This window comes from Citrus clementina, unplaced genomic scaffold (genome assembly GCF_000493195.1).
Source record: "Citrus clementina cultivar Clemenules unplaced genomic scaffold, Citrus_clementina_v1.0 scaffold_3, whole genome shotgun sequence".
Taxonomy (NCBI): Eukaryota; Viridiplantae; Streptophyta; class Magnoliopsida; order Sapindales; family Rutaceae; genus Citrus; species Citrus x clementina.
In genome coordinates this window covers 39,585,963-39,636,851 of record NW_006262339.1, presented here as the reverse complement: position 1 = coordinate 39,636,851, position 50,889 = coordinate 39,585,963, and the positions used below count along the sequence as shown (strand labels likewise).

At 32.3% G+C, this 50,889-nt stretch overlaps 6 protein-coding genes and 2 non-coding genes across 15 annotated transcripts; 5 read left to right on the top strand and 3 right to left on the bottom strand.

Annotated features, from left to right (window-relative positions):
- The first annotated feature begins 1,643 nt into the window (after positions 1-1,643).
- Positions 1,644-8,128, top strand: LOC18046069 (prolyl 4-hydroxylase 1). Of its 2 annotated transcripts, none has more exons than XM_006443081.2 (12): positions 1,644-1,845; positions 2,054-2,101; positions 2,547-2,606; positions 2,771-2,823; positions 3,554-3,619; positions 3,773-3,847; positions 5,004-5,078; positions 5,688-5,758; positions 5,850-5,901; positions 6,023-6,112; positions 6,869-6,961; positions 7,596-8,128. In XM_006443081.2, the coding sequence occupies exons 1-12, from the start codon at positions 1,776-1,778 to the stop codon at positions 7,701-7,703; spliced, it is 861 nt and encodes a 286-aa protein (XP_006443144.1). In that variant the 5' UTR covers positions 1,644-1,775; the 3' UTR covers positions 7,704-8,128. The 2 variants fall into 2 exon arrangements, with proteins under 2 accessions (XP_006443144.1, XP_024045158.1); XM_024189390.1 differs by having other exon boundaries at positions 1,828-1,845; positions 2,516-2,606.
- A 1,549-nt stretch (positions 8,129-9,677) lies between these two features.
- Positions 9,678-11,168, bottom strand: LOC18049886 (UDP-glycosyltransferase 76B1). Its single transcript, XM_006443078.2, has 2 exons — positions 10,643-11,168; positions 9,678-10,564 (listed from the first exon to the last, which is right to left on the bottom strand). Exons 1-2 carry the CDS (start codon positions 11,166-11,168, stop codon positions 9,678-9,680), a joined length of 1,413 nt encoding a protein of 470 aa, XP_006443141.2.
- Positions 11,169-13,293: 2,125 nt separating this feature from the next.
- On the top strand, positions 13,294-24,551 carry LOC18049885 (uncharacterized protein C3orf26 homolog). Of its 3 annotated transcripts, none has more exons than XM_024189549.1 (7): positions 13,294-13,657; positions 13,878-14,073; positions 14,256-14,328; positions 16,504-16,553; positions 17,780-17,893; positions 18,301-18,392; positions 24,283-24,551. In XM_024189549.1, the coding sequence occupies exons 1-7, from the start codon at positions 13,378-13,380 to the stop codon at positions 24,381-24,383; spliced, it is 906 nt and encodes a 301-aa protein (XP_024045317.1). In that variant the 5' UTR covers positions 13,294-13,377; the 3' UTR covers positions 24,384-24,551. The 3 variants fall into 3 exon arrangements, with proteins under 3 accessions (XP_024045317.1, XP_024045318.1, XP_006443140.1); XM_024189550.1 differs by having other exon boundaries at positions 13,295-13,657; positions 24,276-24,333; XM_006443077.2 differs by lacking the exon at positions 24,283-24,551 and having other exon boundaries at positions 13,295-13,657; positions 18,301-18,698.
- On the top strand, positions 15,251-15,334 carry LOC112100591. The gene has a single exon (XR_002906959.1). It is a non-coding gene; the product is annotated as a small nucleolar RNA Z122 (small nucleolar RNA).
- LOC112100592 lies at positions 15,570-15,654 on the top strand. The gene has a single exon (XR_002906960.1). It is a non-coding gene; the product is annotated as a small nucleolar RNA Z122 (small nucleolar RNA).
- A 6,371-nt stretch (positions 24,552-30,922) lies between the features above and the next one.
- On the top strand, positions 30,923-32,973 carry LOC18049884 (pirin-like protein). Its single transcript, XM_006443075.2, has 7 exons — positions 30,923-31,216; positions 31,347-31,396; positions 31,496-31,534; positions 31,659-31,687; positions 31,794-31,856; positions 32,034-32,137; positions 32,230-32,973. The coding sequence occupies exons 1-7, from the start codon at positions 31,011-31,013 to the stop codon at positions 32,717-32,719; spliced, it is 981 nt and encodes a 326-aa protein (XP_006443138.1). The 5' UTR covers positions 30,923-31,010; the 3' UTR covers positions 32,720-32,973.
- Positions 32,974-34,805: 1,832 nt separating this feature from the next.
- LOC18049883 (ras-related protein RABA5c) lies at positions 34,806-39,901 on the bottom strand. Of its 2 annotated transcripts, none has more exons than XM_024189294.1 (3): positions 39,814-39,901; positions 37,752-38,133; positions 34,806-35,414 (listed from the first exon to the last, which is right to left on the bottom strand). In XM_024189294.1, exons 2-3 carry the CDS (start codon positions 38,095-38,097, stop codon positions 35,092-35,094), a joined length of 669 nt encoding a protein of 222 aa, XP_024045062.1. In that variant the 5' UTR covers positions 38,098-38,133; positions 39,814-39,901; the 3' UTR covers positions 34,806-35,091. The 2 variants fall into 2 exon arrangements, with proteins under 2 accessions (XP_024045062.1, XP_006443137.2); XM_006443074.2 differs by having other exon boundaries at positions 39,768-39,857.
- LOC18049882 (transcription factor bHLH128) lies at positions 39,773-46,300 on the bottom strand. 4 transcript variants are annotated; one of them, XM_006443072.2, is made up of 6 exons: positions 45,681-46,300; positions 42,825-43,150; positions 42,144-42,275; positions 40,610-40,675; positions 40,348-40,416; positions 39,773-39,982 (listed from the first exon to the last, which is right to left on the bottom strand). In XM_006443072.2, exons 1-6 carry the CDS (start codon positions 46,147-46,149, stop codon positions 39,929-39,931), a joined length of 1,116 nt encoding a protein of 371 aa, XP_006443135.1. In that variant the 5' UTR covers positions 46,150-46,300; the 3' UTR covers positions 39,773-39,928. The 4 variants fall into 4 exon arrangements, 3 of the variants coding, with proteins under 3 accessions (XP_006443135.1, XP_024045060.1, XP_024045061.1); XM_024189292.1 differs by having other exon boundaries at positions 42,825-43,147; positions 45,681-46,249; XM_024189293.1 differs by lacking the exon at positions 40,348-40,416 and having other exon boundaries at positions 39,899-39,982.
- Between the last annotated feature and the right edge of the window lie 4,589 nt (positions 46,301-50,889).

The following is a 50,889-nucleotide window of genomic DNA, read 5'->3' as shown; positions in this document are numbered from 1 at the left end:
CAATGTGAGCCCTAATTTGCAAGATGTTATGATGTTACGAGTACAGTAAAAATCACGGATTAACATTCAGTATTGGGATAAGTTTTTATTGAAGACTGAATTAATAATTAAAATTATTTTAAATTTTTATTTTTTTATTTATTTTATCAAACAATTATTTATTTAATTCTAATAAAAAATTTATCTCAACACCGAATTTTTACCTGAAACTTATTCTTAAAAATTAATTTTTATCTAAAAAAATGTCTGAAGATTATTAATCCATGTGTCAAATTTTAACTTTATGATTAGAACTATTACAATCCACCAATCTTGAGGTTTTAGATTGTTATATAATAAAATTATACTCCCTTGAATTATCCAAAGTACTCTTATTAATTAAGAAACAAAATCATTAATTTTAAAGAGATTATTATTATTGATTATATTAAATTAACAAAATAAAAAATATTTATTTTAGTTATAAATTATTATTTATTTACAATAAAAAATATTTTATATGCATGTGTTAAAAATGTGTAAATAAAATTCATTTAATAATCAAAATGACCCTTAGGATAAGATGATTTTGCTAAAATTATTTTTTTAAAAAATTTACAAAATACTAACATTAACTTTTTAACTTTTCAAAAATATTTTTAAACTCTTAAAAGTAATTTCAAATGAGTTCTTACTATTATACTATTTAATAGATGAATATCATATCAGTCATGACTCAAGTTGATCTAATATTTTTTTTTTTTGAATACTGATTAAACATCATATTACTGCATTACACAGATATTTACAACAACTGCTATTATAGCAGATCTAATATTTTTTTTTTTGAATACTGATTAAACATCAGATTACTGCATTACACAGATATTTACAACAACTGCTATTATAGCAGATATATTACACTGATAATTACAATCAGATATACATAATTGAGACTTACATTATTACATTTGAATTCTGTGAAGTACATGCCCAGACAAATAACCCCTCACAGAGGAGGGATGTCCATACTCCACTCGCATTTCGCAAGGGAGAATGATTTTTACATATTAAGAACATTTATCCCCCACAATGCTTTTGTGGGGGCTAGAACCGCTGCCCTCACAAGCCTTGTGAGGGCAGCAGCCCACCACTTCGGCCTTGGCCGAAGTGGCAAGTTGATCTAATATTACTTATATTATAACAATAATTTTTTAGGGACTCCAATAATTGATTCTAATTACTAAGTATCACCCATTATTTTTTAAACATATAAAATGATTAAAAATTTGACATTGTGGTAAAACGAAAAATAAAATTAATACAATAAATATATCTATCTTAGTTATCAATTATATTATAAACACAATAAAAAATATTTTATATATTTATAAATATGTAAATAAATTTTATTTATAATTTTTTTAGTTATTTACATTCTAATGCCAATTTAACCATAAGATTTACTTAACAAATTTTTTTTTTAAATTCACAATATTTTTAAAAAATAAATTTTTATTAAATATTTAATTATTTTAACAGTATAAATAACAACAATTATTTTAAAATTTTACAATATTAACAAGCTGTCCAAATTTTACAACTCGAAATTCTATTTATTAATATAAGAAATAAAGATACCAAATCCAGTGAACAAGCAACGGAAAGGGCAGTAAATTGACTAAAATTGTGGGCTTCCACTTTCGTCAACTGTAGTCTGTTAAAAATAAATAAATTTAAAGAAAATCGTATCTTCGACTTAGAGTTGGGTAGATTCTTGCAGAAATTCCGAGGGCATGGTCATGGCTCCCTCCATGAAAATCGTCTTCGGTCTCCTTACATTTGTCACTTTTGGAATGATCATCGGTACGCATCGTTTCTTGTCTATTACTTTTGCTATATTATTATTATTATTATTATTATTATTGTTACTATCATCATTTTTTTTATTCTAATCATAATTATTATGATCAATAATTAACAATTAAAACTAATTATAATTATAATATATTTGATAGATTTTAAGTGAAATCTTTAGATTGAACGAGAGATGGTGATCTTTTTCAAACTGCAGGTGCTTTGTTTCAGTTAGCATTTATACGAAAGCTCGAAGACTCGTACGGTAATTGATTGATCTTTTGTATTCGATAAACTCTAAAATAAGTGAGCTAAACGAATCAGTGGAGTCCAATCAATTCTTTCTGTTCTGCCGTTAAAGATTACATTTTGCTAATATTATTTGTTTTTCTTGGAATATTTCTATCAGGCATCTGTAAATCCAGAATTGTAGATTTTGTCCTCGAATAAAGTCATCAATATAGTGTTATTGTATTGCTGCTTTGTCGATATTAATTTGAATTGTTAGCTTTTTTGCTTCTCTAAAATGTGGACGGTACTAAAAGACCAAAAACATTCATACTTCAATACATTTTTTTTTTTTCAGTGCATTGAAGTTTGTGGTTTTTAGTCTTTTAGCTCTGTTTGGATGTTGAAAAGATGCAGACATTTGCTCATATATGCTCTTCTTTCATATTAGATGGATTACTTAAGAAACATGTCCATTACAGGCACCGATTTTCCATCATTTATGAGACGTCAGAAAAATGGATATCTTCAGTTGCCTAGAGGTTAGTAAGGGAATTCAGAAAAATCCTTCAACTGTGTAGTGGGCAGATGTGGTTTGTGTTTATTCATAGTGCATATTCCTACTCTTCAAGTTTGTCCTGCCTTATCGGCTTTTCAGTTGACATACTCTGAAAATGTAATTTTATTCTCCATTTTCTTTCTCCAGGTGCTACTTTTTGGGATAATGATAAAGAAGCTGAATTATTACGTCTTGGATATGTATGTATGCTTTTTTTCTAAAAAAAAATTTAAATCATAATGTTTTATTGTTTTCTGTCAAGAAGTTGTACCTCAGCATTTGAGATTGTAGATTAAAAAGAAAGAGGATCAGAGGATAAGAAAAATCTTGTGGTATTTTGAATAGTGTTTGAAGATATATTGGTCAGTATACTTAATTTTTCATTCTTACAATTTAAAATCAGAATCATGAAGCGGAGTTGCAAGTAATTCTATATGTCCTATACTTTTTTTTTTCATTTTTAAAGGAATTTATTGTTACCAATCAAAATTGTGATAGTTGCTGAATGCAATATATTTCAATCTAATATTTCACAGTTACGCAATGTAGTAATTCACAGGCAGCGGATTAGTATTGTAGGATTTTGATAATACATAGGATGCTCATAGTATAAGCTTGTAGATTGTGTTCTACGATACGTTGTCCTTGCATGCTGATGATTGTTTGTTTCATTATTCTTTTTTATTCTCTTCTCGGGGCTTAGGTGGGATCGGGTGGGGCGTTATCTTTATTTTATAATATATTGTTTATGCTGGTGTTATGGGATTGATACTGTTGTTACAAGATTGCAGTGAGGCATAAGTGCTTTATTTCTGGAATTGCCACCCATAAGATTGTACTAATGCTTTTCATCCCCCCCCCCCTCCCCCCTCCTTTTGTTCTCGATCAGGCTGGTGAAATTTGATATTTCCTCTTATTGTGTTGATGTAGGTCAAACCTGAAGTAATTAGCTGGTTGCCCAGAATTTTAGTCCTTCATAACTTTTTGAGCATGGAGGTATGCATTGACGACACTTACACTTATCCCTATATGCACTTAGGGCAGGGTCAATATTATTTGTTTGCTTAATAAACTATTGAGCAATACCATATGGCAGATGGGCTTTATGCATGCTGTAGGTCTAAGTTCATAACTTGGTGGCCTCTGCAGGAATGCGACTATCTTAGAGCCATTGCCCGTCCTCATCTTCAAGTCTCCACTGTTGTGGATACAAAAACAGGGAAGGTATATCTATCAGACTTCCATCTGCCATTTAAGTTAAAATCTGATGGCCTATTGTTTTATATCTATGGTAAAGAGCTTTACTATCTATTTTTTATCCCAGAGGATCGTAGTTCATTATCAAATCATTGCTTATTTTCTATTTACTAGTTCATGGAGGACTATGATTTTGATTTAAAGAAACGTTCTTTTGTGAGTACAAGATATGAATAATTGCTTCACAGTTATTGAGTGCATATTGAATTAAGCATGATAGTAACTCAAAATATATATTAAAGTATCTCATTTTATCTATGGTCATCTTCTGTCAAAATGATATAGATTATCAAAGAGACATCCAAACCAAAATTAAGGCTAATTGCCCATGGGGCCACTAACCTCATTCTAGGAAATATTAAATTTAGTAAACTACTTGAAAACAAATCATACCAAAGAGAACCAGCAGTTTGTTAAATTGCTATCTAAAAATTTTAGCCGATTTATAAACTACTTAAAACTGCAGTTAGCCCCTATACTGAAACTTGACAATGTTTTTGAATTTCATTGGTGTTTGATTTGATTTTGCTCAAGTTTCTTATTGCTTGCGTCAATTTAATTTTTTCTTGTTTGCAAATAACATAAACTGTCTAATATCTTACCTGTTGAGTATCTTTCCTCATAACTGACTAACAAATGGTCATTATTCTTGGACTATGGATGCTAAATGAATGCCTGAATCCAACTTGGTTGAACATTCAAAATTAAACCAAAAGAAAACATGTGTATTGACTCACAAGCCAACTACGTATAATGATCATGAGTAACTTCTTTTCAGCAAGTTCTATTCCCATGCAGGATTGGTTTTATTGAAATTCCATTTAAACCTTCCTTGATATAACAAGCCTTGTCACTTTTGTTATTTCCTTGTTGAAAGACTTCAAATACCCGATGCAATTTTACTTTAAACTTGCATTCTGTCAAACATGAGGCAAAATATAGAATCTACAGAATGAAGTAATGGTTGTTAGTTATGCCCGGTTGTTAACTTTTTATGTAAATTCGGAATTCAGTATCTAGCTTGGAGGTTCAGTGATGAAACATATTTGTATCCTTTTGAATTTATTTGTTTATTATACTTGCATTGATTGATAAATTGAATTTATTACATTTTCCTTTTCAGGGAATCAAGAGTAATGTAAGGACAAGTTCTGGTATGTTTTTGAGTCCGGAAGAGAAAAAGTATCCAATGATACAGGTTTAGTTCATTTCTGAGTTACTTCTCATCAACTTCTATCACTGTAGAATTGGTCCTCGTTCTTGTGTGAGCTGCTTTATAAGATCCAAATGCTTTTTATTGATCTTTATGTGCAATTTCTGCAATACTGATGCATGGTTTATTGGTTTAAATAATTAATCCTCATTCTTGACTGAGCTGCTTTATAAAATCCAAATGCTAGTTACTTTTAGCTTCATTGATCATGTGACAATCTATCTAGCATTGACTTTTTCCTAGATGGCAGTCTCATTACAGTTGCCTCAAATTCAATAGCTGGACCTTCAGTTGTAAGAGGATGCAACGTAATAGTATACAAAAGTGTTGATCAGCCTATGTACTCTCTCTTTCACTGAAGAGATTTATCTCATCATGTCCTTTTCTATTTTGTGTGTGTTAACTACTTGTACTTGGCTCAGCTAAATATTCCTTGAAGCTACTGGCCTTGGTTTGTGTGATAGTTTCTTGTAGTTGGTTTGGTTCATATTACTTAAAAACTGTTGCACTTGATTTTGTAACAATGGCAAAAATGCCACTGCTCTAAACCTTTTTCCTTTTCTTTTCCACTGTTCATTTTTTTGTCATTAACAGGCAATTGAAAAAAGGATTTCTGTCTTTTCTCAAGTACCAGTAGAAAATGGGGAGCTCATCCAAGTTTTAAGGTAGGAATCTGATTTTTTTAATAAAACTATTATGTATATACAGAAAAACTGATACATCTTAGTATCAAGGCTAACATCTGCAGCAGCACAGGTATGAAAAAGATCAGTATTACAAGCCCCATCACGATTACTTTTCAGACACTGTAAGTTATTTTCCTTAATGACTTCTGTTAGCCTATTTCTCTTGTCAATATATGCTCTGTTCTTGTGATATCTGAGACTCAGTTCTTCATCTTCTTTCTGTTCTCTTTTCCCTTTTGACAGTTCAACTTGAAGCGTGGCGGTCAGCGGATAGCAACAATGCTTATGTATTTAAGTGATAATGTTGAAGGGGGAGAAACATATTTTCCTATGGTAATGACTGATTAGAATCTGATGCCTAACTTCTGTTGTATTATTTTCGGGTTATTGAACTTTTGTTTCATGTAACACCTAAACCTTTCCCATTGCGCATAATTTATGCACAACCTATCCATCCCTCATACGTCCCCATGGTTATTGAACTACGTTTATTAATAATTTATCAAAATATATTTACATATTATTTCATCATGTATTTTAGTAGAATATAGCAAGAGTGATCTGCATTATCCAAATAAGTTTCTAGATCAGTTTTCTGGAGACAATAGTACCTGTTAGTATGTTTGTCAAGTATGGTAGTAAGATTTGATGAGGTACTGAGTATTGACCCAGTTAATGGATGTCTTTGGCAATGAAAGATGATCATCTTAGTCATATTAACATTATCGACTTCTGTTACTGGAAAGCATCTAAAACATGAAATATGTTTGCTCTTCACGTGATATAAATTAGATTCCATGACTTGTTCTCAATCCATAATTCTAATTAAGCCATCTTGCTCTTGAACATCCTGTTGCTAGTTTCCTTTGAGCTCATTTTGGTTACCAAAGTAATCATATAAAAGATGAAATGTCATTGAATGCCAATGTATTTGATGTTATGATTGGTTTTCCAAAATTATTTTGCTTGCACATCGTAAATTTAAAGTTCAGAAACATGAATTCTATGAATTTAATTTTGCCAGTGCTATTTTTCTTCTTTTTTCAATAAATTTTCATTTTCTTGGCTCTATGCATATGTCAATCTTAGGCTGGTTCGGGTGAATGTAGCTGTGGTGGGAAGGTTGTGAAAGGGCTGTCTGTAAAACCAGTTCAAGGAGATGCGGTGCTTTTTTGGAGCATGGTTTGTCTTTCAATACTTCTCATTAAATAGTCTGCCCATAAAATTGTCCTCCACTGCTGTGGCACTTTTATGTCTCCAAAAATTAAGTAGATACCTTGGAAGCACCTTGTTCACTGCAATTAGCTGCTGATTACTCCAGTTCATTAATTGGCTTCGCTCTGTTTGTCCATAAAATTGATCATTTTTTGATGTTGTCATTGCAATCTCTGAGGAGGCAACAAGTGATCACTTGTCCTACCTGTTTCCTTTGCGCTCGCCATAATTGCTGCATTAAACGATTTCTATTTTTTAGTCGGAAAATATTAAAGGATCATTTTTCGATTTCATTCAAGGACCAAAACTTACGACCATGTTGGGTTTCTTGGCCTTATATTCTAGGCCCTGAAATTTATACCTCTTGAAAGTGACTACTCCCGTGGCATGTTGTCCTGCTAAATTGAAAGTTCTCTTCTACTGAATTTATTCCTGTGACCTTTTGCGTTTATTAAAAAAACAAAATGAATGGGTTTTGTAAGTTTATGAAAAGGATACCCGTTTTATTAAAAAGGAATATAAGTAAAACTGGTCCTTTTTATTGAATTTTGTTGATTCATCATTCCAAACTTCATTCGGTCGTTTTTATTGGTACTCTCAGGGGCTAGACGGGCAGTCAGATCCAAGTAGCTTGCATGGAGGATGTGAGGTTCTTTCAGGAGAGAAGTGGTCAGCTACAAAATGGATGAGGCAAAGAGCTACCTCTTGATTTTTATCAGTTTGGCCATTTTTTTGACTACTGAATGGCTCCCTGGGTATACATCTGGATTAGAGAATATGAATTATATTTTAACCATAGATAATAAATAAGTTTAACATAGAATTTATCAGTTATATTGGTGTCTAAATTGCCAAACCCACATGATGAACCATAATATCTTCATGCCAGATTAGTGGTTTGCCGCAATTCTGATATCAATGCATACCGTGTCATGACTGTTAGCAAACTTTTTGTGATTGCTTTAGTAATCTTAGGCTGCGAAACCCCTTTTAGAGGTTTAATTCAATATGATGATAAATAGAGCCTTGTCTCAGACCCAGCCAATCGCCTGCAGCTTTATTATTTAACAAATAGGAAGGAGATATTTATAAGCAGTTTATGATCCATGTTCTATGGAACCCATTTATATTTTACGGCTTAATAATGTCAAATTTGAATGTTATTGGGTATTCATCTTCGAACTTACCAAACTTTTTGAACCAGGATATGACTTACCCAATGGGTGGATGAATTAAGTTTTAGTGTTTGTTTGATATGGTTTATTTAATGGTTATAAGTACTTATTTAATCGCATAAGCTCTTATCATAATTTTTATTTTTGTTTGGTTGTTTTTTTAATAGAGCTTTTGAAGCTTAAATAAGATATTTTGCCTCTATTAGCAAAATCTTAAATTTTGGGCTTTTGGGAGTAGAGGTTGAAAAATTATTTTTAAATGTTAAAATATCTAAAATACCCTCTACTTATTTAACAATTTTATTTTATTCTTTTCATAATATAATTTTAAAAAGTTTGTCTATTAAAGTAATCTCATAAATTTTTTAATAAAAGTTCTTATTAACAACCAAACAACTAAAGTTTTTTTGGGTAAAAACTTTATTTATAAAAGTTCTACTAATAAAAACTCTACGTAAATAAGTTATACTTAAAAAGCTGTATCAAACGGAGCCTTAGTAAATTTTAAAATACCCTTTACTTATTTAACAGTTTTATTTTATTCTTTTCATAATATAACTTTAAAAAGTTTGTCTATTAAAGTAATTTCATAAATTTTTTAATAAAAATTCTTATTGACAACCAAACAACTAAAGTTTTTGGGTAAAAACTTTATTTATAAAAGTTCTATTGATAAAAACTCTCCGTAAATAAGTTGTACTTGAAAAGCTGTATCAAACGGAGCCTTAGTAAATTTTAAAATACCCTCTACTTATTTAACAGTTTTATTTTTTTTTTTCATAATATAACTTTAAAAAGTTTGTCTATTAAAGTAATTTCATAAATTTTTAATAAAAATTCTTATTGATAACCAAATAATTAAAGTTTTTTGGGTAAAAACTTTATTTATAAAAATTTTACTAATAAAAACTCTACGTAAATAAGTTGTACTTGAAAAACTGTATCAAACAGAGCCTTGGTAAATTTTAGGCACCGATGGTGGCTATTCTTCTTCAACCGTATATGGTATTATACTATCATATGTTCAAACCCTCACTCACCAACGGTTCCAATACCGTTTGTCCATCCATTACATTTTTCCACCCGTCAATTTCAGATTCCCATTTCAGTTTCATGTACTGCATCTGAAATTTGTTGAATGACAATATTGTTACTAAAAAAAAAAACTACAAATGAACCTTGTCAATCTTGGTGCGCGCATGAAATTAGGGGGAAAAAAAAACGTGTTTGACGGAAGTGTTAAGGCATTCAATAAAATAATTGAGTATAGACTGGGTGATAACGAACCAAAGGAAGATGTTTGAAAATCATTTGATAAAGCTCTCATGGGCTCATATTTTAATAAAATTATGTGCTTGGAAATATGCATGCGTTAGTAGGCAAGGGAAGATTAGTAAAACCTGACTGAAGCTTTATTATTGAGTAACTTCATGTCACTTCATGAGAATATGGACTGCACGATAATTTATTTTATTACACAATGAGTGAAGATAGATTTGGAAAATTGACTAGAAGGACAGTATGTGATCAATCAATCTCTCCAGAGATTGATGCGAGGAACCTCCTTTCCTTAGACAAAAATCCACTTTCTCCTTCAAGTGCATAATCCTCACTCTCATTTCCTGGCCCTCAGCTTCAACCATTACTCTTCTGATTGTTCTTTCAATCTCCATTCTCTCCAACTTCCACTCTGAGTGCAATCCAACTCTCCAAAAATGACTTACATATCTAGCATTCACCATTTGGTCCGGAAGATAAGGCTGGCAAATCATGGGGACTCCTTCACATATACTCTCCAATGTTGAATTCCAACCACTGTGTGTCCAAAACCCTCCAACAGCAGGATGAGCCAGCACTTGCTGTTGAGGAGCCCATTTCACTATACACCCCCTTCCATCTAGCATTTCCAAGAACCCTTTCGGTAATGGTTCAACCCATTCTGCTCCGCTGACTAATCCTGGTCGAACTACCCAGAGAAAAGGCATCCTGCTATTGGCCACCCCCCAGGCTATCTCCAAAAAATCATCCTTGTTAATAGCAATAACACTACCAAAGCTTATATAAACTACAGACTTAGGTGTTTGTTTGTCTAGCCAGGAAATGGATCTTTGGTAATCTTGAGATGATAAGCTGCCTGAAGAAGCCGGAGAGCACTTGTGGAGTGGACCTATTGGGAAAATTGGGATGGAAAGATACTTTTGGTGTGCCAATCCCAGTCCAGCTTGTTCAAGGTCTCGATAGGAGTTCCATATCACTCCTGAAGAGGCCATTATCTGAGTATCAATAGCTGATACAAATCTATAAACATTTTCTTGATCCATTGTTTCAAGAACTTGAATATCTTTGACTCTCAGCGGTGGAAACTCTGTCACAGGAGTTTCTAATGATTGGTGATCTGAGGGGGAAAACAAATGGAAAATTAGTAACATTCCTGAGAATTTATCAATCAAAAGAAAAGCTTATTGATGTACACCTTGTACCGGAAGGTAAGCCCTTTCCCTTAGAATTGGATAGGCAGTAAAAGCAAGAAAGCCAGAGACACCGCAAGTTTGTAGCACGATCGTGGGGAGCTTAAAGTCAGCAGCAACGGTATGTGTGAAGAACCAGAACGCATCCGTAATTAAGCAGCAGGGCGAAGAATCCTTATTCTGATCAGCCTTTGACTTCATCAATATCTCAGCCAAACAATCCCGAAATGGCATGATGCACTTGCCATTGATGGCTGTAAAGAAAACAGCAACATCCTCAACGGAGGCTTCAGTTTCCGAGAAGCCATCAGGGAATGAATGGAAATCAAAATGAGGGTAGTTACAAGAGAAATAATTAGTCGAAGAGAAGTTGAAATCGGTGTGAATTATGGTGACTGAAAATCCTTTGCTATAGAGGATGCTTGCAAGATGAAGCATTGGGTTTATGTGGCCTTGGAATGGCAGTGGGAAAAGTATCACTCGCCTTCCATTTCTTGGCACCATTCTGCAGGAATCATTTCGGCCCTCCATATGGTCTCGTGTTTCTTGCGTCTCACATCCCACTCTCTATGTGTATATATATTTAATCATAGAATACGATACTAATCGAAACACATACATTTATCTCGTACACTACGAGGTTATTTTATGCAGTCTACATCATAGTTTGAAAATCATCAATCGTTATAAAATAATGAAGATTTAAAAATTTTGACGATCGGTCTCACTCTAGGAACCACTATTCTGTCACAAGACAAAACTCACAGTTTGAAAATAATCAATGCATACATGTCTATATATATTTAATTGTAGAATACGATCCTAATCAAAAAGCACACATTCATCTCATACACTATGGAGTTATTTTATGCGTTTTACTTCATAGTTTGAAAATCATCAAATCGTCGTAAAATAATGAAAATTTAAAAAAAATTTGACCACCAGTCTCATTTTAAGAATCACTACTCTGTCACAAAACAAATCTCACAATTTGAAAATCGTCAAATCATCATAAAATTAACGAAATTTTAAAAAAGTTCACCATAATTCTCACTTTAAGAACCACTATTATGTTACAGAATAAAATACCATTATTGAGATGGTAGACTCATCCTACGTAGATTCTCGTAATAAGTTAATATATAGTCATAATCGAAAATCAAAGGCGTCGACAATTAAAACAATTCCAGCCGGAGACTGATTTTTCATAATTGGTATTTTAAAAAACTATTATATGATTGAGAGGTATTGTGTACAAACAATTCGGTCCAGCTGTCATCCTTCTTGGCTGTTTCCGTCGAGCGTCCAAATTGAGATGGGCCACCCAACTCCCAAGTGGCTTTTCCTTCTCCTGCCTTGTGGCAGACAATGTTAACTTACAGATTTTATATTAGCGTCTGATCGTGAATTTTTTTCGTGCCTTGTGTTTTGACTTCACGTACCTGTCTTCAGAGTTGGTGGCGGCTCTACTACTTCTGTAGTTTTAACATATAATCTTTCAAATTAACATTTTTATTCTTTGCAAATTTTTGTGAATATTTTATATTATAATAAAATATTATTTTATTCGTATTCATTGTCTTTGAGATGTTTATTGTTTATTTAACATATAAAATTTATAGGAGCACAAATATAACAATATTAGATTAGATTTCAGATTAAATCGGTTAAGAATAAAAAAAAATAGTTGCCGAATGAGAACAATAATATCATAGATCGCAACAATTGAGTTTTACCTTCAGTTACAATATTATATGTTACTCATATATTGAATGATGAATGTAAAATTACTCATTATTATATTTTATCATCTAATAAATAAATGTCGCACTGAATGAGACTAGACCATTACTTTTTTTTAAAAAAAAAAAACAACAACAATTGACATAAAATTAAAAGTCTTGGCTCATTAATTGATGCTCCTTTCGAAAAGAGAAATAAATATACTTAATTATAAATTTATGAAATTAAAAAATAAAAATAAAAATAAAAATAAAAGAGTTGGACTATTGGCACCCCTTGATTAATCTCATAAAACCCATGTTATACTACAATAGTATAATTACTTTTAAGGACAAATTTAACTAGAATTAAACCATTTATATTTTCTTTCTCTTCTCATTTTTATTTTGCTTACACAATATAAACTTTTTTATTATCACTAAAATACTTTGAATTTAAGAAGTAATCCTCTAAGCCAAAATAAAATTCTTGTAATAAACATAACAACTTAATTAAGATACAACATAAAGGAAAAATAAATAAAATAAAATTTTAACCAATTGCAACTAATTTTTTAAGGATTCTCAAACTAATAGCTGAACCCAAAATTTATAGGTAGGATAAAATTGTATTAAACCCATAAAATATTCATTATTTTCTAAGTATAATGTTTTTCTTCCTTTTTCTTTTAGATTTTTTTATTTAGAAATTAAATAATAAAGAAAGTTTGAAGAGAAGAATATAGATATTAAGATTGAAAGAGTGAGAAAATTATTAGAAATCAAAAAAATCATAAAGGAAAAAAGTGTTCATTAAAAAATGATATTTTTGGTATTAAATGAAATATAATTGAAAAATGGGTTTCAATAGAATTTTGGAGGAGTGCTGATAGCCCGACTCAAAATAAAAAACCACAAGAACGGTAAACCGGCTGGCGGCTCAGGCCGAGTAAAGACCGCCAAAACACAAACCCTAGCATTTAAACCTAAGCTTGACAGCAAGCATGAGCCAATAGAAAATGGGAAGTCTAGACGCAGAGAAGCTCTCAAAGAAGAAAGCCTCTCTCAAAGCTAAGCCGAAGTCCGTCGCTCCCAAAGCAGCCGCCATCCCGACCAAGTACAAGAAAAAGAAGGGGCAGAAGAATACTACCAGGAAAGCCAAAAATGAAAACGGCAACGACGAGGTACAAGCACCATCGGCATCGGCATCGGCATCGGAGCAGCTCAGCTTCTTTCTAAACGAGTTTCAGTCAGCCAATGGCATTCAGCTCTCTTCCCTCGAGTTAGAATCAATTAAAGGTCATATCTCTACTCTATTTACTCCTTTACGATAGTGGTTTCGATGATGTCACGGTGAGGGCCATAATGTAAAAGCCATAGACTTGTGTAGGCTACAACATAAAACCTGCAAAAAATAACGGGCCAATAGTAAAATATGCATATGAATAATTAAATTTTCAATTCAGTCCCTTATTTATTTTTTATTTTTTTGGTAATTGTTGTCCGTTAAATTGTGCAGAGTCGAGCATTCTGGAGCTGTCTAGAAGCTTGGATCAAGATTCAAAGTCATTGGGGATGCATATGAAGGCAGCTTTTGGGTCATTATGGAAAGAAGTGCTAACTGAAGGACAGCTATTGGAAGGGAAAATTGATCCAGGGTCTCCGGCAGTTCTCATTATTAGCTCCTCTGCCTTGAGATCTATAGAGCTTTTAAAGTATATCTTTTTTTTTTTTTTTTTCATTTGAAATATACTTGAACATAGCAAAGTAGAATATTAACTAGTGGCTGACACAGTATGATTGCATATTATAAGACATCTTGATTTGCATGTTACTATTAATTTTGTTTGTAATGCTACTCATGCTTTTGCTTTTAACATTTTTTGTGCTACTCTAGGGGTTTGCGCTCGCTGACTAAGGAGTGCCATGCTGTGAAGCTATTCTCAAAGCACATGAAAGTTGAAGAGCAGGTTTTTATCCCTCTTTTCACTAAATTTCTAAGTTTTGTTTTTTTAATTTTAAATTATTATTAGAGTAATGCAATTTCTAGTTATACAAAGCCAGATGCATGAATTTAACCCATCTGTGATTAATACAAAACCTGCCAATGATGTCAACGAATTATGATCTTTGATTATTAGACTATTTAGATTGGTGAATCTGAAGAATGTGTTAGATCATATTTGTAATGGAAATCTAGATAGAACAAACAGGTTTGTAAGTTAATGAGTGGTTACACTCAGATCCATTTTTTTTCCTTATTCCTTTTTTTTTTTTTTTGGGGTCATCTCCTGTTAGTTTGTTATGTAGATATTATGCATCTTATATTTTCCTGTCTTGTATTGGTTGTTAGCTCACAAGGAAGAGTTGAGATGAATTACATTGGTGTAAGTGTCCTTATTTGTTGCATGTGTCGATAAGTGTTGTTGGATCCTTTTTTTTTTTTTTTAATCTCACTGTTGAAGTAACCCTCAAACACTTGCAATGCTCCAAAGTATGTACTTTGCTTGTTATGAAGTTTAAATTTGGGGAGCTTTGATGGAAGTCTTTAATCTGTGATAAACTTGTATAAGTTTGGGACAGTGACAGTTTTGCTTATATTGTAGGATTTAGTGCTTAGACTTCTATAAGTTGTTAAGTGGGCCTTCATTAAATAAATGGTTTAAATGTCAAAATAATAAAACTTAATTCATATAGCTTTCATTTTGTGAAATTTTGCTTAGTGACATTGCTTGTTGTTAGCAGCCTTCGTGTTGTCTTGGAATCAATGACTTCAGACATCGCAGGCCAAGTGGTAGATTCCTTTTGCTGTTACAGAGCCTCTTCATTCCATCTTTCTGTCCTTGTCTACCAATTTGAAATTATTTTCTTGCATTGTTCTTTCATGTCAAGCTTGGGAAATGATGATACAACACTATCACAAAAGGAAACAACGGTGCTGAATATATATTATTTGCACGTCAGTCTGATCCCAAACTCTCAAATGACCATAGTTATCTTCTAACCATCTTGCAAAAATTTAGTTTCTTACACTGTTCTTTTATTGTCATGCTTGGGCAGTGATGATACAAACATAGTATCATAAGGTGGCAATGGTGTTGAATTTATACTATTTACACACCTGTCTGATGATCCCTATCTCTCAGTGATTGTGGTTGTCTTCTAACCATCAGGCATAGATTATTTTCTCACTTTGTTCTTTCACTTCAAGCTTGGGAAATGATGATACAAGCATATTATCTTAAGCTAGCAGCGGTGTTGAATGTATATTATTTGCACGTCAGTCTGATCCCAACTCTGAAAGATTGTGGTTTTCTAAAGCATATAACGAAAATTGAAGCTTTTTGTTCTTTTCTCTCTAAAGGAGGATTTTTCATTTTTCTCTCTTTTGTTTATCAAGAGTATCTATGTTTCTTTTTTGTGAATCCTTGTCCATTTTTGTACTGTTCGATTTTGGTTATTAATTGACATTTCAGATGGGGCATGTGAAGAAAATGATTAGTCTTGAAAATCTTTTATAACGAAAGCCTATACGAAGGCAACAAGATGAAATCTGTTCCATAAACTATCTATGCCTTTTCTTTAATACCCAATTGTAATGTCACTTATTTCATTTTTTCCCCCTTCGACAAACTGTTTGATATTGTCTCTCGAAGGCCATTTTCTATTTCGGGAAACAAAATGGTAAAAACACGTTCAGTAAATTGTTTTGTGAAGATGATTTGTATGTGTAAGCAATTATTTCACATGAGCTTTTTGACATCTGTCATTTTCTGTGCAAGGGCTATATATTTTTGATGAATTGCTTGTTCCTTGTTCAACATACGGGAGTAAAAGTTATTTTGTTTCATCTTAATAAAACGAGCATAAATTTTGTCATCATGAACTTTATGTCTTGTGGTATCTACTTCTTTTATTAACTGGCTTTGAAATTCAGAATTGGATGATAATTGCAAGATCTGTCAAAAATGTTCTGATAACACGTTGGATGATCATCCATACTTAAATTATAGGACCCAAAAATAATAGTTAAACTGCTAGAGTGCCATGCAATTCCAAATGTCTTGCCTACTTCATCTACTTTCTGTTGTTATTCTTGGATTTATGAAGGTATGCTTATTGTTTATCCTTTATGGCTGATGCAGGTATCATTGTTAAAGAACCGGGTTAATTTTGCTGGTGGTACACCAAGCAGGTTAGTTATCAACTGTTAAATACATTCAGCACCTTCTAAGGGATGTCAGTTTCTCATTCATGTTAACATTATCCTTTCAAATTTTTTTATTCAAATTTCAAATTTTATCCTGGAAAATATGGGACTGTTTTGGAGAATGTTTTAACCCTTGGGAGTAAGGAAAACTGAGATGCTTAGGAAGTGTATGGTTTTAGCTCAATTGTGGGTTATTTGGAAAGAGAGGAATTGCTCCATTTTTTAAAGGAGTAGAGAGAAACAAGCTAATTGCTTGTGGTAGAAAGCCCATATTTTGTGGGGGTGGCAAATAACCTGATCCGATCTGAAAAAATTCTGGTTTGGGATGCAGATGAACCCCTCAACCAGGAATTTATCCAACCCGATCGTATCCAAAATTCCGATTGGGCTACACAAAATTTTAAAAAAAATTGTTTGAAATAAAAATGTGAAACCTATAACCACACGCACACACAACACACAACACACAACACACCACTCATCACACAAACACACAATCATATCCAATCACCACATATACACAACGTGCCTCTCACCACACACACACACACAGCCAGTCAGCAGTCACCACACGGCAGCACACACAGCACCGCCATCTGACATGACCCACATGCGCACACAGAGCCAGTCACTGTCTCACGGACGCAAGCTCTGCTGCAGCACCAACCCAGGCTGTCGTGATGCGCTGACATGATCTGCTGCAGCTTGCTCCATCGGCTACCAGGACTGCTGCTGCAGCTTGCTCCATCAGCTACCAGGACTGCTGCTGCAGCTTGCTCCACTGAACTCAATCCAAAATTTTTTATCCGATCCGATCTGAATATAATTCGGATTTGATTACAAGTTCAGATTGAGTTCAGATTTTTCCCAACCTGATTAACCCAAAACCTGATTGGATTGATCCGAACCCAAATTTGTCCACCCCTAATATTTTGCATCACTGGATCCCCTAAGGCCGAATTGCCTGAATAGGATTAACAAAATTATTGAAATGGCTAATGTTCTCAAAAATAAAGAATAGTAGAAAGTGATAGAATTAGAAATGAAATGAATTATTGAGTTATTTGTAACACTTTGTTTGATATTCTTTATTGTACTTTGTCTTCACTTTGTTTGATAGCAGTCTTTATGTTTTGTCAATTATGTATTTAGGTTTGTCAACCATCTTGTTAAATGATATGGTTTTTGTTTCTTTCTTATTTCATTTCCAGGATAAAGAAGTTAATCGACATTGAGGCATTGGGGCTTTCAAGGTTATCTGTGATTGTACTTGACATGCACACAGATGTTAAGGGCTATTCCTTGTTTACACTGCCTCAAGTCAGGTCTGATTATGGGTTGACCTGTTTGCATTATTGTTTGTCTGTTGGTAGTTCTTTTATCTTGCCTTTGTTTTAATTATTTTTCATGTTCTATATTGTAAACTGTAAACACTTATTTTGCGTAATTCGTAACAGCTTTTTGCAAGGTTTATGTTTTACTAAATTCACCAAGGAATTTTAAGTTCTTTCTGTGAATGCACAACAAATTTTAAGAATTGAGAATGAGATTCTTGTCGTTTGAAAAGTAGTGAAAACTTAGGTACTAAGGTTCCATTGTATGAGAAAATATGCATTTATAAATTTAGAAGTGTACATCTCTTATCAATATGACTTTTGCATATATTGTAGTTTTTCAAGGGTGTGCTGTTTTCAACTTATTATTAATTTTACATTCAACTTTTTTTTGGCAGAGATGAATTTTGGGACTTGTACAAAACCTACTTTCACCATCGGCTGCTGCAACGTGATCTACGAATATCTCTATATGGTCCAATTCCTAATGGTAATGAGTTTAAGGGTAGGAGGAAAAATCTTGAGGAATAAAATTTTGTTGGTTTAATGTAAATTTTGTTTGATGCTTATCTTTCAATCAATTTAAAAATTTTCCAAGGGCTACTTTTGTCACAATCCATGTGAAACTTCTCCATTAGCTAACTGTTAGGCCCCATGACATCTAGTTTTCCCCATTGGAGAAGGAAGACTCGGTCAGTTATGGTCGTACTACATTAATGTCGCATTACATTATTATCACACGAGCAATAGGTTGGTGCCAAAAAAAATAAAAGGGACCACAATGAGCTTGGCTTTAGTTCCTATTTGTCAGCTTCAATTCATCGGTCTTTATGGTCTTGGAATGTTAATCCTTAATAGAGGGGGTATATTTTAGATTAAGTGATGTGGCTTTTAATTTCTAGGTCTAGGGGTGGTTCATAAACATGAGCTTGCGGAGTAAAATTTTGATGTGTTCCAAAACTCTAGCTTGGCTTTAGCACCTATTTTGAAGCTTGATGTGAGTTAGTTTTGCTGGAGAATAATACCTATACTTTAAGCTATCTCGCTTGGCTTTAGCATCTCTTAGTTTTTCTCTAGAATAGTACTATGCTTTCCAGCAAGCTCCTGTTGCTTGAAGACTTTAGTTTAAATTTTGATATGACTCTTATCAAGGTTGTTTATATTTACACACGCACACAGAGGCCCAAGCATACGCACATGCACACACATGCATATATATGTTTTAAAGGAAGATGAGCTTTAATTGGTGATTATTTTGGAATTCGAAGGGCTGTGCAAGTAAAAGGTAATTTTCAAAATTCATTATATGAGTGTGCAAAATAATAGATAAAATTCATAACTCAGCAAATAGGTGTGCATAGTGAAATGGGGAAATTTACACCAATAACCATAAAAATTTTTACTTTTTCCATCTTAACCCCCCAAATAAATTTCTATCAACATTAGCCATAAAAAAACCTTTGAGACCAAAATACCCCTCTCTCATCTCTCCCCCAACAATCTCTCTTTCACTCATCTCTCCCAAACTAGGGGTGGGCATATTTTAACCGAACCGATCCAAACTGATCCAAACCGACCATTTGGATCGGTTTGGATCGGTTTCATTAGTAAAAACACTGGTTTTGGTTTATTGGATTGTAAACCGACATCACTCGGTTTGGATTTTGGTTTGGAAGGATTTCAAATGGATTCAAACCGATCCAATCCAAAATTTAAAAAGCTTTAAGATATATGATGTGTCAATTTCGTATTGGATTATTAACAAAGGAAATGTACACTTTCATACACAATAGCATATCTCTTACTATAAAAACAAAAACACAAACCTAATTTTCCAACACTCACAACTGCCTCCACCTCCACCTCCACCTCCAGTGCTTCCTAATTCCTATCATTCTCAATTCTCTCAATCTCAATCTCTCATTCTCAAGTCTCCTGAGGTATGTTTTGATTTTATTTCTCTTATTTTTATGATCTGATGTTGTCATTTCATAACCATCAAACGTCCTCAGTATGGTCAGAAAATATTTTTCATTGAACTTTAATGATTCTCTTGCTTTGTTTGCATGCGTGTGAATGAGAGAAGGAGAAAAGGAGGGGGTGGGCTGCATCATCGCATTATTAAAACTGCATCCTTTCATCCTTTTGAGTTGTTTGCAGTCTCATGTGAATTATCTTGTTCTTCTCTACATCAAATCAGTGATCATTGATGAGGATGAAGCCTTTGGATCTTTTAGTTCTTGCGTTAGAAGCGGTATTTCTGTGTGAACTGTTTCGTTGGATTTTCTTTATCTAGGGAAAGAATTTGGCGAGGAGAGCATAATTACTTCAAAGAATCATTCTGATCATCATGGGGAAAAAATCACAGAGAATTTCTTTATTATAATGTATTATGTTGTGAACAAATTTTGTGAGTTCGTTTTGATTAAACATGGGGAGAATTTCTTTATTAGAATGTATTCTGTTGTGAACAAATATAAAAGCAGTATGTATTTTGTTATTAGAACTCAAATTGAAGATCCAATCGGTTCGGTTTATAAAACAATTATGTCTATATCGGTTTGGGAATATTTCAAACCGATAAGTTTGGATTGGTTTGATAATATGTCTCAAATCGATCCAAACCGAATTTGCCCACCCCTATCCCAAACTGAAGAAACTCCCATAGTCGGCGGCAACATCAACCCTTGTCGGCCGCAGGTCCATTCCTTATCGGCGTCCGATCTACCATCTACAGCCTTCAATAAAACATAGGTTAGTCATTTTATTTATATTTCATTAATTTAAAATGAAATTTTAGAATAATAGTGGTTGTAGTTTGAGAATAATGGTGGTGGTGGTTGTTTTGGGAGTGTAGAACTGTTGCCCAGCGAAGGGCGCTAGAGCGTGCGCCCGTGTTGTTGCACCAGTTTTGGTGCGACAGCACGCCTGTCGCACTAATTTTTGGTGCCACAACTTGGCTGTCGCACCAAATTACAATGGGTTTAATATTTTTTTTTTCGTCAAGTCAATTTATTTTATTTTTGTTGTAAATACAATGTAATAATGTTATAAATATAACATATATATGGCGAAATTAGAATCATCGGATATCGAAGTAGGCATGATGTATTTTCATTATGTCGATCACTTTTCGGGTCTAATTTTGAGCATGTATAATTTATCTTCGGTCGTAAAAGCCATCGAAGAAAAATTAACAAAGCGGCAATTGAATCTGTACAAGAAGGATGTATTTGGGCATTTTTTGGAGAGTTGAAAATTTTCATTTAGTGTGGTAATTTTGCACAATCTTTTACTAAGGCAAGTGACTCATGAAGAAGATAGTCGTGAGGATCAGTTATGGTTTCAAATTGGTGAGCATTTGATTTGATTGTCAATTGTAGAATGATGCCTGATTACTGGACTTTCATATGGTGTTGATACCGAACTAAGAAATAACAAAACGGTGCATAGGCTATGGAATACGTATTTTGGTGGTGTGCATCGCAAGATCAATCTTAAGGAATTTGATGCATTATTTAAGAGTTGAAATTTGAGGAAATAGACGATATAGACGCATTAAAGATTGCACTCTTTTATTTTGCGGATAAAGTACTAAATGCAAGAAAAAAATCACTGTCAAATCAATTTCGATTGGCTTAACGAAGTAGATGATATAGAGTACTTATGAAAATGTCCATGTGGTCTTTTGTCGTGGGAAATGATATACGAGAGTGTTGACGATGCACTGTTCGAGAAAGACGAGAAATTTAAGACGACTCGGTTGAAAAACCCAGATCATAACATTGAAAAGTACAATGTTTACAGCTTTACATCCGGGGTTCAGGTGCGTTGTTTTTTTGTTTATTAATAAGTTTTATAGTATTAAATATTTGATAGTTGTTTTAATAAGTTTTTTACTTTGGTTGTTGCAGGCTTGGATTTATGAAACGATCGGAGGTTTGCCGTCAACATGGATCGTGAAAACAAAGCACACATCGTGCAATGGAAGCCCATACCGTCGTATGTTTATAACAGTCCTTACATGATTCCTCCACTCAGGCGAGGAAAGAACGTCCGACCTTTACCTCGACCCCAAGTCATGGACCATGTTCGTTATATAAACGTTACGATCAATGACGACGGTATGTACGCTCGACCAAACTTACTAATGCCCGGAGGCACCTCAGTGAACACCTGCACGCTCTCCCCCCTAACATCCCCGTGGAAACTATACAATGACGTGGGCGTATAAAAATTTTGATTGCCCACGTCAGTATACACTCCATAGTCATTCGGGGCATGTCCATTCACCAAGATGAACATATTAAACAACTATCAAATTAAAAGTTAAACGACCATAATTATTAAATTTAAATTTGCTCACCACATACGAGCGTCCAGTGGGAGAATTCTTATTTGGACGTTTAGAAAATGTGTCGATAAATCCAACCACGGGTTCTTTAACATCTTTTAATTCTGACTTCAATTCATAAACGTTACGATCAATCTTATCCAGTCGTCGTCACATGTAATCATTAAACTGTTTTGTCTTTGACTATTACAAAAGAAAATAAGTAAAATTTTAGAATAACAGTAAAACAATAATGGATTTATAAAAGAAGAATATCGTATATTATTTATAACCTCAGAATCATGTGCGTCATCAGAGTTGTCTGTCTTTTCCTGATGGTCATCAACAGCCACCTCATCCTTAGAAGTGTCATGACGCTGCTCTGGTGTTGGGTTTGGTATGTCGTCATGCTCGTCTGATTGCCTTGTAACGGACGGCATCGTTTTGATTGAGGGTTGATGCTGTATAAAGTATCATTTAAAATTAGTAAATGAAAAATTAAAAATTTCGATTAAAAAATTTATAGTACTTAAAGGATACCAACTTTATGAACCCAGTCTGGAATGCTTGTCATGTAATCCTTCACAGTGAGCTAATATTTTCTGCTACTTTCCTTTGAATTCGGCTCAAGGGTTTGTAAAACGTCCCCCTGCCATAAATTCAATCCAAAATTTTAAGTATACATAACTTAAATTTAGTAAAGTTAAAAAAATAATTAATACATATTAATTACAAGACGAGATTCGTGGTTGAAGAACGAATAAACCTCAGCAAAGTTGATTACATACGACGGTATGGGCTTCCATTGCACGATGCGAGGAATCTTCTTCTTCGTTTTCACGACCCATGTTGACGGCAAACCTCCGATCGCTTCATAAATCCAAGCTTGCAACAACTAAAGTGAAAAATCTATTAAAACAACTATCAAATATTTAACACTATAAAACTTATTAATAAACAAAAAAATAACGCACCTGAACCCCGGATGTAAAGCCGTAAACATTGTATTTTTCAATGTTATGATATGGGTTTTTCAACCGAGTCGTTTTAAATTTCTCGTCTTTCTCGAACAGTGCATCGTCAACACTCTTGTATATCATTTCCCACGACAAAAGACCCTATGGACGGTTTCAGAAGTACTCTATACCATCTACGTCGTTAAGCCAATCGAAATTGATTTGACAGTGATTTTTTCTTGCATTTAGTACTCTATCCGCAAAATAAAGGAGTGCAATCTTTAATGCGTCTATTTCCTTGAATTTCAACTTCTTAAATAATGCATCGAATTCTTTAAGATTGATCTTGCGATGCACACCACCAAAATACGTATTCCGTAACCTATGCACCGTTTTGTTATTTCTTAGTTCGATATCAACACCATATGAAAGTTCAGTAACCAAACACCATTCTACAATTGACAAGCCAATCAAATACTTACCAATTTGAAACCATAACTGATCCTCACGGCTATCTTCTTCATGGGCCACTTGTCTCAGTAAAAGATTGTGCAAAATTACCCTACTAAATGGAAAGTTTCGACACTCCAAGAAATGTCCAAATATATCATTCTTGAACAGATTCAACTGCCGCTTTGTTAATTTTTCATCAATGGCTTTTACGACTGAAGATAAATTACACATGCTCGAAATTCAACCCGGAAAGTGATCGGCATAATGAAAATACATCCTGCCTACTTCGATATCTGATGATTCTGATTTCGCCATGTATCTGTAATATTTATAACATTATTACATTGCATTTACAACAAAAATAAAATAAATTGACTTGACGAAAAAAAAAAATATTAAACCCACAAATGTTTGGTGCGACAGGCGTGCTGTCGTACAAATATTTGGTGCGATAGCATGGGCGCGCGCGCTCTAACGCCCTTTGCTGGGCAGCGGTTCTACACTCCCAAAACAATAACAACCACCACAAACACCACCACCATTATTCTCAAACTACAACCACTATTATTCTAAAATTTTATTTTAAATTAATGAAATATAAATAAAATGGCTAACCTAGGTTTTGTTGAAGGCTGTAGATGGTAGATCGGACGCTGATGAAGGATGGAGCCGCCGCCGATGCCGACGAGGGTTGATGTTGCCGCCGACTATAGGAGTTTCTTCGGTTTGGGAGAAATGAGTGAGAGAGATTGTTGGGGGAGAGATGAGAGGGGTATTTTGGTCTCAAATGTTTTTTTGTGGCTAATATTGATAGAAATTTATTTGGGGGGTTAAGATGGAAAAAGCAAATTTTTTTATGGTTATTGGTATAAATTTCCCAGTGAAATGCTCCTGAAGAGTTTTTTTTAAGGTGCAAATAGCGCAAAATAGATAAATGCTTTTATTTTTATTTATAATTTTTTTGTTCACCGGAAAGATGTGTAAAACACTTGAAAAGAATACATATAAAATGATTCCTCAGAAGCACTTCAATTCTTAGTGTGTTAAAAAAAACTCTTCGCAATCTCTCCATCAATAAATTTTTTTCTTTCAAAAAAAAAAAATCTCTCCATCAATAAGCAATTAGAATACTTGAGATTTTAAAAAAAATGTTTAAGTTTAATTTAACCAGTACATAATTTCCTTTTTGTTAATTTCAGTGTTATATATCTCTGTCTCTCATACAAGGTCTTCAATTTGGCATTCCCGCAAATTTTGTTAGATTTCCCCCTCTTTTGTTGTATATTTTCAAGTTTTTTTTAATCGTTTTTTTTTTTTTGGGATTTTGGTTGCTTGAATAACAATGATAAATATAAAAATATATATATATATATAAAACGAGTTGCGTCTATAGCAAATAATTTGTGCGGTGCAATAAATAATTTGTGAAATTAAACACCAGAAGCAGTGTTGGAACAAATGCATGATATGATAGACTTTAACTCGATCCAATTTCTTTTTTCATGGCAGCTGATAATTTACAATCTCATAATCTTTTGATTTTTTTGGTAACTAATAATTAACGTATGTAAAAATTAAAAAAAAAAAAAAGATAGATTATGGCTATTCCACTAAAATAATTAACGTATGTAAAAAAAAAAAAAGATAGAAAATTATAGATGACGCAATTTAATAAGACTCATGCTTCCTTCATTTGATTTGTTGGTATGGAGAAGTCAAAAGAGGGCGCATTTGATTTGTTCTTCTATATAAGCATTATGCTATGGCCCTTAGTGGAATAGCCACCCACGCTTCTAGAAGTTGACTTCAGGAATGTTCCAAAAGAAAAGCCACTTATTTTTCACTTTGACGAAAATAACCTTGTTATTATGTACTTTTGCGACGGGGGAAGAGTTAAAAATGCTCCCGTCGCACGTTGCTTTTTTTGTCAAAAAGGAAATTTATTGGATCACTCATTTATTTTGGAATCTCACTTGCTAAGAGAAAGAATTTTTTAAATATTTTATTTACACTGCTTATCATTTATATGGGTGGATAATTCTAATTGGTAGTATAAAGTCATTTTGGTTTGAAATTTTGATACAAATTTATACTTACTGATTTTATCAAATCCTATGATAGAGATGCAAAGCTAACATGTGGCATAATAAAAAAGATTCATACTTCCCCATTTGATCTTTTAAGTTTTTAAATTGAATCCGGTTATATTTTAAAAATTATTTTATATCGTAACTAATCCTTGAAAATTGAAGGAGCTAACCTTGAGAAGTCTCGAGCAATTGACTCCTTGTGTTGTTTATAATCATTGTTTCTTCTCCATTGACTCATAAAAAAAACGTTAATTCTCTTGTATTGTTTATGTGTTATGCTTCTTTTGTGAATCTTGAATGTGTTGGTCAATTTTTTGAATAATCAAATATTGTGTGGAGCATCGTCTTGTTAATCTGTGTACCGTGTAGTGTTCGGCTGATATTGTGCGAGCATTGAGTTAAATGAATATGATTCATTTTTATTTAATGGACGTCTCCAATTAGATGAGTGTCGAAAATTGTGTCACCTATTGAAATTAACCCTTTAAAAAAGTAATTTTTGTAATCTTACAATAATTTTTTTTTAAAATTAATTAATTAAAACTTGTATTGTCATTTATGAGATTGATTTTGAAAGGCTTAAAAAGTGATTTTAAAAAGTTAAAAGTTAAATTTTGGTATTTTTAAATTTTTCTTAAAATCACTTTTGGCAAATCACCCTATCCTATTGCAGATTTTGAAAAGTATGGAAGGAGTGGATTTTCAAAATCTAATTAATTTGATAATCACTTTTATACTTAATATAATTTCATATATATATATATATTCTCACGAGTAATGATATAGTCACTAACTCTTGTACAAACTGACGTGGCATGATAAAATTGGTTGAATTAAATATCTCTTGACCCACATGATTTATTTCTATTATTTTATATTTTCATACAACCAAATAATTACTACCACATCAGTTTGTACAAGAGTTTATGACTGTATCATCACTCTATTCTCACATATATTAGCAAAATTCAAAATTATTCTTATTAATGAATAAATAAAATCATTAACTTTAAAGAAATTATTATTATTACTAATTAGATTGAGATAACAAAATAAAAGATAAAATCAATGATATGAAATATTTATTTGAACTATCAACTATTATATGTACACAATAAAAAAAAATTTATATACATGTTTATTAATGTCTAAACAAATTTTATTTAATATTGTGTTCAATTCAGTTGTTTATATTATTATAACAGTTTAATAGCAAGATTTACCAAACACATGCGACTGTTTTTAAAACTCATAGTATTTTTAAAAATAAATTTTACCAAATGTTTAATTGATTTTCTTCACAGTTAATTATTTTTACAGCACAACTAACCGTAATTATTTTGAAAGTTACAACATCACCAAACTGGTCCTAAAGTATAAACTATAAATTTAAAATTTTGTTTTTATGAATTTATGCAGTAAGATATTGAGTTTCATGTGAATATCAAATTAGTCTGTTCAAGACTTCAAGCAAACACTAGATGCATATCTATAATTTTTCTAATTAATCCACTCTTAGAGGGATGAAAGATGCATTGGTTCCTTCTAGTTTCACAACAAGATTAAGATTAAGGCATATTATTTATCCTAAAGTCAACTTTACTATAATTTTTCTAATTAATCCAGTCTTAAGGGGACGAAAGATGCATTGATTCCTTCTAGTTTCACAACAACATCAAGATTAAGGCATATTATTTATCCTAAAGTCAAACTGATGTGTATAATGATTTATAAATAAAAATTATTTATCCCACAAAGTCGATTGATTGATTTAAGTCAAATTTTTTTTTTTTTTTTTTGTTACTAGAAATTAACAAAACAATAGCTAACCCAATAATTGCTTCAAGCCTTTGAACAGCAACCATTAATATACTCATGATGCAAGTTACAAGGGATCACAACGTAAGATGCAAGTGATGGATAGGGTTAACAAATTAATATCCATTGTTCTAAATTCAAATCCAGTGAAGCAACATCTTTTCACTTTGATATAGAACACAAATTATGAAGATGGAATCTGCAATTCCAAGTTACAATTATAATGAATAAGGAATTGGAATTTAGCTATTTAGGTCTTCAAAGGCATCTTCCGATATGGTTTTATGTAAGTTTAGAATCAATTAAGAAGATAATAATATTCTCTATACATAAAAGAGAAGAAAATAGAAATATGATGATCTCTTTCTCTTTTGGTATGCAATGCATGACGAGACTTGGCAATGCATGATGACCATAATGTTTCTCTTTATTAACTAAAATAAAATATTAATGTTATGACTACAAAATTCTTGTATAAATTATTTTTATATAAATTGACGTAGTAGTATATGATTGGTTAAATAAAAAAATAAAATAAAAGATAAATCAACCTTATACATAAAAATTGTTAAAACAAGAAATGAATAAAATAATAATGATAATAACAACAGCAACAACAAGAGGAGAGGTCAAAGTTGATTTTGTTTCTGTTGTTGAATCTAGCAAACGCAATGCTTAGGTATTATACATGTCATTTGATTTTGTTGGGAGCACAATTAGAAAAAAAAAATGGGTTTTGCTAAATAAAGTGTTGCATTTTTAGTGACCGTCGTCACAATTTTCATATTTTGTTTTTGTTGTTTTTGTTATTGACATTAATATTGTTGTTACACGTTGCATGTATTCCGTAGTACATTACATTTAAAAATACATATTATATATAGAATGAAAAATTGTAAATATTATGCAGGATGATCACGCGCTCCAAAAATACAAAGTTATACATGACTTAAAACTGTAAGCCTTTAAAACCGTGCGGTTTTAAAATTTTTTTGGACTTTTCTGCATTTTAAAATCACTGACAAAAAAACTACTATATATATATATAGAATAAAAATTTGTTATCAATAACAAAAAACTAAAATGACTAATGTAAATATTATGTAGGACGGTCATGCGCTCCAAAAATACAAAGAAAAGGTTAGCTATGGCATTGAATATTGATGACTCATAACACTAATCCTCTTTAATTAGCCTCCGTGAATAAAAAATTTAAATAATATCTTACCTTTACATTAAAAATGCTATTATGAAATCATTTGAATAACAATTCTTGTAAATATCACATCATTTGTTACGGAAGCCAGAAGTTTTTTTTATATAAATTCATCAACACCAATACAAATTAAGTACACAATATTGTTAGTAAGAGCTAGAAAAAGAGAGCACAAAATACAGACGTAAGTATAGAAAATGATATCTTTGGTACTTATTCTCAAGTGTGTAAGGAAAAGGCGAATCCTCATTTCATTATCTCATAACAATGAAGCGAAGTAAGTGAATAATAACAAGAAACATCATGGATCATAACTGATAGCGAGATTCAAAGTTACAAGTGGGGGGATAAAAATTAGTTTCGATAAACATTCACATGAATCAATATCTTCCGAACAATTATGACAATTTTGATAATAACTCTATACAAGTCTATCAATTTTGACGATTGCGGTATACGAGATTCACGATTAGCCCTCAATGACGTGGTCGGATTGGTAACAACAACAAGCTTGTAGCAGCTGACGCCCGGGTTCGAGTCTTGGAGGTAATAAAGGAGGAAAAATAAAAAATTATTTGAGCTTAATTTGCCCGCCCTTTTATTAAAAAAAAAAAAATCACGATTAAAGTGTGTTTTAATTTGATTAATGTCAAAATAAATTAAGGACCTTTTTGTAACCTTAATGTAAGCTTTTGTACCAGAAATAATAATAATAATAATAATAATAGAAGCAGATTCTCATTTTTCTCTCTTTATCTTTTGCGATGCAAATGCACGATGTGAGAGTGTGAGACTTTGCAATGACCCATTATTGCCAGCTAGCAATAACTTGCTGTGTCTTTATTCTAAAAGTTCTCAGTCGAGGAGGACCATAAAATTTCTCGCATGTGCTTTATTATTGTATGTGAGAATGTCCTTGTGCAATTAATTAAAGAATTGGTAAAACAAAAGTGTATGAAATAATAATAATTATTATTATAACAATAGTCAAAAGGTGATTTGTTTGTTCTTTTGAATAAAGCAAACGCAATGCTTAGGTATTATAGATGTCATTCAAATATTAGACCCCATATATAAAAGAAAAATGGTGCATTTACTAGTCACAAAATTAGAGACTCCAACCAAAATAATGTAAAACAACAAAGAAAGGCATTTCTCTCTGAAATTCAAATCCAATTAGTTTAGATTTATATTTTATTTGAAAAGGCATCTGCAGATTTGTTTGTGTAGTGACTAACAAATTGGATTTCTAAGTTTGCTAGATATAATTTTATATGGATTGATTTGGTATCATATTCATAGTTTATATATTGTAGCTTCCAAATTTGAATAGAATCTTACCTTTCCATTGAAAATGTTATTCTTAATTCACCTACTAATTACATCATGGACACTTGAGAAAGATCTTCATAAGTCTACAAATAAAATGTTTATCTCATTGGCATATAAAGAACCAAATCTTAAAGGACTTACCAGTCTTATATGAGATTCACGATTAATGGTATAATATTTTCTTGGCATCATATAGGCCACGAATGTATAATTTTAATTTCCTTTTTTTGGGTTTAATGATATCATCATGATGAGCTTTGTCATTGTCATAAAGGATGGCCTATCCATTAAGTTATATATATATATCCTATTCGTTACTATTAAATTTTACAAGATAACGTACTGATCACAATTCTTAATTTCTCGATTTTGACCAAATAAATGCTGAGATATATGTTTATCAAAATCCAATCTTGAAAAAAAAAATTGTAATTAAAATCCACCCAAAAAATGATATTATGATAATGAACAAATTATATAATTACTTGTTTTGACCAAACTTAAAAGGTATGAATATCGAGCAAAAAATAGAATCAACCGTAAATTTGGAATGTGTATGAATATATTGACTCGAATGAATAGATATTTTAGAGGCCCCCATCATGATCACATAAGCCTGACATCATCATTATGATTGGTCCAAGGATGTATTGTGGACCCCACCCGAAATGTTCCCCCCACATATCCAATTTCCAATCTGTGTACTCGGACTCATCAGACCCAACCAAACACTTCAATTTTAATTTTTAATTTTTTAATTCATAAAAAAATTTTTAAAAAAAAAAAAGAAGAAATTTTGTCTTCCAAAATTCTCCCAAAGACAGTTATATATATAAAGGGCTGTAGTTGTGCAAAGAGAAACATACCAACTTTGCCAACAAAAGGACTTTGGTTCTTGTTGTGGCATTCTATGAGAGCTTTATCAAGTTTTAGAAACAGATTGCCTTTCAAATTATATCCCTCTGCATCAATCGAAAGCAACAACAAGATCAGAAATATCATGTCAGCATCAGACGAGAGCCCTTGCTTCAGCAGGCCAAGAATGGTGGCCAAGAAAGTTCATGGGAAGCTTTCACATGATGGTGATGGTGCTGTTGTTAGGAGAGCTATTGGAAGGTAATAAAATTAAATTGCTTTCAATAGGGGGATGATCTTTTATGATCTTGTTCCCTTTTTTAATTCTTTTTTCTTTCTTGGAGATTTAATTCAATGTTTGTTGATGGGTTCTTGTTTCTTTATTTTTTAGAGGTGACTTGAGGAGTTTGGATCCTTTTCTAATGCTGGATGAATTTTCAGGTATGTGTATATATGTATGTATATAATAGTCTTGTTTCATTATTCATTACTGTATGATTAACAAAGAACATGCATTTCATTTTGTGCTCTTGGTTTCAGTGTCTCCTCCTGCTGGATTTCCAGATCATCCACACAGAGGTTCTTGAATTGAAATCTTTGATTCTTTTTCAAAATGATTTATTTTCTCTGGTTAATGGTCTTTTTCATGATCATTAATGCCACTTTTGAATTTCATTTCATTTCATCAACTCTGTTTTTGCAGGTTTTGAGACTGTTACATACATGTTACAGGTAAGCTCTTATATATTTATTTATTTATCTATCTATCTTCGAAATCTTTACTCAATTTGGGTTTGAATTTATAAGAAACTAAATTCTGGGCTTTTGTAAATTTCAGGGAGGAATTACTCATCAAGATTTTTCAGGCCACAAGGGTACAATCCATACTGGTGATGTACAGGTAATTAAAAAAGAAAAATATCAATTAATCAAAAATCATAAGATGTTTATTCTTCTTATCAGTATCATTTGCATAATACAAGTTCTTTTTTTTTTTTCTTTTTTTTATTGATGAGGCATAATACAAGTTACTATAATTAATCTTTTGATTTTTTATTTTTTTTATTTTTTGGTGCAGTGGATGACAGCAGGAAGAGGAATAGTCCACTCCGAAATGCCTGCCGGTGAAGGCGTACAAAATGGTTTACAACTTTGGATCAATCTATCTTCCAGGGACAAAATGTATGAAACAAACGCCAACTTCAAAAAGCTCTCAAGATTTTATTGCTTCTGCTCATAATTTCACCACTAAGATATGCATTTTATTGTTGCAGGATTGAACCGAGGTATCAAGAAATTCCAAGCGAGGAGATAAAAAGGGCAGAGACAGATGGGGTCGAAGTCCGAATAATAGCCGGAGAATCGATGGGAGTCCGGTCTCCGGTTTACACAAGAACACCGACGATGTTTCTTGATTTTACTTTGAAACCCAGAGCTCAAATTCACCAGAGCATCCCAGAAACATGGAATGCCTTTGTGTATACGATCGAAGGCGAAGGGGTTTTCGGCACGGTAAACTCATCGGCCGTATCAGCCCATAACGTTTTAGTGCTGAGTCTTGGAGACGGCCTGAGTGCTTGGAACAGATCTTCAAAGCAACTGAGATTTGTGCTCATCGCAGGGCAGCCGCTGAACGAACCGGTGGTGCAGTACGGCCCTTTTGTGATGAACTCACAGGCTGAAATTGATCAAACCATTGAGGACTATCAGCTCTGCAAAAATGGGTTTGAAAATGCCAAGTACTGGAGGTCTCAGTCCCAATGAGTGAGAGAGCAAATCCCAATCCCACAACAATCCCAAAAAGAATAAAAAGATAATAATAACAAAAGGAAGCGGCTGTAATTCTATCTATCCCAATCAAGTAGGAAATTGAAAAAGAAAGGCCTTCTAGAAGGAGATTCAAAGTGCATTTTGAGTTGTGTGGGGGAGCAACTACGTTCACCACTAAAGTCATTATGTTGATGGGTCGGCTTATCTTTTTGTTAATCTCTATATATATATATTTTTTTTTTCTTTTCTTTTCAGCAAGATTTTTATAATCATTCTGTTGTAGTTCATGATTAGAATTTGAATCTGACTCCTATTATTATTATTATTATTATTGTTTTTTTAAATTTTCTTTAATCTTTAAGATTGTTTCTGTTTGATGGATTGATCATGAATGGTGGTAGGGTTGGCCTTTTCTTGTGATTTGGTTTCCCACCTACAAAATATAAATGCAATTGCTTGAAGTCTTGTTGAACCATTTGCCCTAACATAATACTTCCCACAAATAAAATTGGCATATATATGTATAATTTGGTCACAAGCGAGGTTCTAGATTCTAGAATATGATCCGAAAGATTGCTACCGAGATGTAGATTCACGTAGTCACATCATGTGCCAGAAATGAGTGTTATGTCATTCGACTTATTGTTAATACTTATTTGAGTTCTTATGGAAAAGGTCTTTCTTTTACAATATTGTTAAGGCAATGGGAAAGGATTTTCGACCTAGTCTTGATAGATTTATGAACCATACCATTAATGAATCATAATGTCTCTGTAGATTGTGAGGAACGCCATTAACATGAATTTGTGGTCTTATGACAATTGCTCAACAGTCTATGGTGGAGCTTTACAACAAATAGATCTTCCTAGAGAAACTTTCAACGTGTGAAATACTAAAATTTCTAAGTACTTTTTCGATATATGGATCCAATAAAAATTTAATATTTTTCTATTCTAAGTTCTAACCAAAATTCTACTTAGCTTGAACTCCCAATTGAACCTTTGTTTCCTGCGTAAGCAAAGACTAGGGTCACGTCACGCTATTCTAGAAGCAATAGAAGTATTCAAACGATTTGTAGCATTTGGCATGCACGATATGAGGAGGATGAAATGTGATAGAATGAGATGGAATAGAATAAGATTTTATTTAATACTGTTTTATATTTGGTATAATTCATAATTAGAGTGGAATAGATAGTTATTTAACACATCAATTTTTTATTACTATTATTGAAATTAATTAAAATAAATAAATATTTAGTTAATCATAGTTTAATTGAATCAATACAAACGAAAAATTCATTTAATATAAAGTTAAAAAACATTTTTAATTATAATTTAATATTTTTATTTATAATAATTTATATTATAATATTATAATTTACAAGTTGTTGTTGTTGTTATTATTATTATTATAAACTAAAATTTTGTATTATTAATTATAACAATCAACCTCAATGATATTAATGAAATATAAATAATAATTTAAATTTCTGATATTTATATTATTGTTATATAACGATATATTATTTTATAAAAATATATATTTTGAATATTAATTTAACAATTAATTTAAAATGTAAAAATGAAATTATAAAAATATTTAATAATTATATAAATTAAAATAGGATCATAGTTTAATGTGAAATTAATAATGATGTCTAGTATAATTTATTATTTACACTATTAAAATCAATATTTTTTATAACATTTATCACATATTACAATTTTTTAATACTTAGAAACTATTATGTTTAATTGAGTTATCAATCCTTAACCAACTAATCCTTGGCCCCCCTTGGGATAACTTCCATTACAAAATTTAGATTATTTTGTTGGTCCAAAGATAAGGTAATCCTAATACTGTTGAGAGCACCAAACATGAGATTAAGATATAATATAAAAAATAGTCCAATACCCACTTTTAATCCTCCAGCCAATCGCACTCTTATAATGGTAAGCCTACAAATGATACTACAATTGAAAAAAAAAAAAAAAAAAGAGCCTATGATGCCAAAGGGAGAAATACATATTAAAAAAATGACAATTTTTTTTGGAATATTAATAAGAAAATTAACAACTGAATATAAACACGGTCACTTGGCATAATACAAAATCACAAAGAAATAGCTGTCTGCTTAATTTATGCAGCAAAAATTTAACTCTTCTTTTTCTTGAGTGAAATGTAACAAATCATTTCTATAACACCACCTTATTTGGTGATTAGACATGCCCAAAAGACACCCATTTAGGAACAAACAAGCAAACAACAGGCTGAATAAATTAAAATTTTAAAATTAGCAAACCAAACACTGAGACGTATTGCAGGTTGTACAGTTTCTGGAGGATGTAATATAAGAATAGAGGTCACCTTGAACAGCAAGAAAAATAACCGGATGTTTGCTTTGATCCATCGGTTTCAGATTTTACGAGGGTTACCCGGTTGAGAGATAATTCAGCTTTGTAACTATCTGAATTCAGGACCTTCCTGCTGACATTGCTGTAAATCTCTCGGATGACAATCTCAAAAGCACTTTTAACATTCGTCGAGTCCAATGCAGAAGTTTCCATGAAAAACAACCCTTCTGCTTCTGCAAGGCTTTTGCCTTCTTCAGTGCTCACATTCCGGATACTCTCCAAATCACATTTGTTCCCGACCAGCATCCTTGCCACAGTGGTATCAGAATGAGCTGCAAGATGGTTCAATTTAGCAAAATCCTAGGGATCTCAGAACCTATAAGCAAATACAAAAAAGTTGCATACAATAGAGGATGGAAAAAAGGACAAGTAAAATAGACCTTCCGGTAACAAACACATGCTCATATATTGTACATTGACAATGATGATGAAAATGCTCCAAAAACAGAAATAATAAAGGGAGAAAATCTTCAATTTTTGCAAATTCCTCATGATTTCTTGGTTGAGGTTAGAGTAACTTTTAGTAATGAGATATAAGCAGCTCAACTGAATAACACAATTATTTTGTACGACCAGTGCTACCACATCAATGTTGATGAGACACCACATGATTGTTAAAACTGGATGATGTAGTAGCATGCATGCAATTGATGATCAGGTGGATCTCGACCATAGATTCTCTGTCTCCATCCCTCTTTCCTTTTTCTATAATGTAAACCATGACCAATTTATATGAGCATGCAATTCCATACAACCCTTTCATAGCTATCTAGCATTAATATCATTTCAAATACCGATATTTTCAACAAAATCAAGCAGAATTGATCTAATAGTAAAGTGAGATGTACAAAAGTGAACAAGTGTCTTTGTTTCTCTAATATTATACAAAAGTTTCTCTGTTTGCTATTTATAAATTGAAAAAAAAAAAAGAAGGTTAACGAGCTGTCCACAAGGCCAAATTACTGCCTGAGAATTTACAATTAAAAATAGAACATCTCTAAAACAGTTGAAATAGAGAACAAAACAGATTTTATGCAATTTATACGAAATCAATAAATTGACAGGATCTAAGAAAAGCCAAATCAGCCCAAGATCCTTTCCCAATTTCAAATACACCCAATACGATATTAAAGCATGCTCGTGAGGTGATTCGGTACGATATTAACAGTAAAATGGGAGACACTTTAAATAGTCCAAGAACTTGATGGACTTGAAGCTTGGTTGATCGCAAGTAATGAAGATTGACTGAAATAAGATCATGTTCTCGCCAGTTGATTACACCAGCACATGCACTGAATGCTGAAATAAACTAAATGAATAAGAACTAAAATAATAACTTAGGCAACCTTAGACAGTTATTAAATCAACTATTAATTTTAGATGAAAATGTTTCCCATTTATGAATTCCAGTCTTCAGGTCAAAACTCATAAAGTCACAAAAGTTTGATTGTCAAGTTTGATAGAATAAATTTTAGTTTAGACTGACCCAGCAACATCACGAATAGAAGAAACTGCTGCAATTAATTTATCCTTTAAAACGTCTTCAAATTATTGATATATGAAACTTTTTCTTAAATTTTTTCTTAAATTACACTGTATGGACAGACTCAGAACTAGTAGGGCCATTGGACAACGAAATCTCTCTTTGCACTAAATTCATCAAATATTTAATATTCCCTGACTCCGAACATGACTAAATTGTACTCTTATCACATATTCTACAGCACAAGGAAATTTAAATGCCACAAAGCATGTACAACAAGACAATTTCACACAAATTGAACCTAACACAATAACTCTGCACAGATATGTTTCGGTTTTTAAATATCCAACAAAACGTTAGTTGGACTTGGACACCTACCAAGAAGATCATACTTATGTCATGCATGACATCATACAATCAACACCTCAGGTAGGAAGAACCCTTGACCTAGGGCACAGGGAAAACAGTTCTGTCTTTTACACAAGTTCCAACGACATATTTCACTAGATCTGTTTAGCAAGCCTCAGGAAACTGGAGCTAGCTACAGCAGCACTCTGGGACAGAGTAAGTTGGAAGAAAAAAGCACAATGTCGACCAAAGCAATATTACTACCAATTTTATTGCTTTATAGTTGGATGGATTCGACATAATTAGCGTGGAAAATCATCCATGCCATGGAAATAGATCATCAACACTTATTCATGAAATAAGATCTAAACCATTCTGTCACCTACCTCTAAATTTGATACAGAACTAAAATCAACAAATTACATTAAAAAAAGAAAATTGCTGAACTGTAAAGTAACTTAAGCTGGAGAAATCTTGAATTCTGAAAAAAAAAAAAATTAATTGGTACAGTTATGAATAGAACCTATTACCTATCTAGTCAAGAGATGCACAGAAGCTAAAATTACTCAAACAGATATGGACAAATACTAAAGTTTTGAATTTTGATAGGAGATGAGATCCGCATCCACTAAAACAAAAACAGAAGGAACAAGATGCTCAGCATCAGCAAAAATATCAACTTTTTCTTTCTCTTTTGTTTTTGTTTTTCTTTTTTAACCTTATTAAGCAGAAGAGCCAGATCATCAAAGTGTTGAGCAAAGTAGTGTGCTGGACTTACTCTTGAGCTCATCGAGCCAGCGGGAGATGCTGTCAAAAGTGGTTCGCCTGGTAATGTCGTAAACAATGAGAGCACCGACGGCGCCTCTGTAGTAAGCAGAAGTGACGGCGCGGAAACGCTCCTGGCCGGCGGTGTCCCAAATCTGAGCCTTGACTTCCTTGCCGTCGATCTCCATGCTCTGCGTTTGAAACTCGACTCCAATTGTCGCCTTCGAGTGAGGATTGAACTCGTTCCGAGCGTAACGAGACAGCAGGTTCGATTTCCCCACCGCCGAGTCGCCGATTATCACGATCTTGAACAAGTACTCCTCCCCTCCTCCTCCTCCTTCTTCATCCGACGACGACATCGTTTTGAATTGAATTCCCTTGAATGGAACTGGAAGCTAAAAGGAAATAAAATAAAATAAATAAATAAATAACAATAATGGTGGTGGTGCCGCGACTGGTGTCAAGCTGGCACAGACATACTGCGCATGTAGTGCCTTCATCATAGATTTAAGTAAAGATTTTCTCTTTTTTTTTTTTCTTTTTTCCTTTTCTTCTCCTTTTTCTCTTTTTCACTCGATAAAATATCAATTTTTAAATTACGTAATAATCATGTTATGCCACATAATAAATAGTTATTTTTCACTATTTTCTATGATTAATCGAATTGAATCTGTTAGGACTTAGGACAAGCTCTCTAATTTAGGTATCGGTCTTAATTTGGAATATTATTTATTTCATTTTTTCAAAAAAAATTTAAAGTTAGGTGTTAGGACCGGCAAAAAAAATTTTGTTTGGCCTCCACCTAAAAAGTCTAAACCCTACTCATAAATTCAATAAATATCTAATAAATAAATAAAATTTTATTTTAGTTAAATTATACCTTTTAATATTTATTTACTCTGTTTATAACATATACTTAAAATTTTAAATATTTTTAGCCCTACATCTAAAGTCTAATCTAATAAAGATAAAATTTTATATATTATAAGTCTATAAAATATAGTTAAAAATTTTCTAAAAAATGTAATAGGTCCGACCCGTCTCGAGATTTTTTTTGCTAACTGTAACGAGTGTATGGGTAAAATCTAAAATTTGGATCTGAACGTGGCTGATAAAGAAATTTGCTTAAAAATCAATAGGCTATTATTTCAATTCCGGTTACTATTTTTTAGTTAATATTAATGTTTAACATGTCTATCGAGAATTTTTTGGCTAACTGTAACGAGTGTATGGGTAAAATCCAAAATCTAGATCTGAACGTGGCTGATAAAGAAATTTATTTAAAAATCAATGGGCTTTTAGTTCAATTTCGGTTACTATTTTTTAGTTAATATTAATGTCTTACATGTCCATAATTCAACAAAAAAAAAAAAAAACGATCATGTGCGCATGCTCAACGCCGGATATCCATTATCTAGATCCCAAAAATTAAAGCCTGATGATGCGTTCAATGTCCTACGGACACATCGTTAATGGTCACCATGTAGCCGCCAATGATGCGTGCCAAATTTTGATTTGCTGACAAATTTCAAATTTTATTTAAACATGATGATTTGGTATTTTGGTTAGGATTTGATGGAGGGTCAAACGACTCGAATCTTAAAGTACGAGTGTGGTTTTCTCATAATGATGGACAGTTGATAAATAATAAATACGTCGAGTAGTTATACCTAAGATGAAGAAGACGTCTTCTACTTTAATTAGTGTAACGAGATACATGTGTGTGTGAGTGAGTGTGTGTGACTACAAAAATAAGAGATTTACTATTACTTAATATGTGCCCAGGAGGTGCTCCTCATGTACATACATCGACCCATCAAGCGACTTCAACAGTCGAGAGGGCGACAGGCAAATTATTTTCCAACGTATTGCATCTGAATTCCTCAAATGAAAAAGGCTTCTTAACATTTCAATTCTATTTAAATTAAAATGCATGCCATTGCACAAACGAAAAGCTAAAAGCACTACTTCAAATTCAAAATCTCGTACCAAATTGATAAAGGTAAAAAAATGGAAACGAATAACTTACTTGGTTATATACATTTTTTTTCAACTGAAATTTTCTTCTTACTTACACTTTCCTTTCCAAGTTAAATAGTTGGTAAGAGTACAAAATTAGGCCTGCAAATGCTTGGTATCCCAGTTTCTACAGCATTATTGTTTCAATCCTTTCTTTTGATACAGCAAAGATCAAGAGGTTGGCTTGCATCCACATGTGCAATGCTCGAGATCTTTGTGGAGATTCTGCAAGATGGCAAAGCGTGCAATGTTATGTTCAAGATTGATCAAGTCCAGGTTATGTCAAAGGACAGGCTAAATATGAACTTAAAATGTCAACCAAATATTGATCATTCAAAATGCACAGACAAGTGTGAATTAGTAATATTGTGAATTGAGCTCTCGCCAGGGTAGGATAAGTAGGTTAAGATTTGCAGGAGGTGGAGATATGGGTGAAGGGGATAAAAAATGAAAAACAAAGTGCCAATGCCAATTTTGACTAAAGTTATAGACAGGTACCAAAATCTTATATTTCATATTGGGAAAAAAAATGAATCACAATCAGCATAACAATCCTATATTTTGGCATTTCCTGATGGTATATTATGTACCTCCACTTGATTTTGAAGGCCTTTGATATGCTGCACTGCCAGGTCTAACATGTCAGAATAACTCGTTTGCTGCACAAACATTTTAAAGAAATATCAATGCATATGGCAATGCAAACATCATTAGCATTTTGAAACATTAAAATTAAGTATACATCAATGCATTACGTCAAGTTGATAACATGTTAAAGGCTCTTATGGCCGGAATGAAACAACAAAAACTCAAAGAGGGATAGTTTTGAATTCCCAAATATTATGTTATTACCTTGTCCATGTTTGGAACAAGGTCTTGTAATTTCTTCAATTTCCTGCTTATTCTGGTTCTTCTCTCCTATACATAACAAAGAAAAGTACAACTTAGTTAACAACTAAACCAACAGCAAATAGGTGTGCATGCCTATTTTTCAACTGAAATTTTCAACTGAAAAAAAAATTAAATGAACTTTACTTTTTACATATGATGACAAGTGGCCTTAAGATTTCATATAAATTCATAGCTATTAGCTAGCATTCACACAAGCAAAAATTTTGTTCTCACGGTATCATAATTTTTTACCAGCTTTAGTCCTCTACATAGGAGAAGAATCATCAAATAATATGCTCATCATATGATGCAGCCTGAATTTATGTTCATTGTAGTGACAATCTGGTTGCCTTTTTTCATTTTCTGTTTTCCTGCTTGAAGTAACATACACAAGAGCAAACACAACCAACACGGGAACACCAGCAGAAAACAAAACAAAAGAGACAAAGGAAAAATTAAATAACAATAACAAAAACACTGTCCTCAGAAAATAATGCCACTTGAAGATGGCCATGAACCGATCCTCATTAACTCCTCCCCAAGCCGACTCACCTAGGACGTTACACAAATTTTCTTCAACATGCAAGATTTGAAACAGATTCGAAGTCAATATTGAATCATAAAACACTGTTCGATTCCTAGACGTTATGTACATAGACTACAATAGCCAATTACAATGTGAGGTTTGAATATCATAATTGGTAGGAAATTTTTCTTTTGCCAAAACCATATGATTTCGCATGGAAAATGTGATTTTCATCTTTTACCATAAAACCATTACATTATAACTACCTTCTTGCCCAAGGAGATTGGGTAGAATGTAAAGTAACAAAAAAAATAGAAAAACTGTTTGTTCTTGCTCAATGACCTCTACTCTTAGCGGTTGAGTATCACATCAGCTATGTACATCCATCAACAATATCCTTCATACCATATCCCACCTCTTTGTTAAGTTTCCCAGCCTATAAAATTCTTTGACCCTTTAGATTTATCTTCATTCAAGTTTCAAGATTCTACATAATGGTTTTGGCCCTTTCCATATGCAAGGTACTCTTTTTCCAGTGTTCTTGATATCCCATGCTTTTAAACTCACAGTTACTAAATTAGCCAAAACCCTGCTGTTATCAAACATCCCAAAGTCTACAAACCATAGACTTAACTGAGATTCTCACCAATATCAAGAAACTAATTTTTCTCATGCTTAAATAATTAAATTCCCTTAGTAAGAACTGGCTTGAATAAAGAAGCAAAAGAATTTCAAATAAGTAAAATGGATGTATATAAATTACTGGATCATTCATCACTTGGTAAGATTTGGCTTGAATATAGAAATAAAAGAATTTCAAATAAGTAAAATAAATCCATGTAAATTACAGGATCATTCATCGCTTAAAAAATTCTAGTAATGACATTAACAGTAGTGATGCATTCATATCAACAAGGGAAAAAACAATGCAATATATTTATATATTTTGAATCTTTAGTCATTACTAACCCTTTCAGCGATGCTTCGGGGATGAGTAGCACAGCCACGTTTAGCACGAATTTTGCAAGGGACAGAGTCTTCAGGGATATTTAATAAATTATCCACTGTAGCCATTTCAAGAGATGTTTGCGGCATTGTAAACTGAAATGAACAGCGAACACATGTTTAGTAGTGAAACATAAATTATGTTAAAGCCAAAATTGATAAGTAGCCTAATCACCAACACTACAAATTCTTGGTGAACTTCATCAAATGTAGAATCCTCCTAAAATTCGAGAAGCAACTCCTCAAAAGCAATAAAATCAGGCGGAAAAAAAAAGCTAAAAATTGCATATGTTAATTTGTATCCTTGCCCTAAAAATGTTACTAACTCAGACTCCAAAACATCAAAGCTTATGATATATTTATAAAATAAATAAATAAACTCAATGGCCCTTAAAGATGATGGGGCTGATTGCATAAGATACAAGTTTGAGAGCAAGTATTATATTAAATTTTAGTTTAACTGAAAAGGACTACACCCTGGTATTTCTGAATTATAGTTATCTGAATTAATAGCAACATGACATATATTATGCTTGGAAGTTATGGCAAAACATATTCATTAATCAGTGATGTAGGCTACAGATTACCTGAACTTATTCTCCCCATTTTAAAAATAAAAGGGTACTTGGAAATGATTTTTAGTACCTGAGAGTCCAAAGCATTGAGACAATTAAAAATGTCTCCATCCAAGGTTTTAGTTCTTTTACTTGGTGGTGCAGAAAACACAATGGAAGTTCCATTCTCCCAAGAGTCCATCCCAAAACTAGCAGTTGAATAAGAATGTGTGGCATTTTGCCGGCCACTACCAGAACTAACTCCATCAATACCATTCTCACTTTCTTCAGAGATCTGGGAAAGAGAATCTTGTCCTGTGAAACTTAATTGAGACTTTAACCTTGACACTCCAAGGCCACCACTAGATCTGCCTTGTGAGTTATAGTTTCCGGTTTCCCTTGTAACTGAAAAACCTACTGAACATTGACCATAATGTAATTAAACAAGTATAACAATAATAAATCATGAAATTTGCATTTTTTTATTTATAAATGAACCAGAAGCAGACCAACCGCAACAAGTTATAGCATCTCCATTCTCAAATTAGATGATATTGAAGTGGACAATACCACATCATGGAAAATGAGCTTCAGAAGGACACACATTAGGTTCGCTGGACCAAGGATATATAAAGACTATTCCAGCTATAAGTTATGCCTATTGCTCAGAAAATAGTATAACTAAGATAATTCATCGATTTATTCATTTATACGAGAGCAATGATGTACATGATGGTAAATATTTATAATAAACTATGTCCATATAAAATTTAAACGGGCTTGTAAGGAAAGAGTGTGCATGTGCTATTAAGCCCAAATATCAATTGCTTTGTAGGAATTCATAAAAATACATTTTTCCCGTTCCATATGTGATTTTTGCTCAAGATAAAACTCAAACGTCTAATTTTAAATTGGGAGCATTTTGTCCTACCTGAATTTTTAGTTCAATTTTTTGATAAGAAACTCAAAAATGTATTAGTGATAAAGATTTAAAACAGAAAGTGGACCTGCTGTCCACTAAAGAAATTAAAAAAAGAAAAAGAAAAACGGAAAAAAGACCATTGGTGCTATACAAAAGTATAGCCATTCACCCCTATACAAGGCCAGAATCAGCTAAAACTCCCTATCTCAAAACTTATCCCAATTTAGATGGATGAAGAAAAATGATGAATCTTGAAATTCCTTAAAAATTGAAGCCCGAAGTGAAGCAAGAAGACAAACTATATCCCACCCTTCTTCAACTTTTCCCCTCAAAAATACAAATATTTCTTTCCTCCCATGTTACCCAAATACAGAGCTGCCACTGCACATTTCCAAAGAGTGTTAGCCTTTTCCTCTACTACAAGCACAGGAATACTCCATAAGAAGAGAGTCAAAAGAACCCGGAAAGATCCACAAAATATTAGCTTCTTTGCATAACTTATACACAACTTTGAAGCCACAAAACAATGGAGAAAAAAGATGACTCGAAGTTTCTGCACTTTTCTTGTACATCACATAACAAGAAGGAGAGAGACAAAAATTAGGAAACTTTCTTTGAAACACTAGTCCAGCATTTTCTTTTCCTTGTACCAAGGCCCACAAAAAATTAGGAATCTGTTTTTTCAATTGGAGCAAACAATTATTAATAGCATAAGACCTTGGAGTAAAAAGTGTAGATATCATTGTTTAATCCGATTAATTTTTTAGATACAAGAGCAGAAATTGGTGGGTTCGATATGAATAAGTTCTTGAAAGATACCCAGTAAGCCTAACCAGATAACAAAAAACGTGATTTGTCTCCCTATAATTTACACCAAAGATTCTTGTAATTAGAATCTGGCTGCCCAACCACTTGTTTCTTTGTTTATTATTTATTTGTAGCTGGCTGGCTGCTGGTGGCTGCTGTCAAGTCTCGCTTGTATCCTCATTGGTGTATTTAAGTTTCTAACCAGAAGCAACTAGCAAGTGGTCCAATATATTAATAGCATATACTAATTATGACTTTATATACAAAATAATAGTACACACATATACAAATTAATTAATTGTACAAACTTATTAATTTACACATGTGATACCAAGTTTAGCTTAAAATGATGAGTCTGTATAATTTTCCTCGTAAACTTTCTTTCCCTTTTTTTTTTAATAAAAATATTGCATAAATGTAAACCAAACTCCCTCCCAACTTTAATTTGGACGTAATTCTAACTCACCTCCTCTTGTGATCGAGTTTTATGATTTGAACCTACATCTCTTATATCAATTCCAAAGATTTTTTCAATTAAAGCCCATAAGCACTCAGACACCCACTATGCTATGTACTTGTTGAATTAACTACAGAAAAAAAAAACATAGGATAACCTAATATAAAAATTATTTAAAAAAAGAAAAAAGGTGATCACAACATTGCATGTCCTAGCGTGTCATCAAATGGGTAGGGCATCCAGCACAAAAAACAAATCTGAATTCTAATCGTAGATAGGCACTAAAAAGATTCACTTAATATAGAAATTAAAAAGAGAGAGAGAGAGACTAATCTTAGTTTGTATCCACCTAATTCAGTAAATAATCAAATGAAAAGGATTAGTTACTTGAATACCTAACCTAATGTCATCTTCAACCGAGTAATTTGAGTCATTGACCGAAACATACAAAAATTAAATTAAAAAAAAGTCATTGTTTAATTTAAATGAAAGCATAGATTTACGCGAGGCCTTTAATGTCAATTCACGTTCAACAAAGGCATATTATCACGTGGTTATGATAGTAAAGGTGATGCCAACAAACGATCTTCGTGGGCAAGCAAGTTGACAAATCAGCAAATAGAAACTACAAATATAAGATAACTTTGAATATTGGAAGCCGCCAGTACAGTTCTCGTGACAGTGAAAAGTCAAAACTACCCCTAAACCCAGCTCGTTTCATTAAGCGATAAAAAAATATTTTTTTAAAAAGGAAACAGTACCGTTTTCGGAGGCGAAATGACTAAGAAAGCCGGCGGGAGAACTACGCTGTCTGAGCAAGGAGGAGGAGGAGGAGGCAGCATGTGTTTGAGGAATGTCATTGAGGCCGTAGGATCTCTGCAAGCCAGATTTGGTGTTATTACCTGGAGCGTTGGATGAGTTGACTTTGCAAGTTGACTCAGTGGTGGTAAACGAAGATACAGGAGAAGAGTCACCGCCAGCTGTGGTTGTAGAGCCACCGGCGAAGTAATGGTGGTGTTGGTGGCTGTGAGAGGAGGAGACGATGGAAGGTTGTGATGGTGATGGTGATGATGATGATGATCCGATGATGGAATCAACGGCTGTCCTCAAAAGAGAGCCTGGAGCTGAGACGTACCGAGTCAGCCCACCACTGCCACCAACACCAGCAGCAGTAGTGGGGCCCATTGGATTTTGTTGTGAAGAAGAGGATGATGATGGATGATGATACATTATTGTTCTTCTTCTATGTTACTTCTTAAGAAGAAAAAAATGAGAGAGATTCAAAAATCAAAACTAAAAGGGACTTTGTTTTGATTAAAAATGGAAATGAAAGCTTCGTTGCTTTCCGGGGAAATGTCTCAAGAGTTTCCGGTTGCGTGACTTGTGGGTGACTTTGTTACGTCACCCTCTCCTCCACTTGACATTTTATTATTATTATTGGGTAAATTATCATTCGTATACCCTATATTTATTTTATTATAAAAAATACTATAATATTTTGAGGGTGTATTAATCGTCCACCCTAAATTGATAAAAATTATTTATCGACCACTAAACCGTTAGTTACCATTTGAAAGTTAACAAAATTATAGTGAATTGACATTTTTACCCTTAAAACTTTAAATTAAAGTAAAAAAAAAATGATTACCTGTATACCTTTAAATTCTCTTATTATCTATTATATCCCCTTAAATCATCACTTGTATCATTTGAAAAGACCAGATTACCCATCTGACATCATCATATTTAAACGGCAAGTAACGGTTTATTGGACAATAGATACATTTATCAATTTAGGATGGACGATTGATACACTCTCAAAGTGTTGTAGTATTTTTTATAATGGAGTAAACTAAGAGTAGAGATGGCCAATGGGCCGGGCGTCACATGGCACAGCACGAGGCACGGCACGGCATGCACGTGAGCCTTAAAAGCATGGCACGATTAGAGATGAGCTAAAGCACGACACGCGAAAAAGCACGTAATAAGCACGGTTCATTGGTGGGCTAGCACGCGGTCTGTGGGCCATCAATAACATGTGGGCCAAAGTATATTTAAGTAAAAATTTTTAATAAAAAATAAATATAAAATGTTATGAAATTAAAGTAAAATATCTTGAAATTAAATATTTTAATATATTTTGTAGCATAGACTTTTAAAAATTAATTTAAATCATTAAATCTTAGTTTAAATAAATATCCTAATTTTTTTATATTTATAATTTATTAAATGAATAAGTAAATATCATGATTTTAATAAATAAAATTATAAATATCATAATTTTATTCATGATATTTATTTAATTATTTATTTAATTATTTATTTAATTATTTATTTATGTTTATAATTTATTAAATGAATAACTAAATAACTAAATATCATGATTTTAATAAATAAAATTATAAATATCATAAATTTATAAATGATAAATAAAAAATAAAAAAATTTTACAACATTAATAATAAAATATTTTTTATATGAAATATTTTTCGCATTAATATTAAATCATAACTTAGTTAATATTTAATAGAGATATGTTTCATTTGTGGATAAAATTTTTTTCATATTTATTATTATTATTATTATTGGTGGGCTTAAAAAAATATGCGCATGAATGTGAGCTTGAATAAAGCACGTCAGGCACGTAGGCTTTTTTAGGCACAGCACGGCACGAGCGGGCTTGTGCCATTTGCCGTGCTGGGCTCAACTGAAAAAAAGATGGGCACGACACGGCACGGCCCATGCCCACGAGCTCTTGTGGGCCGACAATTGATGAGTCGTGTTGTGGCCATAGTTAACTAAGAATATACGAATGATAATTTCCTTATTATTATTATTTTCAATTCAGAGGGAACCGAACCACTAAATAGTCACTGATGCTTATAAATTTAAGTAACTTTAAAGGTCTATGTGTTATTTTTCCTAAATTTTTTAATTAGCATAAAATCTCATTGGCTAAGAACTGCATGCAAAACTATGGATGAAACAGTAGTAGGGCTAAGCAATGAGAGGGATCCGCTGGAACTTTTGCTGAATTACTTCCGGTTGATCATCATCAGCACTGGTGTTGTGGCTCGATCAATCAATGTTACACCTATGCATGTGGTGTGACAATATTCCATTAATTTAGACTTTCTTCTCTCTGTGTTGGTGCTCTTTTCATCATGCTATTAAATTATATGATTTAAATGAGTCAATTTTTAATATATTAAAAATCATGATATTTAATAGTATGTCTGTATTAACTCTATTAAACTATATGATTTAATTACATATCCGCGTAAAAAGAAAAAATGGAGACACCCGTATGAGAGTACTCTCTTAAATCACACAACTTAAAAATATGTGTACATTAAAAAAAATAAGAGCACCCGTGTTTAAGAAGATATATATATAATAACAAAACAAATGAGTTTGTTTTAAATATTTATTCAGTTTTCTTTTGCCCTAGATACTCTTCATACGGTCTAAAGATTAAAATTGAACCAATATCATAGAAATTCTAATCCATCTTGATCATCATCACCAAATTAAAGTGCTTTCGTAATCTCATTGATTTCTTTCTTCGTATGAAACGTTGTTATTGAGAGACAATTTTCAGAAACTTTTTCTTTTTCTCAAAAGTTTAAATATTTTTTTCTCGTTTCTGCTTTTAATTTTATCGTTAATTAATGTATAATACATGCCTTGCGTGTAGTATTTAAGGTATTTATAGATGATGATGATGATGATGATATGTGGTCAAAATTTTGATGGAAGGGCAATAAAAACAACACTCACAAGACGCTATTTTGACACCTTCGATCAGCATTTACAATTAGAGTTCGACTATGTTGAAACTGCTCTAAGGTATAACACTCTTTCATAACTATACGATTAAAATTATAATATATCTTTTACTATTTATCACTTTGTGTGTGATTGTGGTTTACGCTCTACCTTAGAGCAGCTCCAAGGTAGCCATTGCCTTAAAACTAAGGGCCAAAATTGGGGTGCCAAAACAACACTCCAATAGTGTCGTTTTGGTCCCCTCTCTATTAGCCTTCATACCCAGGGTTTGATAATATTTTTAAGAGACTGAAAAGTGATTATGAAAAATTAAAAATTAATTTTATTATTTAGTAATTTTTTAAAAAAAATCATATTTGGCAAAATCACTTCATTTTACTATAGATTTTGAAAAGCAGAAAATATTTATTTTAGTTATTAATTATTATAAGTACACAATAAAAAATAATATTTTATATACATGTTTATAAATGTTTCAATCATGTTTATAAATGTTTCAATAAGTAAAATTTTTATTCAATATTATATCCAATTCAGTCATTTACATTCTTATAGCAGATTAACAATAAGATTTATCAAATGCATATAACTGTTTTTAAAACTCACACCAATTTTAAAAATAAATTTTGCCAAATATTTAATTAATTATCTTCACAATTGATTATTTTTATAGCACAACTAACAATAAATTATTTTAAAAACTATAATATTATCAAACTGGCCATAGATGTAAACATACTCTTCAAAAGAAAAGAACCTCCCACATTGCTAATTAATCTAAAATTCATAACTTATTAATAAATTTAGAGTTCCGAAAGTTGCCTCTTCATAAAATTAAACGCATGCTAGTTATACTTATCGCTTCATGTCAATGACCTCACACAAACTTATCCAAAATTAATTGGCAAGTGGACATAATTTGGAATTTTCCTGTTTTGATGCCTTTTTTGTTCCTTTAATATGTGCGAAGGGCTTTGTTGGAATCTAATTGTATGTGGGCTGCCACTTATCAAATTATAAATTGAGCCCTGTTTAGTCTATTTATTATCGTTAATCATTAGTGTATGCTACTACAGTCAAGGTAAAGCTTTTAAATTTTAATTAGTAATTAAAAATAAAATGTACGATCGATGGAATTAGATCGTCAGACTCTTGATCAGTATTAAAGCTTGAAATGAATATGCTTTCAGTACTTGCTACTACAAGTAAAGTCAATATGAAGAAATTAAACCCTAAACCTTTTCGACAATTTTCAGTTTTTTTTTTTAACTTGCAATGAAGATGGATGGGGGAATAAAAAGAGAGGTGTGAGAATTAGAAACACATAGAGGTATATATATATATATATATATATATATATATAAGCTAGAATTTGTAGAGAAGTAATTAAAGATTCAATTAACAAGCATTGAATATAAATCGTGCAATTAATTAAAACTCAAAACGTGACAAATAATCAATCAATGACATACTTATTTTTTGTGAAACATTGTTATTAACAGTCAGTTTTTTAAAAAATAATAATCTTTTTTTTTTCTCATTTCGGCTTTTAATTTCATCATTGATTAATGTATAAATGTGTTTCATGTGCTACTTGAGGTATTTAGAAGAAAAATAACCTCCTATATCACTAACTACTCTACACTTCTTACATAATTTAATTTTATAAGAGACATACAATTAATACATCATTAATAATGGTAGCGGCACGAAAGTTGGTCTCCATAAAATTAGGCGAAAGAAAAAAAAAATGACAACAGTAGAGCCTACGTATACATTTAAACAAACATTGAGAGTTTATTCTTATTTTTCCCAAAATTTTTAATCAACACAAATTTTTGTTGGCTAAGAACTGATTTTTCTTTTGCCAAAATAAGTTAGCGCTGAATAAAATAATATTAAATGTATCAATTTATTTTAAAATTTTGTTAAATTACTAACTTACAGACCCTTTAAAAATACTATAAAAAATTGTAACAGACAGTGAAATCCACATATTTTTAAAAGGACTGTAAGTTACAGCACCCTTTATTTGAAAGAAAATTATCAGTCATATACCCTTAAATGACACCCGTATCAAACGTGGTATAACACTTTTCACGTATATCACTCGTATGCTTTAAGTTGACAAAATATTTTTACCGTCCACCAATCCGTTAATTGTTGTTTGCAAGCGCTGAC

Excerpts from the sequence above, each read along its gene's own strand:
- LOC18049882 (XM_006443072.2), bottom strand. The coding sequence starts at position 46,149 with ATGTATCATCATCCATCATCATCCTCTTCTTCACAACAAAATCCAATG. Across the intron at positions 40,676-42,143 it reads CCCGAAGCATCGCTGAAAGG|GAGAGAAGAACCAGAATAAG; the intron begins GTTAGTAATGAC and ends TGTTATGTATAG. Across the intron at positions 40,417-40,609 it reads TTGTTCCAAACATGGACAAG|CAAACGAGTTATTCTGACAT; the intron begins GTAATAACATAA and ends ATGTTTGTGCAG.
- LOC18049885 (XM_024189549.1), top strand. The coding sequence starts at position 13,378 with ATGGGAAGTCTAGACGCAGAGAAGCTCTCAAAGAAGAAAGCCTCTCTC. Across the intron at positions 14,074-14,255 it reads AGATCTATAGAGCTTTTAAA|GGGTTTGCGCTCGCTGACTA; the intron begins GTATATCTTTTT and ends GTGCTACTCTAG. Across the intron at positions 18,393-24,282 it reads ATATGGTCCAATTCCTAATG|ATGGTAGATCGGACGCTGAT; the intron begins GTAATGAGTTTA and ends TGAAGGCTGTAG.
- LOC18049886 (XM_006443078.2), bottom strand. The coding sequence starts at position 11,168 with ATGGAGGGCCGAAATGATTCCTGCAGAATGGTGCCAAGAAATGGAAGG. Across the intron at positions 10,565-10,642 it reads GGCTTACCTTCCGGTACAAG|ATCACCAATCATTAGAAACT; the intron begins GTGTACATCAAT and ends TTTCCCCCTCAG.
- LOC18049883 (XM_024189294.1), bottom strand. The coding sequence starts at position 38,097 with ATGTCGTCGTCGGATGAAGAAGGAGGAGGAGGAGGGGAGGAGTACTTG. Across the intron at positions 35,415-37,751 it reads CTGGCTCGATGAGCTCAAGA|CTCATTCTGATACCACTGTG; the intron begins GTAAGTCCAGCA and ends ACCATCTTGCAG.
- LOC18049884 (XM_006443075.2), top strand. The coding sequence starts at position 31,011 with ATGAGAGCTTTATCAAGTTTTAGAAACAGATTGCCTTTCAAATTATAT. Across the intron at positions 31,217-31,346 it reads GTTAGGAGAGCTATTGGAAG|AGGTGACTTGAGGAGTTTGG; the intron begins GTAATAAAATTA and ends TTTATTTTTTAG. Across the intron at positions 31,397-31,495 it reads AATGCTGGATGAATTTTCAG|TGTCTCCTCCTGCTGGATTT; the intron begins GTATGTGTATAT and ends TCTTGGTTTCAG.
- LOC18046069 (XM_006443081.2), top strand. The coding sequence starts at position 1,776 with ATGGTCATGGCTCCCTCCATGAAAATCGTCTTCGGTCTCCTTACATTT. Across the intron at positions 2,824-3,553 it reads AATTATTACGTCTTGGATAT|GTCAAACCTGAAGTAATTAG; the intron begins GTATGTATGCTT and ends GTGTTGATGTAG. Across the intron at positions 5,079-5,687 it reads AAAAGTATCCAATGATACAG|GCAATTGAAAAAAGGATTTC; the intron begins GTTTAGTTCATT and ends TGTCATTAACAG.